Source organism: Eubalaena glacialis, chromosome 6, assembly GCF_028564815.1.
Source record: "Eubalaena glacialis isolate mEubGla1 chromosome 6, mEubGla1.1.hap2.+ XY, whole genome shotgun sequence".
NCBI classification, from domain to species: Eukaryota; Metazoa; Chordata; class Mammalia; order Artiodactyla; family Balaenidae; genus Eubalaena; species Eubalaena glacialis.
In genome coordinates, this window is record NC_083721.1 from 25739597 (window position 1) to 25811685 (window position 72089).

Sequence of the window (72089 nt, forward strand, 5' to 3'; positions counted from 1 at the left end):
CTTGAAAGCCTGAGGGCAAGAGAGCCCATGATGGAGATTCTGGTCTGAGTCTGAAGGCCTAGGAACCAGGAGCACTGAGGGCTTATGCAGTAGGGCAGAGGGCAGATTTAACCTTCCTCTGCCTTTTGTTCTATTCAGATCCTCAAAGGATTGGATCAGGTTCATCCACATTGAGGATGACAATCTGCTTTATTCAATTAAAATGTTAATCTCTTCCTGAAACAGACACAGACACACCCTGAAATAATGTCTAACCAGATATCTGGGCACCCCGAGATCCAGTCAACTTGACACATGAAATTAACCATTGCAGGTGCTAAGTAGCAAATCCAATAGACTGTGCTACCTGTGTACCCATTTGACCTCAGAGCCATTTCTTATACCTGTCCTACTCTTCCTTGTATTCCAGAGGAGCTAAGTCCAGCCCAGTGGACTGCATTTCCCCATGTCAGCTGGCTTCGAGCCAGCTTTCACTTAAGGGAAGGAGAAAAGGGAAGCCAGAGTCTTTCTTCCTCTTCCTCCCTGCCTTTGGGAGAATCTATATTTCCTTTAGCTTCCTGGGAAACCACATCCTGTATATCCAGACATTGCAAAGAAAACTGAGCTCCTGGTACTAGTTACAAAACCTCATCCCTTGTCACTCCAAGGATGTGAGTGAGTTTCTCTTCTGTTAATCTCTGATTTGCCTTGCCAATCTCTGTTGCTTTCTTAGCTCTTGCATCACCTGTATAATCAATTCCTTGCATTGAATTTCCTCTGTATTAAGTACTTAGGTTGGTTTCTTCTTTCCTGGTCAGGCTGTGAATGACATACAACCACAGAACAGAGGGGAACATTTGCGCCAGCCCAAAGACTGCTGAATAGGGTCAACTATTTATACTGTAATTAAAACAAAACAAAATAAAACAAAACAACAACAAAAAAAAAAACAAAAAAAATACAGCTTAAAGTTATTTAGTACATCCCTGATTCTGAACCTTCAAAAGGTTCAATATGATAGAATATCAACAATTAGGGTCACATGAACCAAGTCTATACAACAGCATCCTGTTTAATCTCAAAAATCTTCCGGTTTTTCTAACAACAGATTTTATTGATTTAATAACATAGAAATAAAAAATACATCTGTTTGTAACCTCTATAGTATTTGACACCGTGAGGGTATTTTTAAAGTCTGGAGATCAGGATTCAGGGAGTGTTCACATAAGACCAAAATAATACCAATACTAGAGCTGAGATGACTATTTCACACATTTTTTTTCTCTTTGATTATCTGGAAAAATACTGGCAATAAAAAAAAGAAATCTTTCTGCCTCTTTAAAAGGACACAAACCAATAAGCAGACAAACAAACCAACCAAAAAACCCAACATTTAAAAATCTCCAACTTAGATGAATTTGTTGGTTACCTGATTAAGTTATTTAAATTGCAAATCAAAAATAGTAAAACTATAAATTCACTGGAAAAAAATATTTTCCTTAGCCTAATTAAATAATAATGTCCTAACTATATATTGAAATCCTTAAGATTAAAAATGGAATTTATATATATTGACAACACAATTTTTTCTCAACAAAATACTTGACTTCCTCTTTTGTGATAGAAATATTTCAAGGTAGAGATTTTAAAATCTCTAAAAGAATCTTTTAAAAGAAAGGGTTTATAGTCAGTGTCAATGATAAAATCAATGAAAAATAATGATAAATTGTACCTGCTTTGTATTGGATATAAATGTATAAATAGGATTAATTTCATATAAGTTGTTTAAAACTTTAAATTAGCTATTTAAAAAAGTGTCTGTATTAGTGTATATGTGTACCCTGATTTGCTGAACTCATCAGCATTTGTTTCTTTTGCAAGGAATCCATCTATTGCCACTTCATTATGGCCTGGAAAATAATAGGCAAGAAAATAAATCATATATACAACTTCAAACAGTTTCTCATATTTTAATACATACTTCTTTGAGAATTTCTCATTAGACAATTTCATTCTTTGGATATAGTTGTTTGCCTATGACATTGAAATGAGTACAGAGAAATCTTTGTGAGATAAAGATCATTGAATAGACTTCCTTTTTAAAAAATTGAACAATATAATGGAGATTATAAATTTGAATTTTTCAAACTGACCCAATCTCTCTAGCAATGACGAGATATTTGCAATTCTTTTATCGGGAAAGAAATTAATAGAAAAATAAATTGCAGCAATAAAATTTTGATCAAGGTAATAACAAGAATCATGTTGGTTCGTATTTTTAGGCTGTCTTAGATTTTAAGCAAATAAATAGTTAGCAGTTGAATATTACTTCAGTTCAGTCTATCCCTGATAAGCAAATAAAGTAGCAAGTGAAGCAGGCACCAATTACCAACTTAAAGTATCATTTCTTTGTGCTCAGATACAATTAGTATATTTTAAATTACTCATTGCCCCTAAGATGTTTGCTTGTATTTGAGAGGAAAGAAAGAAAAAAATAACATCTAATGTATGAAAATTTGTAAGGCACGCTATTACTGGTTGTATTCACACAGCTTTTCAAAATTTTGTCCCTTGAAACCCTATTCTGGCCAAATGCTCCAAGAAGTATGGGTTCCATGGTCAAATAAGTTTAGGATGTACTGTGTAATAGATTTCTTACTGAATAGTCACAGAGCATTTTGTGTTTTAAAGGTTTAAAAGCAATGACAAATCTGGTACCAAAGAAACGACCTGTGCTTAACCCAATGATATCCGACTTTATTTGAAGCAAATCTCGTTTCTGTCACTTACCAACATTATGTAAAATCGTTCTTGAAAGGTTTATGTACAAAGCCTGATGTACCATATTTTTCTTGTGATTTACTTTTTTTCTAAATAGTTAATTCACATTTCTCACATAACAATGAGAATTAAAGGTACTTCATGGCATCTAAAATGAATTAGAAAAAGCAAATTTATCTTTCCTGAAACAAAGAGATAGAGCTGGTGTCAAAAATTAAAATATGGAATTAGGGATACTTGATGTATAATGTATGGGATGCCTAAAACTTGAGATACTGTAATATTCAGGCAGCCTTTTGCAAAGATGATATGTTTCATGAAGATGAAACAACTCGCTTATCTGAAACGCTGCCTTCCACAGGAAATAGTGAAATGACATAATTGAATGAAATAGAATATTTTGGCTAGTATGGATTTAATAAGAGTTGAGTAAGAGATTCCATCTTGCTTTCAGACTAGTCATTATTATTTTATGTTATGCTTTTAGACTGGACAAGGTGGGTTTTCACTACTTCCATGAAAACTGAGTGTATATAGCATATAATCAATCCATTATTTGAAATAAAATCTGGAGTTGAAAAAAAAGTTAGCAAGTTTTTGTTAAGAGGAGAACTTAGCTAAAAATAGTTGAAAGTCTGCCTGATTTTTCCTGTCACTGATGGAAGACCAATGCTAGTGTGAAAATGGAAAATTTTGGTTTCAATATTAGAGAAGTTTTTAACTTTTTGAATTATGAAGAATAAAACAGCTTTAAGAGTTTATCCCTACTCATCTCTTTCCTTTATATTTTTATTTCTCCCTTTGTTCTTGGTATTGTACCCTGCAAAGAACTGAGACTACGTCAATGGTGTTGAATTAGGGATCTCAGAAGCAAGAACATGATTCTATGAAAACAGTCTTTTAGAAATGTCAGTTTTATTAGGGCAAGCCTATTTCCAAGTAATAGACCTAGCACCGAAAATTCAGGAGTGACACATAACAAATAGATGAGAGAAAATAAAATAGTAGGAGATTAAGATTTATAGGCGAATAATTTTCTACCTGATTTGTGTTTTATTATCTTGAGCTATAGTACTGTCTGTATATTTGCAGGTAATTTCAGCAACAGATTTATGTCTTCATCTAATTTAAAACATAGGCCTTCATAAAATGTTCACTTTCTTTATCTTCCTATAAATAGTGTCATTTTCTCCACTTTTTTATGAAGGAGTAGGTTAAAAATAATAGCTTCTTTCTCAAAATATATGTGTATTTAAGAGCATTGCAGTCTCAACAGGGCAGAAAAATTTATAGTAAAAATCATGGAGATAGCATCCAATCAATTAGTGAACATGAGTTATATTTGTCCTTTTGGATTGTTTAAAGATATATAAGGCAGTTGGAATAATTCAACGGGGGTTAAAGATCTGGTTCTGGGTAGATTCTGTCCCATCTTCAGACTTTATTCTACTTCAATAAAGGAGAATATTCTAGGTAGAGCTGAAAGGTCTACAGGCTTCTTCTACCTCTGACATCCTATGGCCCTTGTATGAGGAGCCACCTGAAGCCAAGTATTTACTCTAGAAATACTTTACTTAGAGGAAAACTTTCTGGTATAAATAATAACCCATGAAAATCATGGATTTTCAAATGATTTGAAAGGCAGAAATTTTTATATACATCTACCTCTATCAGGCCCCAATACACACACACACACACACACACACACACACACATTCACAGACACATTAACACTCATAAATGTACACAGAAAGAATTCATCAAAATGAAACAAAGAATCCTGAAAAAAATCACAACTGCACAGTACACAGTTAGGCACTGGAGGCAAAAGTGTGAACTGCTGCTCAGGGAGTAACACCCAAGCCACCCTAAACTATTAAAACTGATGATTTCTGTGAACAATGCCATTGGTAGTTTGATAGGGATTGCATTGAATCTGTGGATTGCTTTGGGCAGTAGAGTCATTTTCACAATGTTGATTCTTCCAATCCAAGAACATGGTATATCTCTCCATCTGTTTGTATCGGCTTTAATTTCTTTCATCAGTGTCCTATAGTTTTCTGCATACAGGTCTTTTGTCTCCTTTGGTAGGTTTATTCCTAGGTATTTTATTCTTTTTGTTGCAATGGTAAATGGGAGTGTTTCCTTAATTTCTCTTTCAGATTTTTCATCATTAGCGTATAGGAATGCAAGAGATTTCTGTGCATTAATTCTGTATCCTGCTACTTTACCAAATTCATTGATTAGCTCTGGTAGTTTTCTGGTAGCATCCTTAGGATTCTCTATGTATAGTATCATGTCATCTGCAAACAGTGACAGTTTTACTTCTTCTTTTCCGATTTGGATTCCTTTTATTTCTTTTTCTTCTCCGATTGTTGTGGCTAAAACTTCCAAAGCTACGTTGAATAATATTTTCAGCTTACAGAGAATCTTAACATGCACTTTTCCTTTTCACTAAAATCCACAGAGTAGCCTTTGCTAATGTATAGCGAACTCTCAAAATTTCACCAAATGTGAATTGCTAAGATTGCCTGGCACTTAACCTGAGCTCTTGATTACATGTTAATCTTTGTGTTGGCTATATACTTCCGTCATTGTTTTACTATTTAAATATAAAAAGAGGGAAATGCAAGCCCATGTAGCCATTTGGAGACCACTTGAAATAATATTCATAATAATATTAGTAATTATTATGAGGTTATCCTTTATTATTTTCAATATTGAGCACTAGTCTATACATTGTATATTTATTAATGTAGTCTTAAAGTGTCCTAAAGTGTAGGCATCCCCATTTTAACAGTGAAGAAAGGAAGGCACAGAGATGTGAATTAACTTACATGACATCACGTAGCTAGAAAACACACGCTTTAGGACAGCCTTTTGGTGTTCAGATGTTCTGCCATCACATCTTCTTTCTAGAGAACACTGGGCTGGGATCTAGTCATGTTCAAAAGTGAAATGGATTAAAATGAATACTTTTCTATGCCTTATTTTAGATTGCTACAAAGGGTGACTGCAATATGCAGAAGGAGAACATGGGACTCCCCTGAGTTGGGAGGCATTTGTCATCAATTCCATTGAACTTTGGGGCCTTCAGTCTTCTTCAGATTATTGCATCTGTAGTGGCAGCAGAGATACCTAATCACAAAGTTTTCGATGACAAAAATGAAAGTAAAATGCATAATTTCACTCAAACTCGCCTCATATTAATTGGCTTTGGGTGTTTATTCATGTTATTAAGCCAAGTTATTAAGTTTAAAAGAATCAACCATGTTAAATGGGTATAACAAAAATAAGAAGTGCTTTCCATCTTCTCTCTTATGCCAACACCCTCCCAAAAAGCAATCGCTTTCCAAAATTTTATCTGTTCAACTATCATTTAGCTCCAATTATTTAAGTACTATGTTCATACCCGTATCTCTTGAATAAGTGATACAAACAGTACCTACTGTGCACTTCCTATTATGGGACATGGAAATTTAGCCCTGCTACACCCTCTCTTCTTTCCCCAGTAATTATTCATACATTCATTCATTCATACAGAAGAGTGAGTTACTGACCTACTGTCTGCCAGTCAGTTTTTTAAGATCTGGAAATAATACCGTGGGAATACAATTCTATCAGGAAAAGGCAGGCAATAAACAAACAATTTAATATGTCAAGTAATTACATGTGCTAACAAGAAAAATAAGGTGAGAAACGGAATAGGGAGTAAAGAGGGGGTTGGTTAGGAAACGCCTCTTTCATAGGCTTATATTTGAACGGAATTCTGATGAGATGAGGAGGGATCTATGTGACTATCAAGGGAAAGAATTCCAAGCAGGAAAAAGAATAACTGAAAATTTTGTGGCAGGAATGTTCTTGGTATTTTCTAGAATTGATTAAGAAACTAAGAGAGCCATGCCAAAACTGTGAAAGGGCAGGCCTTAGAGCATAATATTAGAGACCAGATCATAATATTAGGGACTAGATTTTACATCTGAGGTGATGACCCTCTATCCTTTACCAATGTCACCCTGGGCCAAGCTACCAACATTCCTTGACTGGACCAATTCAATAGTCTTTTAACTGGTCTCTCTGCCACACCCTCAGAAACAAAATAAACAATAAACCTTTGAAATAAGTAAATTGCACACTTGGTTACAAGTAGATTTTTGTTACAGAAAAAGAAAAAAATAGAGGATGGAAAGAGGATTGGGAGTGCAGATACTGTGTGAATGTGTTTGAGAGAGGTTGCAGTAGAGGGTGGTCAAAAAAGGCCACAGCCGGAGATCTGAGTGTGTTCCAGGCACAGGGAGCGTGTTCAAGTTAAAACAGAAAGATAGTGTGACCTGAATGGAATGAGTAGGGGGGAGATTAGTAGAGGAGAATGTCTGAGGTTAAAAGGACTCAATTATTTACTTAATCCATATTTTATGCCATTATTATTACATAATATTTGCAAACGTTTTGTCACATTAAGAAATTTGACTTTTACTCTGAGTGAAATGGGGAAACATTAAAGGATTTTGAGCAGAGAGTCACATTTCAAATTTAGTTTCACATGAATCCCTCTGGTTACCATGTTGAGAATAGACTGTAAAATAGAAAAGGTGAAAGGAGACAATCAGTTGAGAGTCTACTGCCGTAATCTGTTCTCAATATGACCGGTGACTCAACACAGGTGACATATGAGGAATTAAGGATGAGATTTTGAATACATTGCAGTTAAATTATTTGATACATAATGCTTTAAAATGTATTTATCTGTCCTTCCACAGTTTTGTTCTATTTTGCCTGTGTATAAAATTCAGGCTGAAAATTATTTTTTCTCAGAATGTTAGAAGCCATTGCTCCATTGTCTCTCAGCTGTTGTTGAAAAGTTGGTTGCCAATTTTATTTCAAAACTTCCATAAGATCCATGTTTTTCTTTCTTTGAAACTCTTTGTATCTTCTCTTTATTTCAAGTATTGTGAAAGTTTGTGATGGTAAGCCTGAAGTGTTGTGGAGGAAACTTCAGTTGCATTCTGTGGGTAGCCTCTTTAGGAATATAAAGGTTCTTTTTTTTCTTTAATCTGCAATGTCAATTATCAGTCTGTCTTCAATTATTGGTATTCAAGATTATACTTATCTGCCAGTTTCATCAAAAATAGCTATGCTTTTCCTCAAATTCTTGCTTGTAAGTTATTCCTTTGAATATGCCGTAAGCTGAAAACATAAAATAAAACATAAGACCAAGAAATCTGTTCCTGGAAAGGTCTTTTCCAGGTCAAGGAGATTCCAAAGCAATCTGTAAACAGTTTAGCCATGATCGTGTCAAGTTTAGCATTCACTGGATTACAACATACCTCTTTTCTCTACCTTGTGATTCTGTTCTTCGCTACCCTCTCTTATCTTTCCAAAATACATGTATCAATTGAGACAGGACTTTTGGTTTTTCTATTAATGTGCATTGCTCAAATATGTGCATACCTTGAAAATCTGTCTACTTTTTTGACATTTAACTATGGGTTAATTTTTGTTTAATACATAATGTGTCTATTTACTTATCCGTTGCTATATTTCATTACAATAATGTTTCTCTTTAAAATTGCAGCTCTTTGATCTTTTAATACTCTTTTTTCATTATTCTCTCAACCCCTTCACAACTATTAAGTCCGTTTACCTTCTCTCAAATTATCGAACCCTGAACGAATTGAATCACTATTATGATAACTTGCCTGCATTTGTTCCATTAAAGAGCACATGAGACTCTCTAGCCATAAACATACTATTTCTACTTAATATGCTTGGCTGCTCAAAAAATCTTTATTTACCAATTTTCCATGTGGAAATTGGCTTCGTAAATGAATGTATCTTACTCTGCAGGCAATTTTGCAGTTTAGTAAAATAATTATTATAATTTTAAAAAACAACATTTTGACACAAAAATGTATTATAGAAACAGAAGCAAATTAAATATTAATATATTTTATATTCCCACAAGCTAGAAATACACATTATAAACTTCAACAATTTATTTTCTCCCCCAGACACCCCTTAGTATCCTATATCAAAAATGTTCAGCTACTACTATTAAAGTTTTTTTGTTGCTGTTCTTTCTTTGCTCACTTGCTTATATATTTGTTTTTAGGCACATTAAAATTAGATAAAATAAACTTACCCAAGATGCGCTGTGAACACACAGACAATGGATTAGGTTGAGTTCACAGTTTAAAGTTAAAATCCTTGATATAAAGACAAACAGAAAAATGGAGATTTAAAGGGACATTTGGTTTGTGACTACATATTTATCTGATGTTAAAATGCCTGTATTATGTTCTTCCTGAAAAAAATCTATCTCTTGGGATTCTCCCTATCTGCTTCTCAAATCCTTCAATGACAAGCTAAAGTTATTTACTCTCAGAGGTTGTTCCTGACCTTCCCATACTAGGAGACTGCTTCGTCCCTGTAAAAGTCTTGGTCTTACATCTGCTATTTATCTATCCACTTCATACTACCAGCTACATTATTGAAAATTATGCTTAACGCATTTGTATTCAGATTTTGTATTTACCTTTGGGAACCATGATTAAACATTAACCATGATTAAAGATATTCCAATTGTAGCTGCCTGACTAAGAGTGCTCACCGAAATCATTGTTCCCTGCAAAATGTCAGACCACCAAATGAACAACAGAATGAGACCAATGTTTCTAGTATCTCGTTTTCAATGAACAAATAATCAGGAATTTTGAGGTCTAATCACAGAACATATTGCTAAACAATAAAAAGGTTTTATATAACACAAAGAAGGTATACTTCTAACACAGATATATAAATGGGTTTGGCAAAGAATATCTGAGACTTATGTGGAGAAAAACAAGACAGTAGGTCTATGGATGTTACTTCAATATCAATGTTCATTATAGAGCTATATAAATATGACAAATTAGACTAGTGGAGCAGATTAGGAAGTTCAGAAATATATGTGTATCTGATAACTAAATAAGTGGTATTTCATATTTGTGGTGAAGGGGCAGATTTTTTTAAATGGTCTTGAGAAAATGGGTTAATGTGGAAAAAATGAATTTGCACTCATACTTTGCACCATAGACAAAATCATTTCAAGGAAAATTCAATGCATTCATGCAAAACACCATGTTATAATATTTTTAGAATATAATACAATAAAATATTTTCAAATTTTATTGTAAGAAATGGTTTCTCAAATGTGGCTTTGAAAATGCAATTATAAAGGAAAAAAGGGTAACTAGTAGTAGAAATCTTTATATGGCTGTAAATAGGAGTACTAATTTTTAATGTAGAAATAATATGTGCATTGAAGTTAGAAATTATTTTCATCAAAGTGCATTATAAGGGGATTTTTTTAAAAAGAAAATTAGGAGAAGTTATTTAAGATTTCAATTACAATTTACTTGCATATATATGGACACAAAACTAAGTTTCTAAAAAAAAATTAAAATTTTAAAGCAGGCACTTCAGAATAGTGAAAAAGATGAACGGCTGATCAAATGAATATCATTAGAAAGCAGGGAAATCAAAATTAAAATTATGAGATAAAATTTTATAACAATGTAATTAACATTTAAGAGGTCTACAATATCAAATGTTTACAAGTATGTGCAACAAGGATAGCATTCATACATAGCACGGTAAGAATAAATTAGGAAATGTGCTTTGCATAATAGTTTGGCAATACGCAGTGAAGTGAAGCAATTCTACTTATGGGTATTTAGCCTAGATAAATGTATGCATGTGTGCATTGTTGGACATGTGACAGAATGTTCATGGTGTCATTGTTTAAGAAACTGGAACATATCAAACTTTTATCAAGACTAGAATTAAAAAGTAATTTGTAGTATGTGGATAGAGTAGACTAATATTCAGAACTGAAAATGAATGAAGTACAGTTATATAGAGCACCAAGTTGAAAGGTATAAATCACAGAAGACTATACACAGTGTTATTTAATTTATATAAAGTTTAAAGTCAGGCAATACCTAATAAAATGTATGTCAGGAAAGGTGCATAATTGAAAAATTATGAAAATAAAAACAGAATGATTTAAAGAAAAATGAATATAATTTTAACCTTGGTGGAAAGAGAGGATGCAAATATTATTAGGGAAAAGGACTCATATCAGGAGAAGGGAGCTTCTAAGTTACTGACAATGTTGTGTATTTTAATTTAAATGATGATTCTATTGGTGCTTCTGTTATTGTTATTAAATGTACACTAGGTTTTACACAGTCGCATGTGTGTGTGTATGTATGTACTGTCATTACAGACATGGCCAGGTTTCCAAAAGAGTTAAAAACAGTTCATGCTCAATTTTAGTAGTACTTATGAAATTACATTTTCAAATATATGCTTAAGAATTAAATTATACTCTCGTATTCTATTAATGAAGACGCAGCAAGAAGCTCAACCACATATTGATTTTGTCTCTGTGTGTCATTGATCTTTCTATTGGCAGGACTTGGAACTAATAGCTTTAGGAATGGATGAACACAATTTGGCAAATGTAGCAGCTACTCAAATGTCATGGATTTGGAGTTTGAAATTGAACTTAAACATTTCGAGTTTCAAATTCCACTTGTTACTAGAGTAAAATCAATTCCTGGTTCAAGAGAAAAGACCTGTGCCTGCTAATGCTCTATGAGCATTTAACACACTCTATTTAAAAACATACTTGACTAGCTGAGTCAAGTGTGATAATTCCAAAGCCCAAAATATTTTTATTGAAGTTTACAATAAAAACTTTTATTAAGTTTTTTTAATCGTTTTACAGTTTGTGTTAATTTCTGCTGTACAGCAAAGTGATTCAGTTATACCTATATATACATTTTTTAATATTCTTTTCCAGTGTGGTTTACCTCAGGATATTGAATATAGTTCCCTGTGCTATACAGCAGGACCTTATCGTTTCAAAATATTCATTTCAGAGCTAAAAGAATATATTCGGTTTTAAGAGATTTTAATTATAATTCAAAATAAAGTTATTCCCCCAATTTTTATAATACCCATTATATTTCTCATACTACTAAGTCATCTGTGATTTAATTGAGGTCCAGCAATTGCCAATACCTTCTTTAAGACAGATGACACTGGAGAAAAAAGTGGGCATTTTAGATTACTATTTGCATTTCTAAGCTTCATCCTTTTAGTCATCAAATAATAATATTTAGAATATAACATACGTGAAATATACGATCACATCTTGCTAAAAAAATTATTTTGTGATTTAATATTCAACAAAATATTAAGTTGTTGGAATGTCCAATTCACAGAGACAGTAATTACAATTAGTAAACAACTTTGGAAAAATTAAGAAAATTTCAAGTCATCATCATTCTAATGAATGTATCACAACTTAGAAATTCAGAAGTTTCTATAGAATACTATGTGGTCCTAGTAATTAGGTTGGTTTTTCCATTATATTCATCCCTGCTTTATAATATTGTCAATATGTACATTTTAACATGCCCCGAAAAAGGAGTTTTAGCAATGATTTTCATGCTTATAAACCTGGGATATTGAGTTCTTATAAATGCCACTTAAACCTGTCAGATACGTACTAAGATAACTCATTAGCGGTTGTAAACTAAAGGCTGAAGAAAATATTATAACCCAGAAGAGAAAACAAAGGTTGATAAAGATGAGTGAGGGAGGAGAATTGAGCAACAAATCTAAGGTGAAAATTCAATTTCTAAAACATTAAGTTAGAATAAGACTGAGCTAGGGAAAATGTTTTAAGGCATAAAAAAACTCAATAAGTGTAAGACCAGATACCATAAAACTCCTAGAGGGAAACATAGGCAGAACACTCTTTGACATAAATAGCAGCAATATCTCTTTGGATCCGTTCTCCTAAAGTAAAGGCTATAAAAGCAAACATAAACAAATGAGACCTAATTAAACTTAAAAGCTTTTGCACAGCAAAGAAAACCATCAACAAAATGAGAAGACAACCTGCTGAATGGGAGAAAATATTTGCAAATGATATGACTGATAAGAGATTAATATCCAGCATATATAAAAAGCTCATACAATTTAACATCAAACAAACAACACAATTTAAAAATGGGCAGATGAACTGAGTAGGCATTTTTCCAAAGAGGAAATGCAGATGACCAACCGGCACAGGAAAAGATACTCAACATCTCTAGTCATCAGGGCAGTGAAAATCAAAACCACAATGAGAGTATCACCTCACACTTGTCAGGATAGCTATCAAAAAGAATACAAATGACAGATGTTGGCAAGAACGTGAAGTAAAGGGAACCCTTATACACTGTTGGTGGGAATGTAAATTGGTGCAGCTACTGTGGAAAACAGTATGGAGGGTTCTCAAAAAAACTAAAAATAGAACTACCATATGACCCAGCAACTCCACTCCTGAGTACCTGGGTATTTATCTGAGAAACCTCCATGAATTCGAAAAGATACAGGAACCCCAATGTTCATAGTAGCATTATTTACAGTTGCCAAGATATGGAAGCAACCTAAGTGTCCATCAACAGATAAATGGATAAAGAAGATGTGAGATATATATATATGCAATGGAATACTACTCAGGAATAAAATTTATGAAATTTTGCCATTTGCACCCACATGAATGATGAATGGACTTGGAGGGCATTATTCTAAGTGAAATAAGTCAGACAGAAAGAAAAATACTGTATGATATCACTTATATGTGGAATCTGAAGAATGCAACAAACTAGTGAATATAATCAATATAACCGAACTCACAGATGTAGAGAACAAACTAGTGGCTACCAGTGGGGAGGGAGGGGCAATACGGAGGTGAGGGAGTGGCGGATACAAACTCCGGAATGCAAGATAGGTTCAAGGATGTATTGTACAACACGGAGAATATAGCCAATATTTTGTTATAAATGTAAATGGAAAGTAAACTTTAAAAATTATATAAAAAGAAAAATTCTAAAAAAAAGAATAAAAACAAAACAAAAAAGACGGTAGAGAAATGAATCATACTGGACTCTGGGCACCTAACCCAGGTATGGGCCAGCTAGCTGTAACACATGGAGTCAGGACTGATATCAAACATTGTTAATATAAAATTAAATGAGCCTCTCAATCAACTCTCATTTAATGATCACCTCCTAATGCAATGGACCATGTTAGATTTCAGAGATACTGAGAAGAAAAGTCAATCGTTGCCCTCAAAACTCTCATGATTGCTGAAAAATAATTTCATTCACAGTATAACAACTAATAGACCAAATAAGAACTAACATGCAGAATGATTTAAAGCACAAATCAAAGTTCCAACTCATTCTGGGCTGGCAGGTTAAAGATAAAGGCATGAGCCTTGAAGCACAAGCATGATGGTATTCAAAGATGAGGCTCATAAGAATCATTACTGATACTGCTAAGAGTATGTACAAAGGCAGGAGGTAGAAGAAAAATTGTCCAGGAATGGGACATGAACATGAAGAGGCTAATATTTTAGAACATGGCAGATGATAAGCCTGAAAAAATAGAAAGAACCAACACATGAAGTTTTTGTATGAAATATTATAGGCTTTAAAATTAATTGTGAAAGCATTATGGAACTCTTGGATACATTCGTGTAAGAAAGTAAACTGTATCATTATGCTAAAGAGACTATTCTGTCAGCAGTATGGTATTTAAGGAGATTCAAAGATGGAGAAAACATTCACATGTGTCCCCAACAAAAAATAACATGGTCTTCAAAAGAAAACAGAATAATTACAGATTTTTAAATAATTTTAAAAATAAATTTCAAAAACAAAATCAGTAGCACCTAAAGCCAATTTAAATGTGGGACAAGAGAGAAGATAAAGTGAAGGATGATTTCAAGTTTCTGGCTTACTTGATAAATTTAAATATATTTCTCTCCCACTTATTCCCTTTGGCTATCCTGCCCACACTCTGGTTATGACATAGTCCCAAGTAAGATTTCACTCAGTGAAGTATGCAACTTGATGGACTAGAAAAATTGGGACCTAGAAGTCTTTAAAAGTTACAATTTTCAACCAAATGGATGCAGCATACTCTGTGATCCGCAAGTCATCAGCATGTTACTGATCTTGCAGGTATCTAAACCCATGTGCTTTCAATAAGCATAGAGTGAAATATTCTATCTAGGGTTGCATTCCTGGTGAAAAAAATTTTAATTGTTAACACATATTGTGTATTTATTGTTTGCTGCACATTATTCTAAACTCCTTACATCTATTAACGTACTTAATCCGCTGTACTCCCTCCTAGATAAGTACTATTATTATCTCCACTTGACTCATGAGACAACTAAACCATAACGAAATTACAAAAACTTTCCCAAGAGCACAGCACTGCTACCAAGATTCAAACCCATACAACCAGGCTTCAGAGCTCTTTCTCTACTCTGCATACTGAGTCCCTTTGCTTCACTTGGGTATTTTCTTGTCAAAGAGAATTTTAATCAGTAGAATTTATAAATTCATGGCTATGAAGATAGTAAGGAACTTCATGACTCTTGACAGCAAAAGCTTTAAATTTCTTTTTATTTCCAGTTTATTAGTGAAAATGTTGTTGTTCAGTAAATAAACATAGGTTAAGTATAATCATATGTCTTGAAGCTGAATACATCATTCACACTGAAAGTGATGAGAAAAGGTGGCTTGTGTTCAAAGAAATACATTTGTACAAATTGGAAAAGTCAATAATTGCTAGGTGTTACAAAACTATCCAAATGTAAGTGAAGTTCACACCATGGAAAGTCATTTTCCAGCTGGTGACAAAGTGGTTTTGCTATGCTATATTTGTATAGAATCAAAATCCAGTAGCAACTGACAACCCTAGGGAGACTTGACTATATCTTTTTTGTAACAGGGATGTCATAAATTGTATGTACTTCATCTAAATTGAGGTGAATTCCTGCAGACTTGATGCAGTAATCTTAGAATGCTTGCAGATTTATTCCAATTATATTTAAGTCCCTTTGTGGGAAGATGTCTTAGAAAATATAGGGAAGCACCTTGCTGGGAAATGGGACATTGGTCTGATGGGTCTTTAGAAATTTTATTTTTTTAACTTATATTTTTGAGAATAGCCCTCAAAATGTTTTCTGGGTTTTCTGTCTGAATTTTAAATCTTCAGAAATCATTTATCCTTCAGTTTTCAGTAGTACTTCCACAGAAAGAGAATGTTAATATATCACTAGGAACAGCTTTCAGATCAGTGCTAACAAATGCTTCTCCCTCACTTCTCAGTAAAAATGATGCAGACTTCTTAAGTGATCTCATTCCATTACTTGAAAAGAGATAAGTTTTAATCCAATCCTGAGAGGAATGGAAATATTGGTGTGATGCAAAAGATAGAAACAGCGGAGAAGTGAGATAGCCACTAAAAAAAGCTGCCTACAGCCACTAAAAAAAGCTGCCTACAGGAACATTTGTGTTTGCCAGGTACCTAGCACTCCGAAGTCAGTTTCTTAATTAACTCAGCAACTGTGGCAATTTTGTCTCTAAGAAGGCTGATTCTGAATTTTTATCTGACAAAATAAACCCAGAGGTTTGCTTCACTGTTCTTGAAGAAAAATGTGGTTTGAGGAATCATTGCACTCAAGTAGATTTGAGCAATTCTAGGCTGGAACTATCAGTGACAGTCAATTTTACTTAGCATGCTTTGTAGATGACTGGCTTAGTAAATAAAATCTCAATTTTATTTTGTTTATAACTTCTTGAAAGTTATTTGAGATCTGTGACCTCACAGTTTTATGGAAACTTCCTTAACAAATATTAAATGTTTTTAATAGGAAATTTTGCCATTTTTGAGGTCTCTATAGAGTATGAGAGCTACCAGCTTCAAAATGTAATTACCTTCTTGCTTTCTATAACAGATATGCATTTTATTTTTACTTCAATAGTGACAATTGAATAAAAAACATTAAAAATGGTTTATTTTTTTCATAGGATACAACTCTGCTTTCAAATCACAGCAAGTAAATTTGATTTATATTTTGCCAGACCAAAAAACGTTCTTTGAAGACTCTGCCTTTCTCCAGCTCTCAATTCAGATGCACGTGTCTTGGTTTTCAAGAACGTTGCCTATCAAAAAAGTGGTGCTACTTCAGAACCAGACAGAGATAATAGAGAAGTCAATGTTAGAAGGTGTTTTTAGAGTCACTGTAGGAAAATCTGGACTCCAAATATGACATTTTAGGTAAAATAATATTTCATCAAAACCAAAATTAAAAGAACTATTCAGACTTTCTTTTTGTAAGAAGGTCTCACTTTCTTACAAAATAAAATAATGTAGTTTATGTTTAATTAAAATAAAGTTACTTTATTCATTTAATCAAGAGACATTTATTAAGCACTTCCTATTTATTATGAAAGGCTGTGTCCTAGAATAAATATAATAAATAAATAAAATAAAAACCTTTCTATTGTACAATGGTGAAGTAAAGAAGATTTTTTTAAATATACAAAATAATTATAATACAAAGAAGAATATTGTAAGTGCCATTACAAAAGTACTAAAAGTTCCATGAATGTCTCAGGAAGGAAGAATCACTCTTGCAGCCTTTCAAAAGGTAAGAAATTACACTGAATCTACCCTTGAAGATTCAGGGAATGGCATCTCAGGCCAAGTTAATAAATTAAAATAGAGGCTTACACACCAGAAAAGGAACGATATAGGAATGATTTAAACTCTGCTTGTTTATCCCATAGGGTGTGTGTTCATCAAATAAGAATGCGAATTTCAGACTGCCAGAAACAGTATGAGGAAGTTGGATTTGATAAAAAAATGAAAAAACACTGTATGTATGTATATATGTATGTATATTATGTGTATATTGTGTGGTGAAGAGATTTGATAAAGGTTACAATATTAAAGAGATTCAATTTGGTAAATAACTTTAGTAAATTTGATGAGATAAAATAGATGGGAACATATTAAGGAAGCTGTTTACATAATAATGGTGATAATATTAATGACCTAACTAAAAAATAACAATGGAATTGAAAAAAAAAAAGATAAGAGAGGCATACTGGACATAAAATGACATAAGGATAAAGTATATGTTTGATGAAGAAGCAATGATCAGGTATTACTCAAAGATTAATTATTTTTGAATTCTGCATTCAATCATCTATCACTTTTTTAAAGATATAAAACTTTTAAGTATATGACTATGTCATAAAGAGAAACCCATATGCATGATACGGCTAAGACTATTGCTAGCTACAGGACAGTCTTATTTGATATCTTTCTTCCCCAATATTGGCATTCACTAGAGTTTTGGTTAAATTATTACAATTAGATTGTACATATTTATATCACTACTAGAGCAAAATAGAAAAAATCCTCCTCTGTGAATTAGTCATATCTACTGTTTGCAGTTTATAAATCAGCAGTAATGAAACTGTATGGAAATGGTTAACCTTCTCCAAGTCAGCAATGGTATTTGAATCAGAAAATTAACATCACTTTATTAGTATGGTCAAGGGCTGCTATACTAGCAAATTTAACACATATATTCAAGCAGTAGATGTCAATGGTGTAAAAAGAAAATCATTGACCCAACTGTCCTCCTTTACAAATGAGATACCTGTTAGTATTTATTTTTTAACTACCATTCTTTGGTGGTTTTATTTGGCAAAATCAATGACCTAAGTTCTGACCTTCCAATTCAGACACACTGGGGGGATGAAAGCCAAAGACATACAATAGTTTCTAGACATATTAAATTCAGTTTCACCTTGAATTAACAGGGGATGGAGGACATCAACCAGTATGTGACCCTGAGTTAATGATTTGATCACCTATTTTGTGCCTTATGAAAATATATTAAGGGACAACTGGAATGCCTTATCAACTTCTGAGCAAATAAAGAGAAGATTCTTAGGAAAGAGTAACTCAGCCTAGTGTTGAAAAGCAATTTGAGGTTAAGTGCTCTATCTTGAGGCAGAATTACTAATTCTCCAGTCTCCAGGGCAGAAGTTGAGCCTTAGTGGAGAAGGAATATTACTCCAGGAGGAAGTATAATGAGTCTACTTGGTGAGTCTGTGATTGCAGGAGCAATGATCTGTTAAATGACACATAATCCTCCAGAGAGGAACTTCCTCATCCAGAACTCAGTAATGAAAGTTAGATCAGGGACAGAATCATCTAAGTGCCCTCCCCTGCTAACATTTCTAATGTTCAGGGAAACTGTAGAGACAGGTGGTCTTCACTCTGAAGAACTTTACATAATGAATGAACCACACCCACCACAAAGTACATGCAATGAGCTTAGTGGAGAAACACTAAGAGGTTTCTCTGGAATCATAGAGGAGTCTCTGGAGTCATACATTGACTCATCATCTAGTGGGAGCAGAAGTCAATGACATTTGGGATACATGTGAGATATTGTATAATTGCGTGTTACATAATATTTAAGAAATTTTAAGAAATTTCATTTTGATACTCTGCTCTTAATATGTACAAGTTGAAGTATTGTTTAAATTTATTTCTATGTATCAAAGAATGATTTTCTCAGATTCTCTGGGCCAAAGATGTGTGTGATACCTTATTAACGTTTCTTCAGCACAATGTAATCTATGTTGCCAAATGATTAGATAAATGGTTGAATTCCCTATACAATGACACCATTCACCATTCACCAACACATCAATCATGGCATAAAATGATGAATTATGACATCACATATCTTTGATGACACTACCAACTTTTGATCATCTTATAGCTAAATGAACAGAACTCACCATTAGATGATAAAATGAAAGGACTGCCTTTAGGCAGTAGTTTTTCTCATACAGAGAAAATTATTTAATTTTCTTTTTCAAATGAACTATTTTGCCTATTTTGATCTTTACTAGCCTTGATAAGAAATATAAATTTTTTATATTTATAGATATATTGAGTTAAATGTACTTTAGTCTTTTAACATAATTTAAATTTTGTACTACATAATTTTAAAATAAATACTTCAACTACTTTATCTTAATTTTATTTTTGTGAGAAATTTGTATTTTATAATAAAATTCCATATTTAACTACTTTATTGCTTAAACATTCTTCCCTTTTTTCATGTAGTTATAATTTTTTTCTATTGACACTCACTTTCCTGAGTGTTTTTTGAATATTTTACTGATATTTTCAACTTCTTAACTAACTATATTTTTGGTATTAATTATTTCATTGTTTTGTTTTATTTTTTATTTAGTGATTTCACCCTTTTAAACATACTTCTAAATATTGCTCGTATACTTTACTTTGTATTCTAAAGAAATAAGAATTATTAGAAATTTGCTACCCTAGGCTATTTTGATAGTTTCAACATTTCTCAAATTTGTTTTGAGTAATAAACATTCAAAAGTATACTAAAAAACTGATATTTGGGGGAAAATGATATGGTCTAACAAGGCAAGTTTTCCCTTAAAGGTAGTTAAAAGATCCCTTTACTATAGTTTCAAGAAAGTTTCATTTGCTGATTTGTACTGTGAATTTTTAAGAGAAGATAGATTATGTAGTGTTCCACAAAATATTTGACTGAGGTACTCTGTTTTTATAGTCTCTTGTAGAATGAATAGTCACTAAACACACTTTGTAAAATAATACATAATTGGAGAACTAATCTTTTTTAAAAGGTGTAGGTTAATTAAGTGCCCTAGTTATTATACTTGACTATTCTTTGCAGTTGGTTCTTATAAACTCACTTTTATTATTTTCTCTACATGATTGTTCAATACTCATTTATTGTTTTATTCTTTCCTGGCAACTGGGTATCGAGAGATGAAAAAAGTTTTTACCTCAATGAAATCAGCAGGAATTATGCACTATATTAATTACAATTTTGAGTAATTTTGAGACTATTTTTGAGTAATATTTTTAGTAATTTTTTGAGTAAACACATTTGATCACTCATATGAGCCAGACACTGTAATAGGAGCTGGTAAAAAAACTAAATGCAAAAGTAGACATGACTTTTGAACTCATGGGAAGATAGATAACAATCAATGAATCATTCAAGTAAACTAAAAATATTCTAATCTAAGAAGTGCTATTAAAAAGTGATGGGACAAGGAGAGAAGGGAAATTTCATTGTTCTCTGAGAGCTTGTAATTGAAATTTTTGAGTTAAGTTGTTACTAACTAAAGAGCAAAATGAAGAATAGCCTTAAAAAGGTGCAGTGGAATACTGGAAATATACTTAGGGATACTTTCTAGACAGAACGTTTTCAGGCTTTACGGTAGGAAGAAACATGACATAATAGAAGAACAAATTTAAAAGTTAGGCAGGTAAAAATCGCTGCAGAGGGTAAAGTAAAGCTTGCCCACAAAGCTTGTTAAAATAGTTCCCAGAGCATGGGGGACATTGTAGGTATGCTAGGGACTTTTATATATATCTACTAATATGATAAGCTACTCCAGATGTCTGGTTTACATAACTGTTTGAACGATGGTGGTGTTACTCCTGAGTTTGGGAACACTGGTACCTTTTTCAAAACCCCACCAGGAACACTTGCCTTGGGTAACAGCCCGCAGAGTCACAAATAAACATTAAGTTCCTGTTATGACTCTCCCAATGGCCCCGGTAATAAGCACGTTCCCCCACCCCCTCCCAGGGTTTTCACTTTTGGTGCCCCTTAGATAAGACCCCTATGAAGCTTAACAAAACCCTGCTCTTTCTGGTTTGAATTGACCATTCTGGCCTCCAGGACCTGTGACTAATAAACTTCTCTATCTCACTTTCTCTTGTAGTCTTTTATTGAACCCTGGCTCACCATCCAACTCCTTAACAATTTAGTAAAGTCACAACATACAGATAAGAGATAGCATAGCAAGCCTGAGACTGCCTATTCTTCGAAAGGTCTGCTTGCCGTGTTGACCCTTAGATAGCATTTGAGAACTTGAATTTAGGAAGTGTTTCCTCTATTTCCTAACTGTACAAACCATGTTGTTTTTGCCAAACCCCTGCTTTCATTCTGGGAGTCTGATATGTTGGTACTTTTTAGGCAGAGGGTGCCTACATGACCAGCTCTCAGTAAAAATTTGGGGCCTTGAGTTTTAAAAGAGCTTTCCTGATAGACAACACTTCACACATATTGTTACAACTTGATGCTGTAGGACTTAAAGCTCATCCTGTATGACTCTTGGAAACTTGTACCTGGTTTCCTCTAAATTTCACCCCTTGAGACTTTTTGCTTGGTTGATTTTACTTTGTATCATTTTGCTGTAATAAATCTTAGCCATGGGTATGATTACATGCTGAGTCCTATGAATCACTGAACTTAGGGGTAGTCTTGGGAACCCCGGCACACCACATTTTTTATAAAATAAAACTCCTTTTACTTGAAAGAGTTACAAACTATGATAATAAATCAGGTGATTCCATCACTTTGAGGAAAACAACTGATAGCATTTGTTGCTAATAATAAAATTTCAACTCTCAAGTGATAAACTGAACTTTGGAAAATTTGTATACACTATCGAGAATTTGAAAATGTCCTATACTTAAATACTTTTCTTATCATATTGTAGAAATTAACAAATGTTAACATGTTTCTTATATTGTATAATAAAATGTACAATATTATATCAACATTTAGGAGATCTGCATAACTCAAGGAACCAATATTTTCAAAATGACCAATGCATAATGTCACAAATTAATGAACAGGTAAAAGATTCAAAGCACAAGAAGTCCCAGTGGATTATACTGTTAGAAAATAAAAGTTTATTGATATGGTTTTATATTCCATGTTGCAAATAACCACTAAAAATTACCACTTGTTGAGTTTTCATGTTATACCAAAGAATATCCACAAATATCTGGAAATGATATAAGAAAACCAAAACTTTTCAAACTACATACTTGCATGGATGATATCATATGTGATATCCTAGCAAGAGTAATGTATAAACATATATGAGAATCCAAGCTGTCTTCTACTAAATAGATAGGAAAGTGAAAAAGCAATGCTTATCTTTTCACTAATGTTTTGTCTTTGCAAATATTGTTATTTTTCATAAAAATATCTCACCATGTTAATATTTAATAAGATTTTTATGTTAGGATTAATTAATAAATATTTTACAAATCTTTTCGTTATACCTTCTAATGCAGCGTATACCAATAGATAGAATTGACATTAAAAAAAAAAAGCTCTTTGGAGTGTTTAATAATTTTTAAGAGTCCTGAGATCAAAAAAATTGAAAATCATTGGTGAAAAATAATGCAAAAACTGGTGCCTAGGAGGACATTTAAGGGATTACTGTAATATTCCCATTGGTGATATAGATGAATTTAAATGAGGCAGTCATGATAAGCAAGGAAAGTAAAAAATGATTTAGGACATTTCATAAATAAAAATAACCAACCTAGAAGACTGATTCCATGTCTGGGTGGAAGAAGAGGGAAAGACTGAATGAAGCCAAGTTTGTGAGTCCGTCTCTGCTGTGATAAAGTGAATGGCATTAGCCTGGTTAGTCAACAAAGGAAAAGAGACAAGTTTAAGGGTAAAACAGGGAGGTGTTAATAGATAAGAGAATTTATGAAAGTTGCTGTACACCCCTTCTAAATATTTATCAGCACAGAACAAGTTTAATTTTGTCATTGTTCTCTATCTCAAAGACAAGATTTTTTAATAAAGCTGTCAGTCATCAAATTGTAGAATAATATTAGATAAATTATTGCAGAGGAAAGCACAAAGAATGAATATAATGTTTATATATGACTATATTACTTATTACTCTAGAGCCTAGACTCCAACACAGTTCAAGTCATACATTCAATTCCCTTTGGTAAATATTCTTCCCATTTATTTATATTGGCATATTTTTGTTGCTGTTGTTATTTTTAGAAACACTGGTAGTATGTTGTCACTGGAACACTGTTGATTATGATTAATTAACATTTATAGCATTTCTATACAAAGGCATTTCTACAACCTGACAGTGATAAGGTTTTTTCTATCTGTTGGAATGCAAGATTTTCTCACAATCTGGTTTTATGTTTTAGGCTGACATGCTTGAAAATTATTTGTGCATAAAATAAAAGTGAGCACATTTGGGCAATGTTTGGGGCATCTGTGGTCAGAGATAATCTCTTTTAAGGAATGCCATGAATCAGAAGATTTCTTTTTTTTTTTTTAATTAAAAAATACTTAAAAAAAAAAAGTCAAGATACTCAGAACCTGTGAAGCACAGAAGGAAAAAGTTGGCTGATGCAGGAAGACAACATTGGAGAAGACATAACATATCTGAAGGAAGATAATTAAAGTACATTCTAGAGAAAGTACAATTGATAAAGACATCCATTTGAGAAAAGCAATAGGACAAGAGGACATAGCTAAAGGCTTTGCACTAGAATCCATGATCCTAGTAAATAAGCTGTCCTCAAATGACTAGAAGAAAGTCACAAACAGATTTGATCTGGTTGTGTTTTGTTGTCAAGGTCATTTACTCAATGAATGCATTGTTTCTATATTTATGAAGCACTATGGTCAGTATTTTATTCTATTATTTTTTTTAATACAGCAAGTTCTTATTAGTCATCCATTTTACATACATCAGTGTATACATGTCAATCCCAATCTCCCAGTTCATCACACCACCACCACCCCCATCACTTTCCCCCCTTGGTGTCCATGCGTTTGTTCTCTACATCTGTGTCTCAATTTCTGCCCTGCAAACCGGTTCATCTGTACCATTTTTCTAGGTTCCACATACATGCGTTAATATGCGATATTTGTTTTTCTCTTTCTGACTTACTTCACTCTGTATGACAGTCTCTAGATTCATCCATGTCTCTACAAATGACCCAAATTCATCCCTTTTTATGGCCGAGTAGTATTCCATTGTATATATGTACCACATCTTCTTTATCCATTCGTCTGTCATTGGGCATTTAGGTTGCTTCCATGACCGGGCTATTGTAAATAGTGCTGCAATGAACATTGGATTGCATGTGTCTTTTTGAATTATGGCTTTCTCTGGGTATATGCCCAGTAGTGGGATTGCTGGGTCATATGGTAATTCTATTTTTAGTTTTTTAAGGAACCTCCATACTGTTCTCCATAGTGGCTGTATCAATTTACATTCCCACCAACAGTGCAAGAGGGTTCCCTTTTCTTCACACCCTCTCCAGCATTTATTGTTTGTAGATTTTCTTATGGTGCCCATTCTAACTAGTGTGAGGTGATACCTCATTGTAGCTTTGATTTGCATTTCTCTAATAATTAGTGTTGTTGAGCAGCTTAAGGTCCACATTCTTTGAGCTTATATATGAAGCTGGAGAAGATTTTGAAAAGGAAAATGTTGTTTTGCTTAACACATAATATGTAACTCCCAATGCATTATAAGGAAACCATAGATATTTTCTTAATAGCCTCATCAATCTTATCACCTTGATTGATGCTTAAAATGAAAAGAAGTGGGAGGGAGTAGGTTGCTAGATATCTGAAAGATCAATAAATTAAAACAAACTGCTTTAATATTCACTTTATGGATACCATTAGCATTCGTATCATTATGCAGTAAAACTGTCATCTTAAATACTGTATCTTTAGAATAATAATTAAAATCTAATATAGTAAGAATTCAATATGCATGCTTCTAATGCCTGTATAATGTAATGTAGTTGATCATGCAACATTATTACAGATTATTATTGCAATTTAAAGTAATTAGACTATTAAAACACAATGATTTAATGTGTATATAGACATACACACATATACATACTTATAATTTTTTCTGTTTGAAATGCTATTTTTCATACCTGTATTCTATGGATAAAATCTGAAGTCATTAAAATCACATACACACTTTAAGACACAATATAGTGATAATATATTTATTTAAATTGCATAGTTAGAGCCTTCTCATCAATTTCTTGAATATACACTAGTGTGAAAAACAAAACAAAAAAACATAAAAAACACATCAAATTCCATGTCAAAATCAAAGTCTATCAAGTCAGGGAAGTGGTGAGTTTTCTCTTTGGAAACAAACTTCTGATATTATAAAAATTGCCAATGTGTGACCACCATCAGAATCCTAGAATTGCCTATTATTTAATAATTGAGAAAACACTAAACATAATTACATACATTTGCCTTTAATTCAAAATAAACTTGAGCTTCTATGGCAATACTTATCAGCTTTACTCTGAGAAAATTAAGCAATTTAGAGTCCTTAGTGACTATACATGGACATTTAAGTTTTACAAATTGCTTATGATTCTTTGATGCCAATTTACAGAAACAAATTAATTTAGGGAAAAAAATAAACAATATTTTTCTCAGACAACCTAATGAAAGTGTGAATAACCAAAATGCAGAGTGCAAAGATGAAATAGGCTTATGAACAACTGGACCAGAGTCTGCAATACAACCAGGACTCTCTACTATACTATTTTGCTTTCAATACACTGGCTTCATCGTTCTTCCACTTTAAAATGACTTTCTCTAAACAGTAGGAAATGCAACCACTGGAACCTCCACTGTTTTTATGACTTAACAACTTTCATCAACATCAAGAAATTGTCTTTCTTCTAGAGTAATATTTTGAAAAGGTCCAGACAAAAACTTGATTGAGGAAGTATAGCCAATTGTGTGCCTTTGAACAAATCAAATGCAGTGTACTCTTACTAGCCTAGTTTGGATCCTGGATTAATGGGCCCTTTTCTCATGTATTAAGGATTTTTCCCCAGAGGCAGGAACACTTGGGGTCCACTTATTTGAATTAGAGGTTGTTGTAGAGAAAAGGAAAATAATGTGTGTCTTGAAGCCACCACAATAGATCTGCTTTATTTTTCTGATGTTTCACAGACCTGGGGCAAAATTACATTGGCACTAGTAGTCACAAACCAATATTTCTCTTGCTTCATTATTATCTGTATTTTAGAAGTTCCTATCATCTTAAAATATAACCTTAATATTTCTCTGAAATACCAAAATCTAACTCAAGTGCATCCCATGAGCTAGTTTTTCTTAGCCAGCATTCAAATAAAATCCATAATATCTTCTTTTGCTGCTCAAATTCCCTATGATGAAATCACATTTTTATGACAATATCCAAAGCAGTAGTTATGCCATTTCTGCCTGTTGAAAACCTCCCTGCCCACTGGAAGAATAATCACAGCTGCCGAAGTCTTTTACCAATATTGCTGATGCAAAGGGTACACTCTGTGTAAAGGGTACAATATGACCTCAAGATGTCACATCTTCCTTCTTAAGCAAAGCTGCTTGCACCAAAGGTGGTGAAGCCACTCATTCTCAATATCTAATGTCATAGAGACAAGAATCAGTAGAGCACTAGAAGAACTTTTTGTTTGCTCTTAGGTAGAGAAAGAAACACAGTAAACAAGGAAAGTATTAGGGAGGCAAGTGTAGAAGAGCAGAGCCAGTCAGCCTAGATCCTTTCTTGACAAGAGCAGAGCAGTTCTTCCTTTATCCCAGGATAAAATGAAAGAACAACTCACTAAACAAAATATAGACATTGTAATTGAGAGCAACCGAGGCTGTGAAATAGAACTTGGAACACCAGAATGAAGTCACCATAATTTTGGCATTTGTCTGGATGAAGAGAGAGGTACCACCCTCAGCTGCCACTGTCACTTACTCATTAAAATGGAGTAATATGGTGTGTCTGAATATATACAGATCTCACTCAGCCCTCCCCAGTCAAATGATCCATCTGCAGAAGGAAAACAAAAACAAAAATGAATGGGGCAAGAAACCTGAAATAACTGCCTCTACTAAAATCTATAACTTCATCTATAAATATGATTGAACATAAGAGAGTACTGACACCTTAGAAAGAGCAACAGTACCAAAAGTCGGACCTGAATAATAAAGATATTAGAAAAGTAGTAAATTTAGAGACTAAAAGGGAACTTAAATTAATTAGAAATTTAAAAAAAAATGCTGGGGGCAAAAGCTCAATTAAGGCAACAGCAGGACTCAAGGAATGTTCCAGAATATAAAGCAAATATTGAAAGAGGTGATAAATGAATTACATTTTAAGAGAAAGGGAGGTTAATCCAAGAACTTCAACATGAGTTTCTCTTTAAAGAAACTGAGAAAAAAATGGATGATAATTAATAACAATACGAGTAACTAAAGTGTTCCTGATCTCTCAAGAAGATATTAGTTTTCAGGTTGAAAGATCCCAAAAAGTACCATACCAGCATGGGAAAAATGATTTAACACCCATAAACATTACTGTGAAAATTTGAAACAAGGATAAAGATAATACTAATAAATAATGATAGAAATAATAATAATACAGGTTATGGATAATGGAACAATAATCTGATTGACACCATCATCTTTATCCAAAAATAAGATGTTAGGAGAAAATTGTCATTAATTTATGTTACATGGTAAAATGATTTTAACTCTACAGTTTTATATCCACTGCAAGTATTAATCAAGAGTAAATTTTAAATTAACATATTTTCTTAAATGAAAGTTTAAGAAATCTATAAATTCAAGAAAATCACAATCAAAAAATAAACAGACTTCTTGTAGACATCATCAAACTAATTCTAAAATTCATATGGAAATGTAAAGTTGAAGAACTTACACTACATAGTGCCAAAGCTTTCTACAAAGTTAGAGTGAGCAAGAAAACATGATACTGGCCTACATTTGGGCAAATAGATCAATGGCACAGAATACAGCAGAAACAGAATCAGTACATATATGGTAAAGATCTTCAAGAAAGGTGCTAGTGGGAATGTAAAATGGTACAACTACTTTGGAAAATAGAGAAGTTTTTGTTGTTGTTGTTTTAAGAAATTAAATATAAAAGCATTATATGACCCAGTCATTCCACTCCTAGGTGTTTACTCAAAAGAAATGAAAGCACATATCCATAGAAGAACTTGTAAATGAATGCCTTTTGGAGCTTCATTTATAAGAGTTAAAAACTGAAAACAACCAAAATGTGCAACAAGAGATGAATAAATAAACAAAGGTGGTATATCTACTGAGTCCTACTCAGCAAGAAAAAGGAATAAAACCTAGAACAATTATGTTGATTGAAATGTCAGATATTTTTTAAAAAGTACAAACTGCATAATTCTATTTATACAAAATTCTAGAAGATGCAAATGAATGCATAGTGACAGAGACCAATGTTGCCACACAGGCAGGTGGAAGAGGGGCTGCGGGGGGATGGTGGAGATGTGAGGGCAGGGTGGTATTACAAAAGGAAACGGTACAAGGACACATTGGGAGGTGAGAGATATGCTCATTATCTTGACTGTGGTGATGACCTCACAAGTGTTACATATGCTAAAACTTAACTATTATACACTTTAAATAAGTGCAGTTTAAAAAAGCTGTATTAATAAAAAGGACAATTCCAAGCATCAGCAAGGATTTGTAAGAAGCAGAGCTCTCTTGTATTGCTGGTAGGTATGTAAAATGATTTGCAAATAAGAGGCAATCGCTATCTATGGTGTGTGATGGTGAAACCAACACAACTAGCAAAAAAATTACATTTAAAGACAATTTGCCTTTTCTAGCAGATTGTTATTGAAGAATAAAACTGAACTTCCATAATGGCAAAGACTGAGAAGATTTCGGCATTCTTGCAACACATTCCTGACGTGTAAGAGAGTTTTACGGGAAAGAGAGACAGAAATAGAGAATGAGAAAATCAGGGAGGGAAGGGAAGAGAGGAGGATATTAAGGCAGGAGGTGGGAGGTATGGGGAGCAGAAAAACGGCATAAGAAAATAGGAGTTAACAGTGTCTCTGGGATTAAGGGAAATGGGTTACTTGCCATTATATCAACACCCACTCTACACTGATCTCTCCCTCTGGAAACATCCTTATGGCATATTTAACCTACTCAGAGGAGTTCTATCATTCCTCAGGCTTGATTCTGCTTTATTCCTACACAACTTACTTAACTTAACTTTAACCTTTGTTTAAAGGCAGTTTTCAGACTTGTAGAACAGAAATGTCATGTAATATTCCCTGGGATGATACCATAATAAAGCCAAATTACATTCTAGAGACAGGAGTGGCTTGAAATATCCCAGGGAAAGCCAGGATCACAGGGAAATCAACAGTGGTGGGCTTCAGAGCCAGCAAGGGAAAGATGCAGTCATGAATAAAAGCAAGTTTGGAGCTTTTTCGCTCCTTTCATCTCCTCCCCTCCAATCTCTGAAAACGGAAACATCTATACCTGGTCATTTATGCTGCCTGTGGAGCTCTAATGACTACTCTGCTAAGAAACCTAGTGAGCTGGAGGTGGAAAATAATGGCTATCGGGCAGAGGATGTCATCCCGAAGGTCAAAGAGTGAAACTTGCAAGGCTTCTGCATCCAAATGAAATGCCATCCCTGTGCAGCTACTAGGGTGAATTCAGTCTGGCACACCAAAGTAATTTGTCTCTAGGCAGCTTCTGCGGAAGTAGAGAAACTCACATCATAGCACTTGTAACTGAGATGGGTTCGCAGGGTGAGTGATCAAATTGCAGTTACAGACTAACCATGAATTCACAGATCTTGAAATCGAAACTCTAGATCACGAACGCCAGGTCCATTCTATTTGTTTTGTTTTTACAAACTCAAAAACAACTGTGTAATGTTTTAATGTATTATTTTCTGGGTTCATGTATAACATTATCAAAATGGCAAAGTTTTTACCACTTAGAAGTCTTCAAAATTAAAGTGAAGGAATGCATAACAAAAGAATCAGAATGAGTGGGTTTTGTACACAGAATGCCTATGGATTTTAGCATTCTTTTCCATTAACTTCAGTTTGTTGAGGATTATTATAATATAAAATAGGTCTCTATTCAGTTGGCTTTAATGAGAATTTACAAATCTGTTGTCATGCTAGATTGACCATTAGTTTATGGAATCTTATCCCACATTTCATTTCCCCTTTAAGATGTCAGGACATGAATATCTCAGGGGCAAAAAGACTCATCAACATACTGTTTGTCTCCTTAAGTCACAGAAGCAGTAATTTTTCTGTCTACTCTTTGGCCTCTAGGAGCTGACGGAGGAGTTTACATATACAAAGATTATTTGTTTGAGTCTTACAAATGTGGCAGTGTGTGGACAAACTTAAAGGTGAAGAGTAACAAGCTAAAAGAATTGGCTAAAACATGTGGCTGTTTGAGGAGAAACATTCTTCAACAGCATCCTTTCTAAATAATGTTACGAAAGTTCTCAAGACAAAATCTGTGATTGTCTAAGGAGTTGATAATATTTTTTTTTCAAAATGAATGTATATGTCTTGACTCGAGTGACTAAAAAGGACTGCATGCCCTTTGTAAAATCTGAAATGAAATTATTTGGAAATGTATCAAAGTTTAATAAAAGGGTATTGTATCAAAGATTTATTAAGTGTGTACTGTGTCCTATATATTGCTAAGTGCTATATATGCATTAACATGTAAGTCTACCAATAATTGTTGGACTTATTTATAGTTGAGAAAATTGAGATTTATAAAACCTAAGATTAAATTAACCTGCCAAAGACCCCTCTGCTGTGACTGATGAGCCAGGCCTTGTAACTCTATGACTTTCTTCCTAAACATGACCCTTTGCTTCCTGTCTTAGCAGTGATTTTAAGTCCCTCACAATACCTCCCCCAGAGACAGCTATTGCAACCTCTGTTAAACCTGTTATATATCATTCCATATTTTGTAATTTATGCAGTGTTATAAATTGACATATTAATATAGACAAATAGGCATCTCTTTTAAGAATTGAGATGAAATATATTATTAAGTAAAATATCAGAGGCAGTGATATATCTCCATTTCTATCCATGCAATCAATGTCCATCATTTTACGGACTGCATAATCCTAAACTACACTGAGACAAGTGAATTAGTCTGTAAGAATGGGGTTAGAGTTAGGGAGAGGAATCATATACTAATACAGAGTAAATTTGAAAGCACTTTTAAAAAGGTCTAATGGTATTGTCTCTACACAGAGATCTATCACTGAGCATTGAGGTTATAGCAGTGAATGAAATAGGCACTCTTGCTGCTCCAATGGAGATTATAATCTATTGGGGAAGATGAGAAGAAATTTTAAAAAATTCAATACAGAAATATGTAATTAAAGTTAGCATAAGTACCAGGAGAGAGAGAGAGGTGAGGAGTACCATGAGAGCAGATAACAGAGCCATCTATCTGGGAAGCCTTTCATGGAGAAATGTCACCCAAACTGAAAACCAAGAAGAGGGAGAAACTGATGAAAATACAGAATAGCAGTGGTCGGTAGGGAGAATAGTGTGCCCATGGAAGGGAAGAAGGGCACGGTATGAGTCTCAAGTTGGCAGAGGGAAATAGTTTAGGGTATGGAATCCACATCTTTTGCCTAGTTTCTACACGAATCATAGGAAGCTAAATTAAGAGGCTAAACTGAGTAGTGCCACTATCGGGTTGCAATCATAAATGATTTCCCTTCATGTAGAGGGCAAGAAAGGAAGGAGGGAGTCTGGTTAAGAGATTCTTGCCTGTGCGTTAAAGAAATTCCAGGGCCAGACAAGCATAGGAGAGCCTGAAGCTGGAGAGAAATAGATGCATTTGAGGCATGTTTAGAAGGTGAAGCAACTGAACTTTGTAACTGACAAATGGTGGGTAAGAGATCTACTGGATGAAGAAGAGCTTAAGATTTTAGGAAGGAGCCAATAAATCGATACTAGCATCAAATTAATAAAAGGTATATGAGGGAGGAGCAGATTTAAACAGGAGGGGGAATGTTTGGTAAATATTAGGTGAGACAGGTGTGGAAATAGTGTAGAATTTGCTTATATATATTATGTTAGATAAAATCCTGGAAATTTTATTAGATAATATTCAAATCTTGTTACATATTGAACGCTTATCCTTTAAAAGTATTGTACATGTGAAACCAGTCTCAGTATATGGACCATCTATTTCTTCATACCCTCAATACCATTGACATTATAATCTTTTTTTCAGTTGTGCTTATCTGATAGAATAAAGTTTATATCTTGTCTTAATTTACCTGTATTTGTTTTACTGGGGAGTTGAGGAGTCTCATGATTGTTGGCCATTTGTGTTTATATCTTTGTTTTTTTCAAGTTCATGATAGTGTGTTATTTTCATAGTGTGTTATTAATCCTTGCCTTAATCTTTGCAGGAGAGACGGTGTAATGGAGTCATAGGTCCACACACTTTGGAGCTGCACTGTTTTTGTTCAAATCGTGGTCCACCACTCAGTAAGAATGTGACCCTTGGCATGTTTTGAAAATCTCTGTGCCTGAATCTTTCAATATTTCTAATGGAGATAATAATAGTCTAAGGTCATTGTGATGATTGATTGAGATAATTTTGCAGACTACTTAGAACAATGCCTGGCATAGTAAGCTATATAAATTACACTCCAATCTCATCAATCTAACACCTCTTCAACTTACTCTTTGGGTCCTAATTTGATGTCATCTTTTATGTCGAGAGTTTACAAAGATACCCAAACCCACATAAGATGTGAGACTAAGTTCTGGTTAAGTGTCACTCTCCTGTGCTTATACAAGCCTCTTTACTTTCACTATCGTATCACTCATCAAGTTGTTTTGTAATTGTTTCTTTAACTCTCTATCTCAACCATGAGGTTTGGGGACAATATCCTATGACTCTAGGATAGTCATCACCCAGTAACAACCTGTGAAATGGATGAGCCGATGGTGCACTTTGAAACTTTACTACTGCTCTTTCAGCAGTTCTCTCTTAAACACCTTTACTTATCAGGCTCCATACTTGGCATTAGTAAACACATAACCAATTAACACTATGTGTATCACATAGCACAGATTCCTTTATATTTTTTTCTCTCACTCTTAGAAAGTAGAAGTGGTTCTTGGGTCATAAATCTCCTTTATAAACTGATTGAAGCTGTTATGTTCAAAGACCTGCTTCACCGCAAAGGAACACACAAATATGCATGTTTTACATACAGTTGGGGTAGTTGAAAAAAATCTCTAAAATACATCCATAAAGCACAGTTTAAGTTGATAGTCACTTCTAGTGTGACATCTTTGTTCAGGCCTGCCTTCACCCCTTCCTCTACTTTACCCACATGCACAATAAGATTTTCAGGACGTTTGCCAATTATCTCTTCCATTTTACCAATTTTAACCTTTTATCGTTCTTTAAAATGTTTTCTTGGTACTGCCACATTAACTTAATACAAATTAATTGCACTAGGTTACTCTTTTTTTATGTCACATGATACTTTTCAAAGCGTTTTTTAAGCACTATTTTTAATCAGGAAATTGCTCAAAAGTGTTCCAAATATACCTCTCTCTTTTTAGAGCAAAACAATCTGATGTCCACTAGTATTCAAGACATTCCATCTGTATTCATGACTTATGCCCTTCAGTCATTCATTGGACAAACATGCATAAGTGTATTATCTACATTTTTTCAAATTTCCCAAAGCAAGCAATCCTTTTAAATTCTCTGCTTAGATAAAACTTGGCTTCATCCTGATTTTATACTCACTGTGAAGCCTTCTAATGGAGAGTGCAGATCTGCTTTCACTTTTTAATGTGAAGCTGGTATTATTACTGACTCACACTGGAAGAATGAAAAGATACAGTCTAGTTTCCCAATCCTATTTCCAATCTCATTTATAAACACCATCCACAAGAGCTCATCTTTGACGAAATTCACTTACCTAAACCATCCTTCTACCACCCTACTTGATTTTATCTACTGACCACTATGATCCTTCCATCTTTTTTTTTTCTTCCGCTGATGTCGATACCAAACTTTGATACCCAGTCCTCATGAACTCAACTCTCCAGAAACTCACAGTTTGCTCTGGGTTGACAGGAAGTAAATGAAAATTAAAATAAAGAATGATATATATATTTTTTTTCTTCAAGTATGCATGGAGTGCAAGAGTAATGCATAGAAGAAGAAATAGCACCTGAGTTAACTATTTTAAAAGAAGTGGAACTTGTCTAGGAGAGTGAATATAGGGTAACAAAAATAATAGCATGAGCAAGAGAGTGGTGTTTACAGAAATATTCCAGATCATCAGGTGCATATCAGGGACTGGTCATGGTTGAAGCCAGATAGATGAAGGCCATGGGAAATGTTATGGATCCCAATCAGAGGCTCTGGCTTGATGTACTGTAAGCCACAGTGATTCTTTTGAAAGTTTTATGGTCTGAATTTTTGTATTTAGACAAATATAGTATGGAATAAATTTAATTTGAGAGATGATTTAAAACTGAAGGCAAGGAGATTTAAAAGAAGAAAAACTAATATGCTGGACAAAATATTGGGAGACTCTAAATTAAGACAGCAACGATAAGAAAGATAATGAATCTAGAAAAGTTTAGGTATTTAATTAGGCTGACTTTTGTAACTGGTTTGGAGTAAATCGTTTGAAATAGAAAATAGTTTAGAATCACTCAAATATTTCTGCCTGGGGTGACTGAGTGGAGGACATCATTATTAACTGAGAGTAGAAATACAAAATTCACAGGTTTTAGGGGCAAGTTATGTTGAGGGGTTTGCTTCTGAGCATCCAAATAGATACATCTTGTAGCTAACTGGATATATGAGTGTAAAGGATAAAGAGCTGAATAGTGATGTAAAGGATTTACAGTGTTAATTAGAGCCAAGAACAAGAAGTAACCAAGGAAGAATGTAAGAAAAAGAACAGTATATTAGCTAGGGTTTATGACTGCACACACTAGAAAAATCATATTGGCTACCTTAGGTAAAACATGGCAACAGAACTGAAGGGACACTGGAGAAGAAGTGGCCAGTAATCATGGGTACATTGAAACTTTCAAGAGTTTATTTGAGCAAACATAGGTTTTAATGGGCAGCACCAAACCAAAACTAGTTAGGGATGCTCCTCAGACAGGAGCTAGGGGAAAGGCTATTATAGGGCAGACATGGAAGCAAAGTAAGAAAACTATTTGATTTGCTATAGCTTAAGTGGTTGCCTTATTTGGGAAAGCTCAGTGGGCTTTTGTGGTTAGTTGGTCTCAAATTTTATTTTCTTGGATAGGAGATAGGAATTGACTCTGGCTTAGGTTTTGGTTTGCTTACTTCCACTACCAGGGCATTAGAGCCACCTCAGCCTAATGGCTTCCTGTTTAATTACTTTAACTGTACTAATAATCCATTTGACTTGGTACTTCTCAGTCTAGTCAAAGTTTGAGACATCAGAGGCATCAGTCTAGGTCATTGGTCCATGCCCTCATGCCCTTGTTACCACTGAACAGGTGATGGACTTGGCCTTGCCAACTTTCACTTCTTCTGTCAAGTGCCACAGAAGGATTTTACCTCAAGGGACCAAAGCAGTGTAAAGAGGAAAATGGGGAAGGGGCAGGGATTAAAAAGAAAGAAAGAAAGAAAAAAAATGCACAGAGATATGATGGAAACAAGTAATGAATTTTGTCATGGAAGTGAAGAAAATTTTAAAATTTCAAAATGTGAGAGGACACACACACACACACACACACACACACACCCCATACATGCACATAAAATTCAAGGACACGGCTAACCAAAATAGATTTAACGTTTTCAACTAAATTGTAATTTGCAATTTGTAGATTGTCATTTCATATATAATATAACAAAGCCAATTTTGTTATTTTAAAAAAACCCACTTTCAAAGTTCTGATATCTTTTAAAACATGATACCTTAGGAATTTTTATCTGAAATCATCAGTGAATGCATTTGTCATTATTTCCCTCCTGCTATTATACCAGACTTCAGCTTTGAAATACAAAGCCTTCAGCTATTTCTTATTCCTTATTTCTTCTATATGAAAACATGGATAATTACTGAGTTAGTAAGGCTGATTAACATTTTTTAAAGATCTGCCCATTTAGCTGCTAAATTTGTATCAGTTTCAATGTAATGATGTTCATAATAAGACACGGTTTTCTAGGAACTATAAAATTACAGAAAGCTGGAATTTAGCACTCACAATTTAAAAAATCTATATATGATTTCAAGTGTTTGTGTATTATATTTGTTTTAATGACTTGCTTTGGCTTACATTTCTAAGAACCATAATCTTACGCAGTCTGTGATTTAAAAAAATATATATGTATATACATATCTATATAAATAATAAAATCCAAAGATCTAGAGCTATGTATTTTATAATGCCAGATGTTCCAAGTTTTTAGCAGTGTGAAAAATGTGATGATATTTTGCTAGTCTGAAAAGCTATAAATCATATTCAAACTAGGATGTAAGATTGCTAATAGTAAGAATACCATCTCTTTAACTGTGAGTTGTATTTTGCATCATAAGCTCCTTCTTTTACAAATCCTTTCCTATTCTTGCATTTGTATCACAGCTAATATTCCATTTTCTCTGCTTTTCTTCAGTTGTGTTTTGCCTATTTCATCTTATTTTGAATAATTAATGGAAAACCCTAAGTGTAAGCAAAATAATGTATCAACATATATATTAAAAATAAATGATTAAAGTGTTTTTTAAAAGAGAAGGATGATGGAAAGGGTAAAGAAAACATTGAGGGAAATTATATTTAAAAACAGAACATAGCAAACTATTGATCTTGAAAAGTAATTTCACACAGAAGAATTTTAAGTGCTGGATAAAATATTTTTTAAAAAGAAAAGTGCATGACTGACTTGTAAGAAAGTAAGAAAAATCATAAGCCAGAATGAGGAAAGGGAAGTACTCCAGAGAGATAGCAAGGCAATGGAGCTGGAGGCTGCCCTGAGGGTGTGGGTATGACCCAGTGATAAGCTGCTTTGTTTCAGTGGCGACTTGGGGCGACAGGAGACAGAGCCTCAGGCCTGTGAATCAGTCCAAGACGCTTGAGTGTTACAATTTCAGGGTAAAATAAACACTGTATAAAGGGAGATGGGAAAGAAAGTTGTCTGTTTTGGCTATTGCTATGGATGGAAAGAAGAAAAAATAAATTAGAATTGTGACAACATTTTAAACCCCCTTGATCCATAGAGAACTCAATTAAATCCACACTTGTGTGGTCTGTTGACCTAAAACAAATAGACTGTCAGATATTTCTCCAGCAAAGATGGCTTTATTTGGCATCATTTGTGCATTTGGGCGGGATCTGCAATCATGGTGAGCTATGTGCAAGTTCCCTCACAGCAAGGGAAGGAGAATGTTTTTATAGACGAGAAAAGGAAGTTGGGAGAGAGGGCTGTATTAAACAGAGAGTCCATGGCTTCTCATTGGCTGAGTCCTTGCCAGGAAAGAAAAGGAGTCTTTTTTCTCCTTGGGCTCTGCTATTGTCACAGGGCTTGAGAGCTCCCCCTTCTGGGCCTCCCGCTCTATTTGATAAGGTTTCTGTGTATTAACTTTTTACAGGTCCAAAAGTTAATTAATTTTGACTAGTCAGCAATTTCAAGTGCCATTATACAAGCAAAAGATATCTTTAAAAATTTGCTATCAATTAAATAGTTAACGGTAATATGTTGATAGCATTACCATTAAGATTATAAATAATTTCAGGCAGGATGCCTACCACAAGCTTGGTTTAATGTGTTACTGCAGGTCTTAGCCAGCATAGTGAAATCAAAGTAAATAAATAAATACAGAAACAAAATAAAATAATGTAAAATAAACATTTTAAACTCTCAGAAGAGAATAAAGAAGTATTTTTATGATTTCAAATTACATAGAGATTAAATAAGACATACAAAGGCATTAGGTTAGTATACAAATTAAAAAAAGAAAAAGGAAAACACAGGAAGGTTGCAGACTATGACAAAAGAATCTAAATATAAACATGTGACAATGCAAATATATGTTGCAAATATATGACATATCCTCAATGAAAGGAGTCTGGAAAAAAAGGAACTGACCTAAGTAACTTTGGGAAATTGTGTTTTGACTGGAAACTGCATATGTAAAAACAAAAGGAACTATATATGTGTGCTAAGTTGGTGAATTTGTTTCACTTGGGGATACGAGTAAAAATTCTGAAACTGCTGTACATGTATACTGTGGTTGAACCCATAAGTGAATGAATGATGGTACAATGCTGGGGACATGGGAAATGAACAGAGAAATCAAATCTAGAGCGTTTCCAATAGCCAAAGCTGAAGCATGTCGAGCAACAAAATAAACAGCATAGTACTGGATTACAACCCAAAGTATAAGATGAACCTCTATAAGTTTGAAAAGAATGAATGAATGAATGAATGAATGAATGAATATATAAACTAAACAGCTGAGAGGAGAAGATACAAATCTTCGTTATAGAATTTCAGATAGTTTATGTAGATACTCGCCTCTCCAGTAGATGGAACATAACCCCCTCTCCTCGAGGGCAGACTGGACTTTATGACTTGTTTCTAAATAATTGAATGTGGAATGCAGTAAAAATTAACTTTACAGTGGAGACACCTGCCAAATACTATTTTTGCCAGGTAATCAAGGTTAATATCATCAGTGATAAATGACATTGATATCATATACCTGCTGATATGATGTCATGAGAAGGACACTTCACCTCTGTGTTATTCTTCCCCAAAATCCATAACCCAAGGCTAATTATGAGAAAAACATCAGGCAAATCCAAACTGATAAATACTCTACAAAATACCTGCCCAGTGCTTCTCAGAGCTGTCAAGATCATCTGGAAAAAAAACAAAAAACAAAACAAAAAAACTAAGAAGCTGTAACAGATCAGAGGAAATTAAGTGGACAAGAGAGCAAAATAAAATGTGGTATCCAGGGCTGGATTCTGGAATAGAAAAAGGACATTAGTGGAATAACTAATGAAATCCTAATAAAGTTATCAGAGTTTAGCTAATAGTAAGGTACCAACATTTACTTCTTAGTTGTGATGAATGTTGCATAGTTATAATTTTAGCAACAGGGCAACCTCTTGAAGGGTATGTATATCTTGGCAACCTGAATTTAAAATTATTCATAAATTAAAAGTTTATTAAAAATAGCAGTTTTTGATTACATTCAAATCAAAAACTCTGTTCACTAAAAGACACTATAAAGAAAGTAAAATGCTAAAACTGAGAAGGATAGTTTAAACATTGTTAACTCACAAATCATTAGTAGCCAAAACATAAAATTATTAACAATTAATATACATTAGACAAAGTAATAGAAAACTGGTTAAAAGATTTTGACAGCATTTTACAAATAGATCCCTTATATAAATCATGAAGATTTTTGTGAAGATGCTCAAACTCATGTTATCAAGCAAATTAAAATTAAAATAATAATTACACAAAATTTGGCCTTAGAGTGGTAAATAGTGTAGGAGTTGAATAATAAAAAGGGTTGACGATGGCCTGGAGTCCCTAGAGATCATATTCTCCTGATGGAAGAGTTCATTTATAGTAATAATCTGGCAAACAATCTGGCATTTTCTGTAACATGGAGTATTGCATACTCTCTCAGCAGCAATTTCCTTCCTATGTATACATATTCAATGAGTTGCCATGAGCCATAACAGGATTTATCATAGCAGAATAGTTTGTAAATGCAAAAATTTGTAACTTACTAAATTTTCAATCAAGAGTAGAATGGATAAATCTGATTGTTCATACAACTGAGTACTCTAAAGGAACTGGACTGTGGCCACATGCATAAACAGAGGTGACTCCTACAACATAATATTGATCAAGAAAAAGCAAGTTGTATAAGGATTCAGTGTAGTACTATTTGTTTAAAATGAAAAGACAAATAAGCCTGTTTGCAAAACTAGAGTGGAAAGCAAAGTATTATTAAATAGAATGTTCAGAAATATGGATGGCTCCAGGGGTTCCACATGGGATGTAATTATGGAGAAGTTTCAAAGGTATCATTAATATTTTATATCTAAAACTATGTGGTGATATACAGTTATTTTTTTTTTTCAAAATCCTCTATTCATTTTCCATGTTGTGTATATATGGAGATTGTAATATCACGATAAGCAAACGTTAAGACCAGCAACGCAAGTGCTATACTTTAAAAATTCCATCTTATTCAGAGAGATAGATATTTTAAGAAAAATGTAAAAGGAATAAGAACATAGTGCTTTACATTAAAGATCAAAGATAAGATGGGTTATTAGGAACTAATGTATCAGAAAACAAGATTCTTAGATCAGTCTTTTCTTCAAATGTGGAAATGAATCATACCATAGAAGATGCTGGCAATGTCAGTGAAATTTTTGTCTCTTATGGTAGTAGTTAAATTGGAAAAAATCTCTCTTACGTTTCCTGTTTAACCTGAGAAAGAAAATCTTAAAAACACTTTGCAGAAAAAGGACATGTCAAGAAAGAGGAATAGAAAAGATTTTAAAAGTAGTTAGCACAGAAACAGCCAATTAAAAGTTTAAGCTTTGGGGCCCAAAGAGTTTCACATGGCTTACTACTGGCCACAGAAATTGTAATAATAATATAACTAGACCTATATGCCTCTGGTAACTTCTCTAAAATGAGTTGTACTTAATATATGAGAACTGAAACAAGTTTGCCATGTTAGATTTTAAACATTTATATTGATTTGTTGCAGATCATATATAACATGAGGTGTTGCTCAGAGATTGGCATGGACCATATCATAGATAGATTTTAAATAATGTCAAATATATTTTTTTAAGGGCACTGAGAAGCTTCTTTAAAAGTTCTGAGGCACAGAACACCATGATCAGTCTTGCATTCTACAGCTCTGTGAAAAGGAAGTTGAAGAGGAATTTGCTAGCCATAGTTCTGCAAGAAATTTATGTTGGCCTGGGCTAAGATCGTGGTGATGGGCTAGAGAAGTGTACAAACTCAAGAAATATTCAGGAAGTTAACCTGAGAGGACTTGATAGTTGACTGTTTCTGGTATAAAAAAATTAAGAGTCAAAGAATATCCCAAGAATAGTACTGGTTTATACAACCAAGTTGACTAGCCATAGACTAAGTCAGATTATAAATGAAGAAGAAACACCCTTTTGTTAATATGTGGAGTGTGAGGTGTCTAATGAAACCTCTTTGTGGAAGTGTCCAGAAAATAGTTAAACATCCACAAATGGAGAGGAGAATGATTCAAAGTGGAGAAATAAATATGGACCTCATCAGACTGTAAATAGTGCAGCCACTGAAATAGATACGATGTCAAGGAAGCATGGAAGAGTGGTAGATTGGAAAGAAAAGAGGGTGAGACAGAGCCTTGAGAAGTCCACACTTAAAGGACAGTAAGAGAAGCCTGAAAAAAGGAAGGGAAATCCAAACAGTTCTGAAGGCGATTAAAAATATCCAGGTTAGAATATATCAAAGGAGAGGAAAGTTTTAGATGTTTCCAGCAATTAAGCATGGCTCTGATAGTTCCATAAATTTCCCAACAAGGCGGAAGAAGGAGTCTCAATGGAATGATGGGTTGTGAGTGGTTGAAGTGAGTAGAAAATAAGTGTGAGATAAGCAAAGGTGACAGGGTGTAGAGAATGTTCATTCAAAATGACTGTCTTCAAAAGATAATGGGAATTTTGTCCTACCTTTGGTAGTAGGTAAGTGAAATTAGAGGACTCTTGATTCAGAGGCCAGAATTCTAAGAAACAATATTTTTCCAGAGCTGTAACTTTGAGTGCAAGCAAGGAAGACAATTTTTAATGAATATAAAGTGACCTACAACATTTTTATAACAGTCATTTATTTTGTATTTCATTTTAGCCCAGATGACTGGTTTGGAAGAAACAAATGTATTTGAGATAGTTGTATTTATTATCACACTAAAGCATATGAGAGTATTAAAATGTGAGTACATATAATAGTTGCTAAAAAATACTTGTACACATGACTAGTGTATTTGTTAAGAATTTTACAGTTAAATAGGACTACACAATAACAATTTTAGTAATATTTCAAACTTTATGTATGCCTTGTTTGTGCCTTAATAATATGTTTTTTGGTAATACAGTTTTAATACATTTATTTTACAAAGCCTTTTTGGATGGATTTTTATGTTCTGGCTTTGCCATGTAGTAGTTCATCTCAGTAAAAATGGCTTCACTTAAAACTGCATAGCGGACTTCCCTGGTGGCACAGTGGTTAAGAATCCGCCTGCCAATTCAGGGCACATGGGTTTGAGCCCTGGTCTGGGAAGATCCCACATGCCGCGGAGCAACTAAGCCCGTGCACCACAACTACTGAGCCTGCGCTCTAGAGCCCGCGAGCCACAACTACTGAAGCCCAAGCGCCTACAGCCCGTGCTCCGCAACGAGAGAAGCCACCGCAATGAGAAGCCCACGCACCGCAACAAAGAGTAGCCCCCGCTCGCCACAACTAGAGAAAGCCCGCGTGCAGCAACTAAGACCCGACGCAGCCCAAAATGCATAAAATAAATAAATTTTAAAAATAACTGCATAGCATTTTATAGATTTAGAACAGTCTCTGTTAGACATGCTATGTAATTTTCAATAGATAAACGTGGGGAAATATTTGAATGGTGGTAATGAAGTTCAGGTTATTTTTCACATTTCGTGCCCTGAGCACTTGTTTGCACAGCAGGGATTTCTCTGTGTTTGTAAAGATTAATTTGTCAGCACAGAGGTTTTAGGGCAGTATTTTCTTGAACAAATCTACTACTTTTTAAAAGTGAGAGATTCATCCCCAGGTATATTTTAATTCGGCGTGTGTGCATATGCCAATGAATGGCTGAAATCATCAATAACTACAGAGAGAGACCCTGAAGAAAATGTTAAACATATTCACTTGAAGATATAAATAATAATAGCAAACAAGGTACAATTGACCAAATTCTTCCCTCAAGAAATGACTTATACGTGGCTTATTAGGAAGCAAATTATTGACTTCTATGCTATTTCATCATCTGGCTCGTTACACATTTTAGCTTTTCTAAGCGTATACAGCTCAATAGAGCCTATATTTACTTAGGCCTCTGGTAAATTATGTGAGTAATAAAAGGTAAAAGATTTTTTAAAGTATAACTATTTTAAAAAATATTTTTTACCTGATGAAAATATGTTCATTAGGAACATTTAGAAAATATTACTCAGTAAGGAAGAAAATCTAGTTATCTGTTTCCCATGCCCCCAATCAGAGGTAACCACCAAAACAATTAATGATATTTTATTGGGTACATGTCCAGTTATTTCAACATCTTTATTTCAGCATTTTCTTATATATACCTGTGTGTGATATATATGTGTATATAAAACATATGTATGCCTTACAAGGATATCATAAAGAATGTAAAATTTTGTAATTTGATTTATTATTATAGTTAGCATTTTAAAAATATTAAAAATATTCATTATAGCAAATAAGGTGAAACTAATACAGTTAATCTTTGGACAATGTGGGGTTAAGGTTGCTGACACTCCATGCAGTCAAAAATCTGTGTATAATTTATAGTCAGCCCTCTGTTTCCACAATTCTGCATCCTTCGATTCAAACAAATGCAGATCGTGTAGTACTGTAGTATTTACTATTGAAAAAACCCATGTATGTGTGTTTCAAGCCCGTATTGTTCAAGGGTCAAATGTATTGGGTTTTATTTTAACTGGGTTTAATAATACTGATAGGGAATTAGATACTGCTATATTAGTGGATGGCAAACACCATGATTACATTTTTTAAATGCTTTTATGTCCTGTGATTTTCAGGTACACATGTCAGTTTGAGTGAAATAACAATTTCCCTCAAATAATGTGAATGTTTTATCAACCTCTGAGTGGATATCACCTGACTCATTGGTTATATGATCCTGTACTCATTCTGTAATACATAGCAGGAGTGAAATTTCACTCCAGCTGCTTAATAATAATGGAATTAAAATGTTTAATTCTTCAATTACTAGTCAACCTATAAGAATCTAGTCTTTTGTGTTTGAAAATGGTATAACTTGTTCAGATCATTCACAAATATAATTCAAAAGAGATTTCATGGAAGGGAGCAGAATGGGTGGATTTTTCTCAAAATGATGGTTTAAGTACTTGATCTTTCGAGGTCAAGGAAAATGAAGCCACTTTTTAGAACAAAGTTTTAGTTGGAGACGCCATTGTATTGAATTAAAATTACTCCAGAGTTAAACCTATTTAATAATCCTCCTTAGCCCTATCCTGCTCACAAGTCCGCATCTGTTGCAGGGCTCTTTGTCCCTCCACCCACTCTCCCCCTCGATGTTTATAAACAAAGAACATACCCATGCAATATTTGGAATATACTTATACTAAACAATTATTCATTCTTTATTTGAAATTTAAATTTAACTGTGCATCTTATATTTTATCTGGCAATCCTACCCCTAATGCAGAATGGGGGAGCTCAAGAAATGGCATCTCAAAGACCGTACCATTTAAAATGAAGTCAAAAGTTTAAATCAGGAATTGAGGAAAGGCAGGTAAAAAGGCAAAAATGTCTAAATGGATGGACTTAAGTGGGAGAAAGCATTGCATGTTTCTGTAACTGAAATATGTTCTCTGTTGCTGTAACATGGATTGTGAGGCAAGGGTGAAGTAGAAAATTGACAAAAGATGACTCGAGAGTCACAATATGAAAGGGCATCTTAAGGAAGAAAGAGTGGAAGGATAGGCAAGCTTAGGAAGAGAGAGAGAAAAAGAGAGAGGACAGAGAGATACAGAGGTAGAGATCTAGAGGTAGAGATAATATTTCTCAATGTTCATTTGAAAACATAGTTTGCAATCATGTATAGGCCATTCTGTGTTAATTCTCCTAAGAATCTGGGATGCCAGATTTTATCTCCTTAGGGAATAAGCAAAAGATAAGCAAGGCTTATGTTGAAATATTAAGTACAACTGTTACCAAACCAAAGTTGGGTTCACATTCCTGCGCACAGTAAAGCCAATCTACTGACACCCAGTTGTGGTGAAAGAAAGTACAGCATTAATTTCAGGGCTGCACCTAAAAAGGAGTCAAGGTAGCTAGTGCTTAAAAGACCCAAACTCCCTGAAGGCTTTCAGGGAAAGGTTTTAAAAATAGGGTGAGGGAAGGGGATTTTGGGGTTTGTGACAAGCTCGTGGACATTCCTCTAACTGGTTGGTGGTAAGGTAAACAGGGATCAACATCATCAACCTTCTGGTTCCTACTGGTCTGGGGTCTACACGCTTGTGTGCAGCATACAATTAACTTCTTCCACCTGGTGGGGGTTTCAGTATCTGCAAAACAGCTCAAAGGCTATGGCTCAGAATATTATGTATAGCCCTTGAGGAAGAACTAAAGGTTCTTGACTTTGCTTAATGGTTAAACTATTATTATTTTGTCTTGCTTGACTGCTTTCCTTTCTTTCTGCATTTTCTCACTTCTCTTATTAAATTTACTCTTTAGAACTAGGGGAAAGCCTAGGAGGCTAAAGTTTTTCTGTAGACAAGAGGCAGATGGAGGACTTGGGTGGGGGGTCTGTTCTGGGAAAACCTCATAGCGTCCTGCTTGGTCATAAAACTACCTCAAAATTTTTGTTTCTTCTACCTGATTATTTATGTTAATGAAATTCTTTTCAAATTGGCTGATAGGTCTTCTCAGTGGGCAAAGACTCATGGTTTCCCATTACTCCAGTGACTAGAACTCCAGTTGCTTTCCATGATACTTAAAGGAAATAGGCTGCCTTTCTGTGTGACAAAATGAAATGTGTATTCACGTAAAAAAAAAAAAGAGTATTTGTACTTTGTGCAAGAACCAGATTAAGGTAAAGTTATCCACAGATTTTAAATGTGTAGCAATATAGGTATTGTTTGAAAGAGAATACAAATATATTATTGGTTTGGGATTAGAACAACAGGATCTGATCTTTCAATTATATCATGGGGTTTGTGTATGTATGTATGTGTCTGTTTAGACAAATGAGATAAATGTGTATGTGTGTGTTTTAGATAAATAAATTGCTATCGTTTTTCATTGAAATGATTTTGACAAACCTAGACTCTTTATGCAGTCTACATTAAATAGCAAATATTTTTCAAAGAGCCTTCCAACTTAAGAAGAAGGGTATTCCTTGTAGCACTATAAGGTTTTCTCTTGTAAATAATGATACATTATTCTTTTCCTAATATAATAGTAGCCAAGTCCTATGTGAGTCAGATTTTGATTAACATAGAAAAGCAGAAATAAAAATGCCAATAGGGCATATGCTTACTCAGTTTACACATTTGTTTATGTTACATTTCTGGTAGGTTTTCCTAATCAGGGGAAGACAAAATCATTTTATAGTCTAGTTTTGTTTGTATTTTGTATTCTCTTAAGCATATTAACATTGGAAGTGCTTAGATCATAAATGTTGACTTCCTCCTTGTGTCAATATTTTATCTAATAAAATAGCTTTTCCTGGCAAAGGAAAAAAAATCCTGCACTCATTAAAACAAATCAGCAAACCTTACTGAGCTTCTGTTTGTGGCAAAACACTCTACATGGTCGAAAAAGTGCTATTCGACATGAGAAAAGCTAAGTAAAGTTAATGACCAATTCCATTAAACATTCCAACTTCTACTAATGGAATTTTATGACATTGGCATTTCTATTCTTCAGAATTACTGATTGGTTAAATTAGGCAGATTACATGAATCTTTTTAGAAATTATAGGAAAAGACATGATTGAAATTAGGTGGGAATTTGAATTTTAGGAGTGATCATTGTCTAGACCTTAAAATCAGTTACAAATTCCAAACAAATAGATAGATAAAATTTGAGGATCAGACAGATGGGTATTGTATATCAGCTTTATTATTTTTTATTTTTATTTTATTGGAGTATAGTTGATTTACAATGTTGTAATAATTTCTGCTGTACAGCAAAATGATTCAGTTATACATATACATGCATTCTTTTTTTAAATATTCTTTTCCATTATGGTTTATCACAAGATATTGAATATAGTTCTCTGTGCTATACAGTAGGACCTTGTTGTTTACCCATTCTATATATAATAGCTTACATCTGCTGACCCTAACCTCCCAGCTTTATTATTAATGAAATAATATAGAACATGACATAAATGTGAGTCCTATCAGGCTTCAAAATGACCTTCTCTGCCCCCTCCCCAAATTTTACTCATTCTGAGTAACAGGAGAATCTGGACTCCTTCATTAACTTGCAGTAAGGGAAGTTAATGTTTGAGCTCTGAATGCAGTTCTCTGCGAAGAGTGATCTTCAATGTCCTGTACAATGCATGCTCAGTCCCCTCTCCCAAATAAAAGAAAAGTCCTTTAGGAAAGAGTGATTGGTGAGTGAGTGCTCTGTGAACAAAGGATGGGAAAACTGCTTCAGTTTCCTGAAGAGTAGATCACAATGGTAATGACAACTGTCCCAAGAAAAAGAAAAAAAGTTTGCTGCACACATTTATAACTTTAGAGACTCTAGAAGGCTCCCTGGTCTCCTCTAAAACACTGCGGGGGGGGGGGGGGCGGGTATACCTGAAGTCCCATCGTTACCCCATTCTATGTTTAACCATTGCTTATATACTACTTTCTTCTTTCAAGAATATGGAAGAGTTAAGCCAGTGGCCACTAACAACATTTGTTAATCAAGGGATAAAATTTTCATTTTGGCACATTGAAATTGTATGTTTCAAACTATTTTACTAATTTGAAGAATAATTAATTTTATTAAAAAAAAATATTCCTTGCATGGAGTTTATAGGTGCCAGACATTGTTCTCCCTTCATTCATTGACTATGTACTCATTCAAACCCAGGAGATTGAGTGTTTTAGAGGTCTCTTCAAAAGCACATTAAATATTTTGGGGAAATAGCACAATGTCTATTGATAGTTCTTGATTCTGCTAATTTTCTGAGTGGGATAGTCTTTGTCCAGCAGGTATTCTTGAATTTGAACTTTAGCAAGAACTTGTTGTCCAGTTATGGGAACTTGAATGGCAATACAGGGAGTCTGAAGTTTTGGGGGGTTACAAAATCCCAGGTGGTCTGGCCTATGAAATAGGAAACAGAACAGTGAGCAATGATGGAGATGTTACTGAAAAATGTTGTTTTTTTTTTAAGATGGTTCCTATTTTCCTAAGAACTGCTTAGGGTTTCTGTCCCTTATAGGCATAGAAAGTTTTTCATAGATTTAAAGAAAAATACAACTAAGCTTTCCATGCACTTTTATACTAAACACATTGCATTCTGCTAAGCAGCTTTCAGCCAAAAGGCATGCATTCCATTCCTTGGTGATACATTTCTACTCCTCTGCCTTCAGCTAAAATTAAGGATGCTCTTTCCACACTGGATGCAGAGCTCAGTTATCAGAATCCCCAGATGTACCAAGCCCTTGAAAAATAATAAGAACTTGGCAAAAGGTGGCAGGAACTGACTCCTTCTCTGACTGGCTAATTATTCTGACTTCTAAATTCCTGAGAATTCCAAACTCATTACACACTGCTCATTTAACTTTTCTCTACAATCATCATCCACCAGGAATGGCCATAGTTTAGGTATTTGTTCATGTCTTTGCTTTCTAAGTGTTATTAGTTTTGTTTCTAATAATCATAAAAAAGTCCATTTCACTCTGGATATTTGCATCCTTGGCTTATAAGAGTCAATGAGTACATCAAGGGCAGGATTTTAAAATAGCTAAACAATTTATTACCTCCCATGTCTGTTGATACTCTGTTGATGCTAAAATATTTGTATAGTGTTGATGAAAGTGAAGTCTTCAAAAGCTGGACCAAAGTATGTTTGTTTAGAATAATATATCAATAAAAATTCTCTGTTCATTGCTTCCTTTTTTCCAAACATGGTTAAGTACAGGCAGAGCCAAGCTCAAGTAAGCTATGGTACTAATGTATTGTACCTACATTACTGTCTCTCCTTTCTATAATTTCCACCCCCCCAAGTGTACTTCACATGATGTCCCGTGTCTGTCTCCTAAAATCAAAATGAGTTTATTAATGACTGTTTAACTACATTGAATAGAAAAGTGGATACAACTTTTCTCTTTTTTGCCTAAAGTATATTTATTTTTGTTCTTACCTAGCACAAAATTTCATAGTTTGCACCCTTCTCATAATTTTTACAATCTTTCCCTAATCTTGTTGGATCGCTCTGGGACATTCCCTCCACCACCACCACTCCACACACCCAGTACGTTACACAAATTTTCTTAAAAGTCTTTTCTTGCCTTTCATGACACTACACTGTCTTGGTTCTGCCCGTACCCCTGCACTAATCAAGATCTTGGCAGAAACACATGGCACATTCCAATGTGATAATTGAGAATAATTTAAAAGCTCATGAAAAAGGATGGGTAAAAAAGCGAGGAATGAAAAGGAATCTTACCTTTCCCCCATGTCCGCCACCAGTGGCTAGTGTGAGCTGGGGGCAATAAGGTGCGTAACTATCAACCCACTGTGAAAAGTCAAGGAAGGATGCCACAAAAATTAATTCCCTGTCATTTTTCCCTCTCCATATCATCCCCATTGGCTAAAACCAAAGGGAAGCCAGAGGGTAAGAGAGTCCTTGTCTGGATATAATTTATTGCCCAGTAAAAGACATTTTTGAGAATGAATGAGTGTGCTATTAAAAATTGAACTGACACCTCAGGCATGAACTTGTCCTCAGAGTTGTTTGGTCCTGGGGCATAACACAGTGTGAAGTTAGGTGAAAAGTGCACATGCAGGAACAAATAGAAAATATTCCTTTCAATTTCTCTGTTCATCTCCCCACCTCCCCAAGGGTTCCTTTTCATATATGTATTCCTAAAACTTTAATATTCCTAAAAATTTATCCCTGGCCAACTTGTCACCTAATTCTGTATCTCTCCTAGGATGACTTAGATACTTCATAGATGCTATTATATTTTGCGATGATTTTCAGACACATGTCCTACTAATGCCAGTTATCCCCAAATTAGATTTACAATTTCCTCATCATTTCCTTGTAAATATTATCCTTTGCTTATAAAATATAATTCTGCTGCTGGTATCACCCTCCACTCAAGCCACTGAAACATAGCTAGGTAGCTAGATTGCTTCTCTTCAAATATCTGATATCCAACCAATCAACAAATTCCTTCATTCAAGCAATCAATCATGGATTACCATTTAAATATTTCTAAATGTATTTCCTCTTTCCTCTTTCTACTGTCAAGGCCCTGGTTTATATTCCCTTGTTTCCAGGTTTAAGTGGTCAATTATGTCATAGGCATAGAGGTCAGAGATCATAAGCATTGGTAAAGTTATTAGATTTGGTACCATGGAGACCTCTGCAAATCTATGAGAGACTAGTTTTACCAACAGAGTGGCCAGTTCCTGAAGCTTTATTAACAAATGGATGAGGAGGACTTGAAGAGAGCTGACATGGCTGTAAGGTGTTGGAGAGAGGGAAAAGCTCAGCTTGATATGACAAAATGTTTCAGGAAAGTTTTTATTTTTTAAATTTTTTGTTTTTATTTTTATTTTTTTAGGATAGAAGAAACTTCTCAATGTTTTTTTGAGATTATAAGGAGCCACAGTGGGAGAGCATTGTTGGGGGAAAAACAAGCAATGAATGATAACAATATTGAAACAGGATTCTGAAGAAGGATATTATTAAGAAATAAGTCTGGAAAAATTAAAGTTTAGTTTACAATTTTTTTGTGAGCTAAAAATAAAGGGGAAACAATAGAACATTTTTAAGGTCAAAAGGAAGGAAATGAAATTAATGATCATGGCACAGTTACTTAATATTCCATGAAGTAGACAAAACATAATTTATTTAGCTATTCCTTGATATTTTATATTTGAAAATACACTGTATTTGTAGTTTTACTTTTTTCTTTTTTTTTTATCATTATGGAAAACGTAGCAATAAATACCCTTACATATAAAGCCTCAAATAAAAGTGAATTTAGTTACAAGGGATAAAGTCATAGAATATACTTGAGAGGTAAAAAATATAATGCATTTCTAATTTTAATATGTTTCTAAAGGTTTTTAAAAAGTTTGAAACCATTCACATTATTCATCCTGCATAGCTGAAACTTTGTACCTTTTCACCAACATCTCTCCATTTCCTCCAACCTCCAGCCCCTGGCAACCACCATTCTACTCTCTGCTTTCATGAGTTTGAATTTTTTAGAGTCCACATACCTCTAAGTGATACCATGATGTATTTATCTTACTGTGCCTGGCTTATTTCTCTTAATACAATGTCCTCCATTTTCATGCATATTGTTGGAAAGGGCAGGATTTCCTTCTTTTTTTCAAGCTGAAAAACATTCTATTACATATATATATACCACATTTTTATTATCCATTCATCCAAACACTCACTATGCTCTCACTTGTAATAAGAAATATAAAATTAAATTTAGTTTTTCTAATTTATTTTTAGTACCCAAACATAACTGATATGTTTTACGGTAAATACCAGTTTTCAAAGAAACTTTGTAGATATATTTTGTTTCATGTTTTCAAGAGCCAATATATTTGGCAAATGTAACTATGCTAATCTTCCAAATAACAGAATAAAGTTTCAAGAAATATGAAATGTTTGTCCATAGTCATTCAGTTAATGAATATTAAAACTTGGTTTTCAGTGCATCTCTGAATATAAATCCAGTGAACAGCCTATGGAATCCTGGATTTTCAAGTTTATCTCCGTGATTATATTTTACATCTCCTATCAACATACATTTCCTTGAAGCAGGAAACGTATTTCATACTTGCACTCATGTTCAATAAAGTCATGATTTATTTCAGAAACAAAATAATTTATAGAATTGAAAATTACACATAAGTAAATTTTTAAAATGTTGATTTTTCTTTAACATAAACAATTGTTGGTAGGGTTTTACATATAAGTTTTCATTTTAATGATTTTTCTTTTTAAATTAAGAACACTTTAAAAGGAAAAAAAAACTGCTCTTTTTGAAAAAGAACCATGGTCTAAATGATGCCATCGATAAGAAAAAATTTTTACTATCAACTAATGAAAATAACTATAAAAATCTTGCATAAACATTTTCCATTTTAAAATAGCCCCAGGTATTTCCTAACCCAATGAAAGCATCTTAAGGACAAACTTATCATAAATGAGTGCTAAAGTCTGTTTGTTTTTATTCATCCTTCTATCTGAAAGCTTAATCTATAGATTATTTTCTCTGGAGATTTACTTGATAGAATGTAAAATATCGGTGGTGTGTAATGGGCACATTCATGAAAAGCACTACATTTGAGCACCTATGAACTTTCAAAAGAAAGTGCAGTACCATGAAAAGTCCGTGGATTTTGGAGTCAGGTACATTTAGGTTTTAAACGTGGACCTTCCAGTTACTCGCTTTCCTGGCCAGCATGCCTCTGTTAGGAATACATTCAGCTGCATGTTACAGAATTACCATCAAAACAAACAAACAAACAAAGCATTTTAAAGAAAAGACAGGTTTATTTTTCTTACCAGGTACAGAGGAATGCTTTCTAGGCCTCCCCCTCCAAGTTCTGTGTCTGGATTCCAATCTGGAAGAGGGCCTGGCAAAGGGCTAAGAGAAGACAAGGGTAAAGACTCCTGCCTTGAAAGGGGACAACTCCTGAGACACTCACCCATACCTGACACACAAGAACCAGGTGACCCACTGCAGGGGAAGCTGAGATTTCATTTCATGTCTTTGTGTTGGTGCTTTGCTGCCCCATCCAAGCGAGGGATGTGATCCTAAGGAGGAATGAGAGAATAGTTGTACAGAGTCAACCTTATACATGATCTTCAACTGTAATTTGAGGTACAAATTCCTGGTTCATAAAAATAAAATGAGGGTTATTGGAACAAATACTTTTAATTCCTTATGTATGTGATATTCAAATGCTGACTAGAAGGTTTGAACTTGAAAGTATTCACTGATTATAGAATGTATCTCAGAGATTAGTTAAGGGAAAAAAAGTGAGGTTTGAAGAAAAGCCTATAAGATGTATATCACTAAATTGAATAGGTTTGGGAGTTTTACGATTTATTTATTCATGCACCAATTATTTACTGAGTGCCTATATACGCTAGGCTCTGTAGTAGGCCCTGAAGATACAGCACTGAACAAAATAGAAAAGAGTTCCTGCTCTTGTGGATCCTATAGTCTAGAGTTATTCTCGCACCATTTATTGAAAAATCAATTTCCCTCAAAATAATATATAATTCCATATAAATTCCTAATTGTACATGACTCTGCTTCTGGACACTGTTACATTAATCTTAGACAGATTTTATTAAAATCTGGTAGTGAAAAATGATTATGTCATCTGAATGAGTTTTCTGTTGCTGCTGTACAAGTTACCAAAAAATTTAGTGGTTTAAAACAACAGAATTTATTGTCTCACAGACCTGGAGGACAGAAGTCTGAAATCAGCATCATTGGTCTGAAATCAAGTTTTTAGCAGATATCACGCCCTCCTAAGACTCTTGGGAAAATCCATTTCTGGCCTCTTTCAGCTTCTGGTGTCTGCTGGCGTTCCTTGGTCTACGGTCATATGTCTCCAATCTCTGCCCCAATGGTGACATTGTCTCTGCTTCTTGTTTGCATAGAAATATTTCTCTACTTCCCTGTTATAAATGTCCATACATGTGACTGTACTTGGGCCCACCTGAATAATCCAGGATAAACCCCCATCTCAAGATCTTAATTTAACCACATCTGCAAAGACTTTTTTTTTTAAATGTCAGGTAACATTCACAGGTTCCAGGGAGGAGGATGCAGATACTGTTGGGTTCCATTACTCATCCTATTACAGCATCATTTTAATTTGAATTGATTTGTTGAAGTTACACCTTTTTTATTTTTATTATTGTTACTATTCTCTAGTTTTTCTTCTTCTTTATGAATTGCACATCATGTCAATGACCTGTGCTCAATTTTCTATTGCTCTGCCCATCTTTCTTCTTTACATATTAGAGATTTTAATAGTAGCCTGTGTTACAAATACCTTTTTTGTATTGTTTCCATTTTGTCTTTCAACCTCTTTATGAAAGTCTTTTTACTAAGTACAGGTTTAGAGTCTGACCACCTTGGTTCAAATTTTTCTCACCCCCTTACTAGCTGTGTGACCTTAAGAAAGTTATTTAAGCTTTATGTTTTTCAGTGTCTTCAACTTTGATTAAAATATTTTGTCTTATTGTATTTTCCTAATAAGATAGATAAACCTAAGAGTTAAATATTACAATGTTAAAAGTATGCTAAATTTGTTAAACAGGAGAAATTAGATTGAATTTTCCTTAGACTCATGGACATAATTTCATGTTTTAAATAGTTGCTGAGGAAAATTAGTATATTCCAAAGTTACTTTAATTCAAATTACTTGGAAAGTACTCACTTCATCACAGTAAGTTTGAAGTAGAAAGTATAAAGGAAAAAGGCAATGCAGAAGCTGCTTTCTAAACATTATATGAGTAGTCAAAATAATTTTATAAGAGATGACAATAATTATAGTGATAATTTTTATAAATATTATATAAGATCAAATTTTTACTGTCATGATTAAGTCACATCTATCTCTATATTCCCTAATTTCTGCTTCAATATACGTGTTAAAATGTCAATTAACTAATAACTAGTTTAGTGTGTTTAATATGCTTCATCGAATTTTGGTCCTTAATTGCAGTACCAATATGGTCAAAACAACTCAATTTAATTATCATTTAATTATCAGTTATTTAATTCACCTGTAATGTTTTCATAGACAACATACAAAAATAACATCCCAAAAAAGAGCATGGCAAACTATTAGGAATATGTAGGTTTAAATTACTACTTCATATCATTATAAAGAACAAAATTTGAATATATGCAAAACAAATGAGCAAACAAATTAGATGAAGGAATAGCAGTGCCTTTAATATAGTAGGAAGAGAAAAAAGACAAATAATAAATTCAGAGTAATCAATTCCAATAAACTCAAAGTAACTGTGTGTACTGCTTTGATTCACTGGCTAGTTATAATCTTTTCATATTTTTTCACCTGATAAAGTTGAAAGTGAAACTAGCCAAAGATCAACTAGGAGTAAAAAAAAACAAAAAACTGTAAATTCCTGTGATAGTATACGAGCCTTGATAAGTCAAGGAACATTCACCTAGCAACATTCAGCTCAGCCTCAGCACTATTGACAATTTTGGCCAATTATCTGTTATGGAGGCTGCCCTGTGAACATGGGAATGAATGTATGGTGATATATATGACCTCTACCTTCTAGATGCCAGTATCTAGAATGGGTTGCCTTATCCACCAACCCCTAGGAGGGCCAAAACTGTCTCCAGATATTGCCAAATATCCCCTGGGGGAAAATCACACCCTTTGAGAATCACTGAGGTAGAAAATAGAGTTTTGTCATACTAAACAAGGACCTTAGAATGAAAAGCATGACATAATTCTGTTAAATCAGAGGTTACTTATATAATCTATGCTATTATTCGCAGATTACTGAAAGTGAAAGCAAGAATGTCTTTTTTCCTGGCATTGCTTAAAAAAATCTTATAAAGTTTTAAGGAATTATTGATTTTTAAATCTTGCTCTCCTGAGTTTACATCTTTGAGAGCTATGGCTAGTTATGGCACGATACACTTAGTGAAAAATAACGTTCTGAAAATTAGAGGTGAGATTGTGTTTCAGCGTAAAAATTAGTGAATATTAGTGTTACTTATTCTAACACTGTAATTTGAAATACCTCTTCAAGGAAATAATAAATTATTTACAATTTCACAAAACATAAATTAAGAAACTTAAAGAGAAGTGGTACCTATTTCAATAAAACTCTTTGATTGCATTCACTGGATTTATTTTCTATTGGAATGTGTAATTTTCCTTTGCTTCATGTTTTATTCCCAGAACCCTCCAAAGAGCCATATTCCTTCCCTTTTTCTGTTTCATGTCATTCTTCCCCAGGGGACAAGATGGGACTTCCTTGATGGGTGGGCAGGAACTGAGCCTGGGAAGATCAGTCCCTTCTCTCTCCATATTCCTACCAGCAAGCACGAACTTTCTTCCTAACAACATAAAATCTACAGAGTTGTGGGATAGACCTGTGATTATCCAGCTGTGTAAATGACTGACTGGATATGTACCTAGTTCAAAGGTAACATATTTGTAAGCAAAAATGTCTCTCCAGAAAAAAAAGCCAAGATTTTGGTCTCCATTTAGCTGGCACCTATGTCTATCAATTGATTTTGAACAGAATACAGAGTGCTCTTTATTGAATTTCAAATAATTCTGATAAAGCTTTTCATCTTAATAGGAGCTATTGAATGAAAAACACTCTATTGTATTTTTCTTAATTTAAGGATATAAAAAACAAGATTGCTTATTGAAGATAGTGAAATTAACATTTTCATATCAGTGTATCTTTGTGGGACTTAGAGTTTCAAGTAACAATATGGTAATATGTGCTATCCTATTAAAATGGGTTATTGTTTTAAATCAGGACAATTGCATTTCAGCAATTATAAATCTTGTTGGCTATGTTAATTATAAATTTTCCATACAAATAAGCCATTAGTGGTTGAAAGAAAAAATAAAAAATACGTATTTCTAATTCCATTGCCTTAGCTAATCTATTCAAATAATACAAGTTTGAAACTTAGTATTATAAAGTCATTTTTGCAGTTGGCATTTAACTTTATTATATTTCAGTATTTCCTTTCTAATGACCATTAGCTGGTCATTTTTGTGTATAGGATACTAATAGCAATAACACAGATAATAATAAGAGCAGCTCTGGTGCCCTTACAATATGCGCATCATAATTCTACTCACTTGACCTCTATTTGCTCATTTAATATTTGCACCAGCCCTATGAAGTAAGTACTAGAGTGATCCCTATAATATTAACAGAGGCTCTGAGAAAAGCTTGATAATCTAAACCCACAATTATAAAAAAAAATGTGTCTCTCATACCAAATTAAGTATGTATTGTTAAAGTAGGATGGTGATGTGCTTAACTGTATGGTGGCCACTGACACAGGTGAAATATAGGCATTTCTTTGTTATAATTAAAGGCAGGCATTACTAAACACAGCATGGGATACAAGACTCTTGTAACTTTATACACAATAGTATCATGCCTCACACATTTATCTATTCCATTTCTTCTTCCTAGAATGCCCTGTATCTCCTTATTCCAAACACTATTCACCAACTCACCCCCTCTCCAACTATGAGCCTATTCATCCTTCACACCTCAGAGAAGGGGTCACTTATCTGGAATCAGGTGAGCTGTTTCACTTCTCCAGGTAGATATTTCTCTGTGGCAGAGACCTTGAGTTGCTTCACAACATCTGCTAGTTGTAGAGTGCTGCATAATTAGGCATGAAACATGGTTTAGTCGGCTAATGGAAGATAGAAAACTAATGTCCCTTATATCTTAAAAAAAAGTTAAAAATGTTTCTTCAATATCTTAGAATGTAAACCATGCTTTGTTTGAGAAAATGGCAAGAAAAATTCAGAATATTGGTGTGTGTTGGCTGCTTTTGGCTCCTGTGAGAAAAGCCCTACCAGAGGATCTAAAGCAGAGACAGACTGGAACACAACAGCTTTGATAAGTAAAGCAGTCGAAGTTGTCTGAACACCCTATATCTGGAGACTGCATAGCAAGACCAAAGAAGTTATGAGCCTCAAAGCTGTAGTCTTAGTAGGAGATAAGACTTAAGCTTTATGAAACTCTGGAACCTGGTGAAAGAGATAGGATTAAGCTGCTGTCCTTCAATCCAAGCCCATGATTTTAGATGGCTTCAACAGCAAGAGGGACATGGGAGGCAAGGTGACCAACCATCCCATCTTACCCAGGACAGAAGGACATCTGGGAGGCAAACTTTCCATTTAAAAATCAGACCAGCCTTGGCAAATGAGAGGGAACTAAAAATTCTGCGGGTGGAGCCCAAACACCATAATTAAATACTAGTCTTCAAGTTTAAAAAGTAAGCCTCGACTAGATCATTTATAGCAATTACTGAAAAATGGAATTTACAAAAGTAGGTGGCCTGATGCCAAAGAAACCCATGCAACTCCTGGATTCCCAGCACCATTCAGCACCTCAAAAGGTGTATTCTTCAGTAATTACTCACTTTACATAGGACCATGGAAGATGAGAGCCATGGTCCCAATGGCAACGCCTGGGACCACAGAGAACCATGAACAAAGGCCCCTTATCCCAAAGAGCAGAACTCAAAGCACCCAGGTGGACTAACCAAGGGACTCATTCCCTTTCCTGCCCATCAGATTTGATATTTTTAAGGTCACAATTTTTAATAACTCCTATTTCACATTCCCACATTTTCTGAATTTAAATTTTTTTAATATTTTTATTACTCTGTTCCTACTCCAACATTGTATATCGTGTATTTCAATGTATTATGTGTGTATTGGAAATGGGGCATACAAAATGTGTTTATTATTTTCTAAGACAACAAGTAGTTATCTTCGGACATAATGGAGAGGGTTGTGCATCATTCTAGACTCCTACATGCTGGATAGAGCAGCGGATGGACGTTTGTGTTGCTTACCTTGGGGAGGAGGTAAGTATATACGTGGAAAAGCAGGTGTGCAAGGATATTTCAGTGGCAGAGGGTAAACTGCAACAGAGACCAACTCTTGCTGTCACGATCTGTTCTTCCTCTCTTCCGTAGTAATAGAATCTTAAGCTGTGGCTTTGTCTCTGGACTACAGTCAAGGTGCTGTATGCCACAAGCCAACAGGTTCATTGATGGCTCCCTAATCCCTGGATTGTGGCTAAGGTTGTATAATTCTGAAATCAGAGTTGGCAAAGCATACCCCTGATACTCTAGCTCCCTGATTGTGACAGAAGGAAAAGTTCTCTTGGCAAACCAGTTCTGAGTTGTTTTTCTGGAAGTTGTTCTTGGAGAATCAACTTTCCCAGACCCTACTGTCCAGTTTAATATCAAGAGCCACGCGTGATTGTTGAGCACTTGAAATGTGGGTGTTCCAAACTGAGACATACTGTAAATGTGAAAGACAAGACAGATTTCAAAGACAGTACAAAAAAATGTAAAATACCTCATTCATATATTGATTACATGTTGAAATAAATATTTTTGATATATTGGGTTAAATATATTATAAGGAACTAATGTTAACTGATTCTTTTTATGTTTTAATGTGGTTACTAGACAACTTAAAATTCTAGATGTGGCACAAATTATATTTCTATTGGACAGCACTGCCTTAGACCTTCTATAGATTTTTTTCAGTGCACAGTCTCCTATTAAATTCTAAAATTTCAGTCCTTGCAATTGATCGCCTTACACATGATATCTTAGAAAGGAAAAAGAAATACTCATCTCACTTAAAATCTGAAAACCCTTTTTTAAGCTTCTTCAAAAAAGCTTGGAAAGCTTTGGGAAAGAAACTCTTGGAAAGAGTTCGGAAAAATCACTTGGAAAGAAACTCATTTCCAATTTGAAAAAAAATAATTCTTAAAATATTATGCCAGTCATATCTCATTGCCTAAAATGTAAATAAAATGCATCCATAGATGTAAAGTTAAAATACACAGATGTTCAACACATATGTGAGTTCTGAAACCTCCTAATGGGCTAAAGAAATTACATAAATTAGTACTGTTAATTACTCTCCAAAGGGCAACGTCAAAATGATAGATGGATAATTCCAATTATTGAATGTTCTCTTTCAAGCATAGAAGAATGAATTTGATATACACAACCAGAGTGATTTTTTGATGTACCCAATGATTTCATTGATATTTTTCTCTGGGCTTTTCCTTCTCTCTTAGTTTCCCTCTTATGATAATCATTAAAATAAATAGCTCACCATAATCTGCTAGTTGTTAAGCTAGATTTGGAATAATCTTCTTTAAAAAAAGAATGAAATGGTGGTATCAATAAATAGCATCATATTTACTCTACTATCATTATCCACACTTTTTGTTTCTATCCATTCACTTCTTCTTTGTCTTTTAAGCATAGGAAATCACAAATAAAATATTAGAACATAACAAACATGTCTTAACTCTTGCTTCTTATGTATTTATCAGGGAACTTTTTCAATCACTATTTCCTGAATACATTGCTTATCTTTTTTACAGAAGATAATTTATGATCTGTTGACAATTTATGAACTGTTGAAAAAAATCATGATGCTAATGAATTAATGTATAACAAGTGAGAAAAGGCATTATCACATCTCTGGCTGGCTGGGAGAGGATGGGTGCCCTAAGTGACAGCAGAGGAAGCAAGAATTGACATCTCTTCCTTATAGCTGTTGTATAAACCTAGGTCTCTCAGACTAAGAAAGTATAGCCCAGAAGTTAAACCAACATGCAACATACCAAAGGGGTAGTAATTCAGTCCAGAAGCTACAAGGGCAACTATGAGTGATCTCACTAGATGAAAAATCAATTCCAAAAAAATTTATCCACATAGAAACAGTAAGAGAGATGCAACATTCATGAGATATTCTTGACTGGTAATTGGGTTACAGAATTCTCTTTGCATTAAATCCCTGAGGTTTTATATGGAGGAATAAGGGATGGTGTGATATATTGCACTAGATGGTTGAAGAAACTTGAGTAAAATAGACAGGCTTTTACTAAGAGATGTGAAAAGGAAAAACTCCTCCTGGTTTTCTTCTTTACCATTCACACTACCACAGAATACTTTATTTCTGACACGTCTGGTGAGTTTATTTTTTTCCTCATACCAAGCAATTATTTGACTCCTGCTGGGTGTCCTACGATTGGATTTAGTTCTGACACTGTCTACATGGGGTTGGCACCAGATCCCATGGGTTAAGGGCAAAACCCCACAAGACTACCCACCCCACCACACTCACAGGCGTGCACTTCAGATGCCAATCTTTGGATTGTAATTGCCCCGGTTGTTACCTGTGCCTCTGACAACTGGATATAAATTAAAGGTTCCCAGGACCTCCTCACTGGCTTCTATTAATTTGCTAGAGCCTCTCACAGAACTCAGGAAAACAGTTTACTTACTAGATACCAGTTATTACAAAAGGATGTAACTCAGGAAGAGTTGGATGGAGAAGATGCATAAAGTATGCGGAAAGAGGGTCAGAGCTTCCATGTCCTCTCCAGGCACACCACCCTCCCAGCACCTCCAAGTCCTTATCGACCGGAAGCTCTCTGAACCACCGCTTAGTCCAGGGATTTTTATGGAGGACTTATTATGTAGGTATGTTTGATCAAGTCACTGGGCATTAGTGATTAAGTCAATCTCCACCTCTTCTCCCCTCCTTGGAGGTCAGATGTTGGGGGTGAGGCTGAAAGTTCTAACCCTCTAATCACCTCTTTGGTTCCCCTGGCAAAGAATCCCCATCCTTAGAGAATTTCCAAAAGTCACCTCATTAACATAAACTCAGGTGTGGATGAAAAGGGCTTGCTATGAATAACAAAAGACATCTTTCTCTGTCTTATCACTTAGGAAATTCCAAAGGTCTTGGGAGCTCTGTGCCCAGAACCAGGACTAAGACCAAATATACAGTATATTTCTTATTATAAATCACAGTCTGTCAGAGATACAAGGATGAAGAAAGCAGGAAAAGAAGAGAGGCAGGAAGTAGTAGAATGGCTAGATGGAGAGAGAAACTGATAGTGCACAGGAGAAGGAAGAATACACAATGAAGAATAAAAAATAGGAAAATATTTTCTCTATTATTACTGTAGTTTTCACATGATTCTTTTTAAAAATATACCAATTTATTTATTCAAGTCATGTTTATTGACAATCTATCATTGACCCCCCTCTTCCGCCTACCACACTTATGTTAATATTCTGGGGAATAAGATAATTTTGAGATAGTTTTTGCCCTCTAAGGGCCTATACTTTTATTGACTTACACTCAAAGAAACCAGCATTTGTGCTCAGTTGTTAATTGCTCATTTCCATTTCCCTATTTGTTTGGCTTAACATCACAAAGCCTTTGTTTGCTTGCAGTCATTTTGAAATACATAGTGTTGCACCAAATTGGGCCATGTCTCTTGATACTAATGTGACAGTCCTTATACACCTCTGACTTGGTACTTGGTTGTTCTCACCCAGCCTGTTGGTTCTAAGTTAACACTAATTCTAATTCTATTTAGGTTAACTTCCTAGAAATTGTGAAGTTTTGTTTAGCTTGACAATGAGCTAAACACATGAAGGCACCTGCTATTTATTTTTCCAGTTAGATCCTCCTTCCTTCCTTTCTTCCTTCTTTTTATTGTTTAGAGGCTTATCCCATTTAGTTGATAAAATCAATGTAGGTTTTTAATGATAAAAGAATCACATAAATGGTTTAAGTTAATAAAGAGATGTAGTCCATTGATTGACAGTTTATTTAGATAATGACAAATATGTTTCTAATTTGGAGTAGTATTTTCACATAAATTGTTAGATTTAAAGATCAGTATCATTAAAGTTTTTTTTAAACTGCCTCCTGAAACCTGATGACTGTTCCTATTATGTTGAACTTTGAATACACAATTTTCTGCTGAAACCCTCCTCTCTCTCACATACACACTCTCAAACACACACACACACACACACCCCTTTTACAGCCTTCAGAAAATTCTACTCCATTCTCTGAGTACTGAAAAAACTAAATGATTTATGACTCACTTTTTAAGGAGTGAATTTTTTTCCTTTGGGCACCTACTGTGATGGAAAACATTTTCGAGATGATTTTTTTTTTTTCTATTTAGAATTAAAGTCTAAGATTGCTGACAAAATGTGAGAGATTTTAAAGTCATTTTTTAGAAATATTAGGCTCAACTCTATGTGAAATTATGCTATGAATGAATCCATTTGACTATTTGAAAGAATATTTTCATTAAATATTATAGGCTTCTTTAGAGAACTAGACACATTCTTTTGCCCTATTTGATCCTTTAGAGTATATTCTCTATGGCCCAATTGATTTCTCAAGATCCTTTCTTTTTTAGAAGAATATGTCAGCTCTCAAGTGTCCACTAGTTCTTTTTAGCTGGTTTGGCCTCTTTAAAACCCGCAAGCATGTTTGGGGTATCAGATCTCCTTTAAAATGCTGCCGTTCATCTGTTCAGTTTAATGCTTGCTCAGGAGGAGCTGCTCTACTGACTGAAGGCTATGCCACAATGCAGTCTGGAAAATGAGAAAAGAGAGAAAGGCAGGCCCAGGCTAAGTATACCATTAACTCTGCCTAAGACTATGACACATCAATAGCACATTAGACCTAATCATGTTTTATACAGTTAGTCAACCACAGAAAAGAATAATCAGAGATATTCATTCAGAGAGAAACACATTCAGTCTTTCAAGCATTTGCTGTTCTTTTCTCCCTTGAAAATGTTGTGTAGTGATTAGTTTTCTTCTGAACAGGCATTTTCTCTCTTAAAAATTAAAACATGTCCTACTCGAAAGAATAGAAATCAAGAAGAAAGATGTAGCTTTTGCCTGTACAATGCTTAAAGGATCCTTATTAAACAGAAAATAAATAGACTAAGGCTATTCTTGCTGGCAGATAATATTTTTGTGTTATATATTGATTGAAGAGGAATGAAAATGTGGTCCCTTTTCAATGTTCTATTGATTGGAGCTACTTTGTACTCATTAGTACTTAGTTAAGTCTCAGGGCAGTAAAACTTGCTTTTAATTTACAGTCAGCTTAGTGAACTACTACTGCTATTTTGTTGGTATTAGAAAGTCATCTAACTTCCTTAGGAGAAGAGTTGCATAATTAAGGGTTAAGAAAAAGGGAGGGAGGAGGGAAGGAGGAAGGAAGAAGGAAGAAGGAAGGAGGGGGACTTACCTGGTGGCACAGTGGTTAAGAATCCACCTGCCAATGCAGGGGACACAGGTTCGAACCCTGGTCTGGGAAGATCCCACATGCCGCGGAGCAGCTAAGCCCGTGCACCACAACTACTGAGCCTGCGCTCTAGAGCCTGCGAGCCACAACTACTGCAGCCCGCGTGCCTAGAGCCCATGCTCCACAATGAGAAGCCCACGCACCACAATGAAGAGTAGCCCCCACTCGCCGCAACTAGAGAAAGCCCGCGCGAAGCAACGAAGACCCAACGCAGCCAAAAATAAATAAATAAATAAATAATTTATTAAAAAAAGAAAAAAAAAGAAGGAAGCAGGGAAGGAAGGAGGGAAGGAAGCAAGAAGGGAACGAAGAAAGGTTACCCTTGGAAACCATGTGGTTTAGTAGAAAGATCATGGGATCTTTCTTTCAGGTCTGGATGATTTGTCTACTGTTCATTGGGAAGACATTATGAGAAAAGCCATTTTCTTTTGTGCCACCTTCTATTACAGAGGGAATTTGCAGAAATAATATTTATGTCAACAGACTGTTGGGAAGAACACAAAAAAACAATGTGTATACATATTATACATATGTGTTAATATATATATATATATACATATATAAATGACTTACAAAGTATCAGTTGCTGTGCAGCAAATCTCAACCACTGCTTCCAGAAAATACAGATAACCTGTGAGCCAAAATGAGTTATTACCTCACTAAAATATTTTCCCAATTCTCAGAAATAAGCAATAAATATAATATTTTCCTTTTTAAGCTTTTTAAGTCATTTTTTTCTACACTGTTGGGAATTGCTACCTCTACCCAAACAAATAACCAAAAACTGAGAATGCTTTGAAATTGACAGACTGAGAGCACACTGCAACACTTCTTCCTGTTACAAATGAATAGAAATTACAGAAACAATATAGGAAATGGTTTCATATATCACTGATGTCTTATGAATACGAGCTAAACTGGTGCAGGAATCTTCCACCTGCTTCAGGCACACGCGCGCTCGTGCACACACACACACACAGAGGAAAACACCCAGGTGCACATGCACATTTTAATATAAAGTTAAAATTGTAACTAGTAAAGGAAACACTTCTCAATGTAAGAAACAATTAATTCAAAATCATAAAAATCAAGAAGTGCTAAAGTCTAAGGACTCATAAGGGAAGCAGAGATGCGTGCACAAGTTTATGATTAAAACCCGGAGTACGCAAATTAAAGCCTGGAGGAAAGAACTTGTTGTCTAGTGCTTGGAATAATGGAACAAAGCTACCCCAAACAGCAGAGTCCCTAGGGACTAGAAAAAAACCTCTTCAGATAAGTTTAGGAAAGCAGCAAGCATAGTTGTGATACAACTTCCACAGAGGGAAATCACAAGGAAAAAGGGTTTGCAGGAATTAGGAAATATCTCCATGAGTTGCCCATGCATGTGAGACCAGAAATTTTACCATCAATTAATGTGATCATTTGATTTTCCACTTTATTTTTATATATTGTATTATATTAATAAATATACTGGAATAAAATCAGCCTCCTATTACTGGAATAATCTCTGCTTCGTCAAGTGAACAGTTTTGACATGTTGAATGACTGTTAGCTTCTACTTGACAATATTTTATTTTTTTAAAATATGCATATTCTTTATGTATTCTCATTAGTCATCATTTGTTGGTTATTTGGATTTAAAATATCTTCTCCCAGTTTTTCGTTTAACTTTTCATTTTGCTTTGTCTTCTTGTGCCATTTAAATATGATATAGTCAAATTCATTGGTCTTCTCCTTTATGAATTATGCTTTTGTCTTATTGAAGAAACTCTCCTACACTCAAAATATTTCTCATCAATATCTAGATGTGTTAAAGTATTATTTTTCATATTTAGACTTCTAATTCATATGAAATATATATTATTACATAAGGCAGAGATCTATATGAATCTTTCTCCATATGGACAACGTGCATACCAATACCATTTATACATGAGGTATTTCTATGTTGTCCATTCAGATTTACTGATATAGTTCTGTAATTTGACTTGAATACCATATTGACCAAATTACTCACACTTCGTGATGAATTTCAATGAGTCTGCAATAATATGAGATAAAGCTAGTCATACCTTATTCTTCAAAATTGTCAGTTATTTTTGGCTCTTTTAATTTTATAGGCATTGATCACCTTCAAATTTTTATGAAATTTTATTTGGATAATAGTATTTTTCCATCGGAATTGCATTAAATTTATAAAATGATTTGGAGAAATTGCCATCTTTATCCCATCCATAAACATGGTCTAACTTAGCACTTATTCAAATGCTCATGTCTTTTAATAAGTTTTGTTATTTTGCACAGTGGTATTGCTTTATAGGATATATTTCTAGGTATCTTATATATAAAGAGATTTGTGATAGGAAATTGGCTCATGCCAATATCTGCAATGTGGACTGGCAAACTGGAGACTAAGGAGAGCTGCTGATGCAGATGGAGTCTGAAAGCAGTCTACTGAAGAATTTTCTCTTGTTCTGCAAGGCTAGTTTATCTGTTATATTCAGGCCTTCGACTGATTGAACGAGGCCCACCCACAATGGAAAGGATAATCTGTTTACTCAAAGTCCACTGATTTAAATTTTAATTTCATTCAAAATACCCTCCAAATTGACATATAAAATTAATCATTACAATGAATGATATTTTAACTAATTGTTTTCTAATGCTTTTCTGTTTGTGTATAAAAGAGCTAATACACTCAGAAAAGTTGCTGAATTTTCTAAATAGTTCCAAGAGTTTGCAGATTCTCTTGGACCTTTTTTATGAAGACAAGTATAATTCTATGAAAATAAGAACACTTTTTAAAAATTTTTATATTTTTCTTTCTGGGAAATTAGGTAGTACTTCTATACAATTTTGAATAAAAGATATGATAATAGGAATTCTTAACTTGTACCTGACCTTATATTTTATTATTAGGTTTACTGTGTGCAGTAAAATTTTCATTCTGTTGTATTTAGTATACGCATGTGAACGTACACAATATACATAGGCATATGCACATATATTACAAATTTGAACTTCAAAAGTGGCGAGTATAATACTAAAAAAGTGTTTATAATCATTTAAGAATAAATTACTAATCTAATGTCTCACTAACCTTGAATACAATAGTTCTATATTCTCTTGTATAACCATAATACAACTATCAAAATCAGTGAATTAATATGAACACATGTTCACTATCTAATTCTCAAATTCCATTCGTTTTGACAATTGTCTCAGTAATGTCTTTTATAGAAAAATAATCTAGTTGTGAATCATGCCTTGAGCTGTCTAGAACAGTGTCTTAGTCTTAATTTAACTTTCATGACCTTGATACTTTGAAATATACAGCCAGATATTCTGTAGACAACACTTTAATTTGAGTTGTCTGATGTTTTCTCATAATAAGATTTAGGTAATGCATTTTTGGCAGGAATATAGTGATGCTGTATTTTTTGCTTTGTTTTCTATTACATGGAAGACAGAGAGGCAGCTAAACATCCTGTAGTGAGCAGATCAGTTGCCCTCAACAAAAAGTTGTCCACCTCAAAATATCAATAGTGCTAAGGGTTAGAAACACTGTCCTATGCTAAAGTCAGGAAATGATTCTTTATTAAGTCTGTGTTCTCTTCCCTGAAGGTGACACCCGGTCCATTGTTCTTGGCCCTTGGTTCTATCCCCTCATATGTATTCCCATTTCTCTCACCCTCTGGCCATTTCTAAAGCGGACATTGTAACGTATACCATTCTCAGTGGACAAACAAATTTCTCAGGCTGTTTCTTAATGTGGAAAACAGGGGTCTAGAGGTCATTTTATATTTTGACTAGTCTGAGTTTCCTTTATACCAAGCTGGCAGCACTTCTAACAATAGAGCTAATTTCAGTATTTTATATATTAAGTTCAATACACTCCATGTGCCAAATACCAAACTCACAAGACTTAATATTCTTAAATATATGAAAGTTATAATTTGTTATCCTGACTGGTAGTATTTGAACAGTATAAATGGATTTTAACTCAAATAAAATAAAAATGTTTGGAAAGGAATCACATACACATATGTCATATATGGTATTCTGTATATATATCATGTATCATGTATATATCATATATGATGACATATATATACACATCATATACAATATCATGTATATATCACATGTATATATATATTTTAAAGAGTACCCTTCAGGAAAAGCATTACCATGTTAAAAAGACCACCAAAAGGAATCCCTCATATTTTTAAAACTTGTAAAACTTTAATTAAAAAATACGTGTATACTATAATCATCTGTTGGGTTAAAAGAGACTGCAAAATGTTCAATGTGCATGTAATCATCTTCTGGAGGGAGTGGAGTCAAAACTCTCACAGAGGTGGACTTTATCTCATCTGACAGGGAAAGATAGTGGAGGGTATTGATTAGAAGAAGAGCTTGGGGGAGTGAGTGACATTTACAGTACAATAGATTAAGTTTAATGAGAGGGCTTACTACTTATCAATAGAAGGCTTAACCTTATCCCCAAATTAGTTAGGCATTATTGTGCAAAATAATTTAAAGTAGATTAAATGATTTATTGACAACACATAAATGTCTGGAAGAAGATAAACATTATTATTCTCCTGATGCCGAATTGTTTTCAAGGTCTTGAACACATTTCTCTGTGTTTTTGCCTTTCATACAGAATATGGTTAAAACAAAAACTGAAGCTTTATTGTTAAATTAAAACTGAATTTTAATTTTAGGATAAAATACATCCAAACTATATATCCATTCCTTAGATATGATTTTAAAATTTGTTCCACGGGGAGTTCCTAATATTTTTTTTTTTGGAAAACTTGACACAATAATAAACATTTCAGAAAAATATTTTGAATATTGAGATGTAAGAAAATAAGATACTTAATAAGGTGATCGTTCCTCTATAACAACAGTAGTTGCCAAGAATTCAAGTTCAGTCTTTCTAGGCTTATACATTCTCCAAATTAAAAAAAATTGGTAAGCCAATACTTCTCCAGTCACTAAAATAATTTAAAAATGGGATAGATATAGATAAAAGTGAGATACAACTGAAACAAAGGTATTCAAACGTTAAATGAAATTAATATGCAAATTTAATAAGCTTCATTCTCATTTATATTAGCATATAATTTCTCCTAGCATACAAAGTTTACATTAATTCAGAGTACACTTTTTCAAGCCCAATTCCTTATTTCTCATCCTTTTAAGAATTCCTGACTCCTCCCAAGGCTTTATTATAAGAACATTATCAGCCTTATTCTCAGCTTCGTGAATTAGGAGGAATTGATCTTGTATTTGTAGAATAGAGGCCTGGGCTCCGGAAAGCAACTCCACAACTTTCTAACTCTAGGTCCTCAATATCTCATTTCCTCTGCTAACAAGCTTGTTTATTTGTTTGTTTTAGTTTTTATTGAAAAAAATTACATACAGAAAAATGCACAGATCTTAATTGTAAAATGTGATGATTCTTGGCTAATATTCGTGTAAGCAACATCCATATCAAGGTATAAATTTTATTACCCCAGAAATATCCCTCACTGCTCTTTCTAGTCTACACCAACCCCTGGTTTAGGCCACCTCTGTTCTGATTTCTATTATCACAGACTAATTTTTTCAGTTTTTGAACCTTATCAAATGGACTCATATAGTATATACTCTTTTGTGTCTGATTTATTTTATTCAGTACAATGCTTGTGTGATCAATCCATGATGTACATGTAGCAATTGTTTATCTTTTTTACTGCTGAGTTGTTTTCCATTGTATAAATAAACCATAGTTTGTTTAACAAATCTCTTGCTGATGAACATTTCAGTTGTTTTCAGTTTTGTCAGTAATGAATACAGGTGTCATTAACATGCTTGTACAATCATTTGTGGACATATAATTTAACTTTTTGGAGTGAAATTACTGAGTCATAAGGTTTATGTTTTGCTTTTACAGAAACTACAAAACTTTTTTTTCCAGAAAGGTTGCATTTCCACAAGCAACATTTAAGAGCTTGACAGCTGCACATCATTGCCAGTGGTCAATATTGTTAGACTTATATTTAAGCCATTCTACTGGGTGTATAGTGGTATTTCATTGTGGCTTTTATTTGCATTTTTGTGATAACTAATGATGCTGTGAATTTTTTCATGTGTGTTGTTTTTGTTGTTATGGTTTGCCATTTATTCATCTTCCATTGTAAAGTGTTTGTTCAATTATTTTACCCACTTTTTACTGGGTTCTTTATTTTATTATTGAGTTATAAAATTTTTTATGGATTCTGGGTATAAGTCCTTTTTCAGATATATATTTTGTAAATATTTTCTCCTACAGTGTGGCTTGAAAAATTCATTTTCTTAATGAGTAGAAATTCGAGGTAGGGCAAAGAAGAGTTTAACAATTGTCCTTTTATGATTATTGCTTTCTGTTTACTAACTAAAACATCAAGATGTTGAATATATTTTGCTAAATTTTATTTGGAAAGCTTATAGATGTAACTTTTTCATTTAATTCTATAATTTACCTTCTTTTTTTCATCATGTGAGGTAATGGTCTAGATCATTATGTTTTAACAAATATTGGGCTCTCCAATTTTTGTTTTAATTTTTATTGGAGTATAGTTGATTTACAATGTTGTGTTAGTTTCAGGTGTATAGCAAAGTGAATCAGTTATACATATACATATATCTACTCTTTTTTAGATTCTTTTCCCATATCGGCCATTACAGAGAATTGAGTAGAGTTCCCTGTTCTATACAGTAGTTCCCCAAATTTTATTTTTCTTCTTTTGTCAGTTTTAATTTGTTAATCTTAAAGAAATTCTCAGTTTTATCTTTCGTCAAATTTATAAGCATTAAATTGATCATAATACTTTTATTATCCTTTGAATGTCTTAGCATCCATTGTGATGTCAACCCTTTTACATCCCTGATATGGATAATTTGGATTTTGACTCTTTTTTCTTCATCAGTCTTTTCAAAAATCGCTTTTAGTTTCTTTTCTCTATCATTTGTTTTCTATTTCACTGATTCTGCTCTTATAAATATTGTTTTTTCCTTCTTCATATTTTGTCTCTCACTGCTCTTATTTTTCTAACTTCTTAAGTTTGAAACTTAGATAATTATATTCTTTCCTTTTATGAACATGTTTTAATCACTACATGAGCTGCAATTCATAAATATCTACATGCTATCTTTTCATTATTTATCAGCTTGAACTATTTTTTAAAAACCCACGTGATATCCTTTGACCCACAGTTTCTTTGAAAATTTGTTTTATGCTTTTGATGACATTCTAGAGATCTTTCTCCTTGATTTCTAATTTAATTCTGGTATGATCAGAGAACATATTCAATAAACTCATACTTCTGAAATTTATTAAGAAGTGTTTTATGGATTAGCATATGAGCTATATTTCTAAGTGTTCCAAATGCACTGGAAAAGAACGTGTATTCTTCAGTTTGGAGGTATAGTGCTCTTTAAAATTCTATCAATGTATGTCATTTATTGTTCAAATCTTCTATATAATTACTGAATTTTATCTAGGTGATTTATCAATTGTTGACAAGCTATGTTAAAGTGTCTAACTCTAGATTATAATTTTTTTTAATTTCTTCTTTTAGTACTATTAGTTTTTGCTCAATATATTGAAGTGCTGTTATTAGGT